Below are 72,089 nucleotides of genomic sequence, written 5' to 3' on the forward strand. Positions count from 1 at the left end.
TCCACCCACGGCTTTAACAAGTTGACTTGATACACTTGCTCTATCCGCCATCTACCCAACTCATGTACCCTATAATTTGCAGATCCTACGGCTTCTATTACTTCATAAGGGCCTCACCATTGTGCATACAATTTACTGTCTTGGTTGGGCATAAGAACAAGCACCTTGTCACCTGGATTGAAGGTGCGTATGGTGGTTTGGGTGCCGTAACTCTTTTGCCGCCCCTGTGTTTCCTCTAGGTGTTGCTTTACCATCAGATTGATCTGTTGTAATCAATCATACAACTGAGCCACAAACTGCACCATATTTGGTTGCTTGGGTCCCTGTTGTTCCCACCCCTCTTTGAGAATATCCAAAATTCTACAGTGTTTTTTTCCAAACAGAAGCTCAAAGAGACGGTGACACCTGTGGTACCTCCCGTGCTGCAAACACGAGGTAAGGCAACAGGGTATCCCAGTTTCTCTTATCTTGAGCCATGTCTCGCCTAATCATTTGCTTGGGTTCTATTAAACCACCCAACCAACTTTGTTGGTTTGTGGGTGAGAGACTGAGATCTGTAGCCTCTTTACCTCTAACAATTTAGACAATTCCTTCATTAAGCCCGACATGAAGGGAGTGCCCTGATCCAATTTCTTTGGGACTCCTAGTCGAGTGAACATCAATAGTAACTCTTTGGCAATTGTACTTTGTTTATATTGTGTAGCATAATCGAAAACTACCAGCACATATGTCCTCGAGCCAACTTCTCTAAGGGGCCCACTAGGTCCATGGCAATCTGTTTAAATTAAAATGGGTTTATAGGAAGAGGTACCAGGGGAGTTTAGTAATCTGGTTTAGGGGCAGTCCACTGGCACACTATGCAGGCTTGGCAGTATCTCTTGACCACCATGTGGATTCCTGGTCAGTAAACTCTCTGAAGTACTCGATTTAGAGATTGCTCTTCTCCCAAATTTACCCCCATAAGGTGTTTATGGGCTGCTGGTAATACCAAAGGGACATGTATCTGTGGTACCAACAGTTGGTTTTCTCCTGTACCACCGCTATCCTATATAGCAGGTCACCTTCTCATATAAAGTATGGTTCTCCCTCAGCTGGTCTGTCAGCCTTCCATGCTCCATTTACTTTTACCACATATCTGTAGGCATTTTGTAATGCATCATTAAGCTGGTCACGAGCAAAGTCCTGGAGGGATACAGGGCCTCATTCAGAGGCGGTTGTAGGATGCAAGCGGTCGCTCAGAAACAGGGCGGCCGCTTGCATCCTGAACGGCCGCCTCCATGTCAGTCGTTAGGCTGTGGGTTAACACCCACAGCTCTAACGACCGCTAAGGGAGATGGTTGCAATGGTCAAGACCATCGCGACCATCGGGGCTTATGACGAGACCCTATGGTAGGGTCTCATCAACCTTAAGCCCCAGGGAGCTTCCTGCTCTGTTTGAGCAGGAAGCTCCCCACTGACATCACTGATGATGTCAGTGGGGACGCCCACAAAACGGCAAGCGTTCCGAAAGGAACGCCTCCGTTTGGCCAGGCACGCCCCCTGCCCACCCAGCAAACGGAGCGAGCTGTCAATCAACATCGAAAGCTCGCTCCGTCTGCTTCGAGCCCGCTAACGCATGCGTACGACAGAGCAGTCTCCATCGTGCGCATGCCCTGTGGACCAACATCGAGTCGGTTGCGAGCGCTCAGCGCTCGCGACCGACTCTGAATAAGGTCCACAGTCCTGGAAATTGGGACCAATTTTTTCCACCAGCTGGCAAGGTTTCTGTTTCCTTCCAACTTTCTCTGCCCAGGACTTCTTCATACCGTCTTCTGAAATGCAATGCTGGTTTAGTTACAGCCAAAGCCTGATACCCAGGCTCCAGATATTGCTGCTTCTTGGTCTCTCTCTGGGGTATGAATAACAGGATCAAGTAGGGTCGAACGTCCGGCCAGTGACTCAGTTGTTGTCATGTCTGGACCGATCCAGTTGACTATAATTTCCTGGGGAAAGTCGTGCCCTAAAATAAGGGGGTATAGCAGCCATGGTGCTATTGCTGTCACCACTTGCACCGTTTGTCCCCTCACAGTAAAGGGAAGACAGAAATGGTCATATTCCTTGGTAGCCCTGTGGATGCATAAGACTTTTACTGATGGCAGCTGGGTCATCAAGCATTCTGGAACTATGATGCTGGATACCAACCAGCCTGCCCCTGGAGGGGGCTGCCAGAATGTCGGTAAGTATGGTCTATACTCTGCCATGTCCCACTCTCCACTCTGTAAGGCACAGCCCATCTGCTTTTCTAACCTCCCCCCAGCTGCTTTGTCATGACTCACCCCCCCCCCTTCCCATCACTCTGGAGGAGTGCTGGGAGGCCCTTTCAAAATTTTTCTATGGGGTCCACATAGGTCTAGCTACACCCCTGGTGGATCACATAATTTTTCTTAGCTGGATGGCACATAGCCCGGGATGTAGTCAGGAAGCCGGCGGTTGAAATGCCGACCACCGGCTTCCCGACAGTGAAAGCCCGGCATGGGACTAATGATAGGCCTCTGAATGTTGATGCCTATCATTAGCACCATGCCAAAATCCTGACGCATAGCACGCCGAATGTAGATAAGCTGGGCGTCAGGAGCTGTTAGCAGCGGGGGGGGTTAGGTTTAGGGTTAGGCTAGGGGATGGGGGGGTTAGCGTCAGGCACCCCCGGGGGGAGGATAGGGTTTGGCACCCTCCCTTCCCAGGAGTGTTAGGTTTAGGGTGCGGGGAGGGGGGGTTTAGGTTTAGGCACCCCTGGGGGGTGGTTAAGCTTAGGCACTAGGGAGGTAGGTTAGGGTTAGGCACCACTAAAGGAGGGTTAGGGGGGAGAGAGGGGTAGGGATAGGGTTAATACTTACCCTGTGTCGGGATCTCCATCTGCCGGCCTTCCAGGGTCGGTATTTCAGGCGCCGGGCATGGGTCCGGTAGTATAACATACCGATTCCCATAGCCCTGCCTGATGCATTCTAGGCTGGAATACATAGGCATTGTGCATGCGCCACCGAACTCTGACTATGTACATGCAGTACATCACACTCTGTGATCATGTTTAAACATACGTACAGTATTTGTCTTGCATTGATACTGTAGTTTGCAGACCGGCGCTATTCTATGCTATAGCAGTTATGCCTGTTACCATATAAACAAGTAACAAGTATATGAGCAAGTGGTCTTTTACAATTATATAGAGGTTCATTATCAGTGGGGTTTTTTTGTTCATAAATCATGCAATACATCAATCAAAGTGGGAACCTAATACTACAAAATGCAAGTACAAATATTGAGCAATGAGTATAAAAAAATAAGTTCAAATCACGCTAAAAAACCTAAACCAGAAGTTACATATTAACAAATGAATAATGAAACCATACATGGCATGCATGAGCTTCCTCTAATGTCATATATTACTTCCTTTATAAAAAGAAGAAGTTACAATAGATTAGTAGGTGGCTAGCAAAACATTAATGCATGAAAATACAGATTACAAATGTGAAACAGGAATTAGATAATACAAAAGTAATAACAAACTATACAAGTCATGTAAGTGAAATCCCACTATTCTCTTTACTATGGATTAAGTACAAACTGTACTATTGCAGGATATGGATTACAAATGGCAAGGACAAGTAATAGAACAGTACTTCAAAGAAATCACAGGATGGATTCAGAAATCACACCAAATCATTATTTTCCACCCATCGTTGAGCGGAAAAGGATTTATTACTGTTATCACTACTACTACCCAAAAGGTGTTTTTGTTGCTGCCTGCCTTCCCTTCACCATCCTTCTCTTCTCATGTCTTACAGCTGTATTTGTTTATAATGTCATTGCTTTGAAAACAGAACTTTCAAACCTGCAAGATGAGCTGAGAACATACAGAAAACCTGACAGACAGTCTCCAACTTTAGTGCTGGAAAACAGCAATGAAGTAAAGAGTCAGACCCACTCCAACTGGGCAGAGGACAATCAGGTCAGTTTGTGGAAGCTTTTGTCTAGTGTGAACTATTTAATATGGTCAGATGAAAAATAATTCATAAAAATGAAAGGAGAGATGCTGGATAGAGTCCCTAATACGCTTGCAAGAAAGGGGTAAGGACATGGTATATATTATAGTGCTCATGCAGAATTATCTCTGAAGCTCATAGTGCTTTCTTCATTGATCCTGCATATATTATACTAGCAGTTGTTCCCAGTGTTGGATGTTTTTTTTCTTCAGTTTCCTTATTTTTATCCCTGTCCCTGCCCCTCTCTGTCCTGCCTCCCATCAGCCTCTTTATCTGCTGCCACTTTTTTTTTCTCCTGTCTCTATTACTTATTTTTACCTCTTCTCCTGTCCATCATCAGTTGATCAGTTGCTGCACTGCCAGTACGAGTCACCAGTATCATCGTCAAGGCTGGTGCACATCTGTCCTAATATGCATTATGCATACACACCATCAGGTAACCAGTGACAGTGGACATTGTGGTAGTGAAGTTGGGTGTGTCTGCGGCATATGCAGAGTGTCTGTGATGGGTTTTTTTTGCATACGCTATGCACAATAGGGTCCGACATGCACAAGTGCAGCAATGAGATTACCTCATTTTTTTTTATCTCTCATCAGTTTTTTTATGTAGACTTTGGGGCTAATTCCGCAGTGCATGCAAGTGGACTGCTGAACGCAGATTCACGATTATCGGGAATCTAAGCATGCGCAGGACCCACTCTGCGAGTGTGCAGAATGGGTCCTGCTAACGCATGCTAGTCCTTGAATACCTCTGCCTGATTGACAGACAGAGTCATTTAAGGAGCGGTGCTGGGACAGGGTTGGCCGGCATTCCCGGAAACGGGCCATGTCCACTCCGTTTTCCGGGAGTGGCCAGCCCAGAGAGTGCGTGGATGTATGCAGTCTGCTGGGCTCGCAAGCCAGCCAGCCTCGCGATCATCGATCACTGATGGTCGCGATGATGATGCCAGCACTGCGATCTCTGTCGGAATGCTGGGTTTACAATGCAGCAGGGGGTGCCTGCGTGCAGCTTTGCATCCTTGCTGAATAAGGCCCTTTGTTTTGTATATCTTAATATTATTATTAATATTTTTGATACTTTAATTGATACATGAGAAGAAATATCAGATCTTTTGTATTATACAGAGCTTTTATTTAAAAGAAACCTAATAGTGAATGTGCTTTTCACTATCAAAGCAAGCACCAAAAAAACTTTCTTGTGCTTAAGATTTGATTAGGTGTAACTGTTTCTGATGTATACTATATATACATTTTGCACACATGCTACTGCTGCAGAGTGCCTGACTCAGCTTATAGTCATAAATGGGCTATTTTTATGTATATTCACTTATGTGTTTTAATTACAGTACAAAAGTGTTTTATGTGTTTTTTTGGGGTGAGTTTTATTAGAGATGAGCCCCTGAATATTGTGAAGTGGTTTATTACAGGGGTACCAAATGCTTTTAACTATCCATTGCTTAAACACAGTAGACGTTTACAAGAAATTGCTATCTTCTGATGAGTATTGGTTCAGATCATATAGGGAATCTTTAATAAATGGAAATATGTATGGTGTCGCAAGATCAGGTCAAGGGGTGCCATCTCCAAGGGTAAACAGAAGCACTTCTCTTGCAGTAACTGATTGATAGCACACCAGTCTAGTTAATTGTTACAAGTAATCACAGCTAGTGTTATTTTGCAGCACAAAATAAACAAAACATAAAATAAATCTTGGCCTGTCCAGCTCTAACTAATTATAAGTCTCTCTCTCTAAGGTTGAGAGGACCTAATGTCCAACTCACACAAAACAGCATTTAAATGCTGTACAGCATTTATAAAGCCATATCGGTGTCTCTCAACAGGTTTGTTAGCCTGCTTCCCAGGCAGTGAGAGACTAACCAGAGAAACTGATACACCTTATATCAGCCTCTCAAAACTGGTGTGGTAAATAATTACCACACAGAAGTTAAAAATCTGGGACATACATAGATCCAATCAACAACTTTCCCAGTGCTTTTGTCACATATCCCCACTCCTGTTTCAACCTGTGGGGGGAGAAAACCTGTAGGTCCTAAAACAAAGGTATGGGACAAAGCAGTTGGCTTCCTAGCCTACACTTTCTTCCTAAAAGGTAGTACCTGAATGTTTCTAATGACCATTTAATTTCCAATGCTTCTTTTTCTACAGTGGCATAATTGCATGTGTTATGAACTCACAATGTGCATAAACACAAAATCTGAACCAGTCGCAGGTGCACAAAAAAGGTATACTTAACATAAAGTAAGCACACGTGAAAGCAGGTTTTTTTAGCAAATCCCTTGCAGGCTGCAGAATACAAAAAAGAAACTCATGGTACATTTCATTGCAGGCAAACAGAATAGGAAAAACGAAAATACAACCTGAGTCAAAAGCAGGCAACAGGTTAATATACTGTAGTCCAAGTTCTTGGCTCAGAACAGGGGCAGGTTGCAAATAGACAAGATCAGAATCCAGACAGAGGGGTATGACAGAAGACAAAGTAATCCAAATTACTGCTAAGATCTTTGGCAGGCTGGAGACAAAAGCAAGGTGAAAACACACACTGGAACGTCAGAAGAACACAGGTCCAGCACAGGAAACATTAATGACCCAGCAAGGAGTGCTGGGGTACGGCAAACTATAAAGGCAGATGTCATGTGTTGGCAGTGCTGGTAATGAATGACTAATTAATCACATGACACCTGGCAAGAGAACAAAGTTAGAAAGACAGCACCTCTGGCAGGATCCAGAACTGCAGATTACATATTAGTAGGGGTGTGATATGATTTACCGCCGTACGTGAGCCTGGCGGTTGAAATCTCGACAACAGCATGCCGAAGAGCACAGATCCCGATGGAGGTAAGTAACCTATCTAACCCTCCCTTAGGGGTGCCTAATCCTAATGTACCCCCTAGTGCTTAACCATAACCTCCCCCCAGAAATGCCTAAACCTAACCACCCCCCCTCCCCACACCCTAAACCTAACCCTCCCGGGGATTGCCTAAACCTAACCTCCCCCCTGGGGGTGCCTAACCCTAACCCCCCTTCCCCTAGCCTGACCCTAACCCTCCCAGTGGGGTACCTAACCCTAAGTCCCCCCGAGAGCCCCTAAACCTAACCCCCAACCCCCCGCACTGCTGTCTGCTCGCGATGCCCGGCTTACCTTCTTTCGGCATTCCGGGCGTTGGGATTTCGGCGGGTGGATAATAATAGGCATCGGGATTTCGACAGTCCCTTGCCAGAATTTCCAAGTCAGGAAGCCGGCATCTGCATTTCGACCGTCGGCTTCTTGACTACCTCCCATTAGTAGGCCTGCTTACTTCTAGTGGTAGGAAAGCATACTGCTGGGAAACATAGCAAACCAGAACAGAGTTCTCACATAATGCCCCACTCCAGAAGGCAGATGCTCCCCTCTTTAAGGTCATCTTTAATTCTTCTTCTTACTTTTTACTTTGGAATGCTCAGCCCACTCTGGGTTAATTTGGCATCCATAGCTGCAAGTACAGAGGCTGGACTAAACCTCCTGATTACTGCCCTAGAGAATACATTATAATCTTGCAATGGAGGTCTTTAGAGTCAAGATGAGAGTGTGCCCATATCAGAGCCTCTTCTTTTCTCTCCTGTACCCTGAGCAAGTGAGACTGCCAAACAGGACTATAAATGACTACACATTCAACATAAGCAGCAGCATACTGTCTATGGGGCCTTAGAAATTTGGGCCTGATTCTGAGCCGCTCGCTGTTTGCGAGCACTCGCTCTGAATCAAGGCGGGATTTTTTTTTTTCGGCCTCCAGGCCGCTCGCTAAGATGTGGGTGGCCACCCACAGCTTTTGCAAGCGGCCTGGCGATGGTCGCGTTTATCGCAACCATCGGGCTTGCAAGGAGACCCTGTGGTAGGGTCTCAGCTCTCGCAAGCCTGAGTGGACTTCCTGCTCTAATAGAACAGGAAGTCCACTATTGACATCACGAGTAATGTCAGTAGGGCCGCCCACAAACGCCAGGCATTCTTAAGGGAATGCCTGCATTTGTGCAGCCACCCCCCCTCCCCGCCTACAAAATGGGGTGAGCTGTCAATCAACATCGACAGCCGCCCCGTCTTGTAGGGAGACCCATTGCAACGGAGCTGCCGTTGCAGTACGGGTCTCGCGCATGTGCACGCCGGAGGCACGCAGTCGGGGACCATCGACCTGCTTGCGAGCGCTGTGCGCTCGCGAGCGGGTCTGAATCAGGCCCTTTATCCATTAGCTTCTATAAGGAGGTGGATGTCCCATGTAACCCAAATGACAACATCTTGTATTGGAAAAGACCCTATGGTGCAGAAACAGCTGACTTTGCTTTTGCATTGTCTCTGTTACAATCACCAGGCAGTTTGTCACTTTCTAACACATCAGTGATTGTTCCTACCACTTCCACCTGCCGTGTGAGTACTACTCCATTGGATGCTAGGCGATCTGCACGCCGGATGACGTCTCGCATCACTGGGAGCACGGGATGATTCTCCATTGTTCTGATTAGTGCGTCACCTCTTTTATGCCTGGCAGCGTCCTCACAGCCTTGCCGGCTATAGCATCTCAGTACGTGCTCTTCCAGTTTCTGTTTTGGACTTTGGGCCTGATTCAGAGTTGGGAATAGAGTGAGATATCTCTTTCAACTGATCATCTTGGTGAAACTATGCTGCACTGCAGGTGGGGCAGATTTAAAATGTGCAGAGAGATTTAGATTCTAGTACTCCTAGGAGTTCTCTGTAAACCCCTACTACTCTGAGTTTAAGTCGAGGTGGGCGCCTAAGTACCAGTGAACATTCCTAGTTCTAAGGGAACAACGGGTGGCTGTTAGTGGCAGAAGATCTCATCTTTTGAGTTCTGGGGGGTTTACACAGGATATCCTAGGGTAACCGTAACAGTCTCACAATGGCACTTTCCAGTACAATTTGCTTAAGTCTAGTGTGTCACGCTTGTGTTTGTTTGTGGAGCCGGACTAGCGTTGCTGGTTGGAATGGTTTCTAGAGCACGAATCCAAAAACTGGATAGTCTTATATAGTTACGGTTTATGAGATGTAGTCTGAGGCTGAAGGAAGCTGCTGCACAGTACTTGGCTGAGACCCAGAACAGAGACAGTGGTGTGGAGTCTAACATGCCGGGTGTTTTCACCACGGAACCCTGCAAGGGAGTTTGGGTTTAGCTGTACCAATCGTGCAGGTCATTGTCATCTACTTGGGTTTCGCTGTACTGGCAGCTGACGACTGAATCTCCGGGAAGGAACCAGACTGGACAACACCGGGTTGGAGCCGATGGTATAGGATATCGAACTGAGGGCTCCGTCGTGCGCATGCGCGAGACCCGGCGAGTGACAGGCTCTCCATCGCTCCGGGTCTCGCACCAAAGGGGGCGTGCTGTCGATGTTGATTGACACCACGCCCCCTTTGGTGGGCGTGCCGGGGGCGTGCCAGCCAGACGGAGGCGTTCCCATGGGAACGCCTACCGTCTGAAGCCGGCCCCACTGACATCACTAGTGATGTCAGTGGGAGTGATTTTGGCTCTGGTAGAGCCAAAATCACTCCAGGGCTTGCGGCAGCGAGACCCTACCGCAGGGTCTCCGTTGCAAGCCCGATGGTCGCGATGGTCAAGACCATCGCGACCATCATCATGGATGCTCGCATATGCTGTGGGTGGTCACCCACAGCTATGCGAGCGGCCAGGAGGCCGCTCCATTTTCATGGAGGAGGGCCCTGATTCAGAGCGAGCGCTCTGGTCAGAGCGTTCGGCTCTGAATCAGGCCCTGAAACCGATGGTGCAGGATATCAGACTGGAACCAATAGTACAGGATTACTAGGATAGAACTGGATACAGGAGCTAGTGGTGCAACAAGATGATAATCTGCACTGAAGATCAATCACAGGAATAACCGCAGAAACTCAGATGAAATCACACAGCTAGGCAGAGAACAACATTGCCCTGGCAAGTGCTCAGTGGTCAGAGAATCCTTATATACCCATGAGAGAGCAGGGATTGGCTGCAGACATCAGGTGACAGCAAACTGGTCTGTTGGCGGATAAACAGTCACCTGATTCAAACTGTCATGGCTGCGCCCAGCAGCCAGCACTGCAGGGAATGCTGCACATGGAAGCCGGGGAGACTGCAGGAGGGAGTCTGCCACGGAGTCGGGTCATGGATCGGAGATCCAGGTAAGTGACCTGGCGGCTGCAGCGGTGTGTGATGTAGGGCCTGATTCATTAAGGATCGCAGTATCGATTACACACGCAGTCTCACTGCAATGATATGCTAATGATTGCAATTGCTAAGCAAGCGCAGCCTAACATAAGGATGCCCCCTTTACCTTACACACATCCGTAATACTTAGCAAGACTGCAAAACCATCTGTAACATCAGGTACAATCTGAGCCTCACACTTGCACAAAGTCTGATCTTACTCAGGATTTGCTAACCTCATCGCACGTAGTGAAAGCCCAAGCTGCATATGGCAATGCAGTGGCTAATTTGTGCACACCCATGCAACGGTGTTCAAACGCACTGGCACGCCTGCGTTTCACTGACCACCCCTCCATCACCACCCCCAAAACGGCAGTGGAGGGTTCGCACATGCGCACTGCGATGCATATGCATGCGCAGAGTGCAACTATCGGCCGATTGCGTGTGTAATCACAATAGCGATCCATGCTGAATCAGGCCCATAGTGTGGTTAAGTACTGTGCTGTTCCCATTATTTCAATGAGTTAACACGAGGCATTGGGTAGGCACCAAATTTAGAAACACTATTCAATTCACGGAGATAATTGCAGAAGCGTAGGCTACTGTCAGGTTTCAGAATGAGTACAATATGACTTGATCATTCACTATGTGTTCACTAGAATTCACTAGAATTAGACGCCTGTCATTTTAACCCTCGCCGGGATAAAGAGATCGGGAAGCCGGCTGTCGGGCTTACGTGCGCGAAGAGTAAAAACATTATACTTTCGTTTTGAAATTGTTTTGTGTACTTACGTGCGCCAGCTTCCCGATTGCATACCTTCCAAAGTAGGGTCTTTAACTGTTCTGAGGCAAATATATATTTTCTTACTTTAAATTCAGGCATTCCGCCAACTGTTTCAATAAAATTTTCTACTTCACCAGGGGGTACAACATTCTGCACCCTACTGCTGCTCTCATCATTTTCTGACTTCCTAATCATGCTTGTAAAAGGGAACACTTCCACTTCCACTGTCAATGGGTTGTGTATTAAATCCCAGCTGTCGGGATGCCACGTCAGAATACCTTCAGTGGCATCCCAACAGTCAGAATCCCGACACCCATAGAGAACACTGGTGAGTATTTTTCTAACCCCTACTCTGACCCTCCTTCCCCAGTACCTATCCCTAACCTCCCCCCTAGTGCCTAAACCTAACCTCCCCGCACCCTAAACCTAACACCCCCTCCCCGGTGCCTAAACCTAACTTCCTCCCAGTGCATAAACCTAGCCTCCCCCTTCCCGCACCCTAATCCTAACACTCCCTCCCCAGTGCCTAATCCTACCCCTACCTCGAATGCCTAACCCCACTACCTAACCCTAACCTCCTCCTAACACCGGGATACTTATCTTTGGGATGACGGCGGTCGGGATACTGGTGCCGGGATCCCGACCTGTCGGGATTTACGCCGCTGGTACTCAAACCGTTGCCATCTCGCACACCGGGATGCCGACTACATCCCCTGTCAATGTATCTGTAACATTATTATGGGTCTGGGTAATTTACTTCTGTAACATATTAGGTTTCCCACAACTTCCATATGAAAGATCTTGCCCCAATATAACATCAAATAAGGAACTATTCCACAATCACTACAGTGGGACCACACTGTATTTATTTGTTTACTTCAGCAGTACCATAATGTTGACTATCTGCATGTTTACAGGATACACCAACAGTTTTCCCCTGAATATTTGAGGGGTTCTCCAACTTGGCTTTTAGAAGAGTAACCAGGGCTACTAGAATCTACCAGATCCTCTAACCAATTGCCTCCTACAGTAATTATACACATTTGTTTATCTGCCTCAGCCTGTTGGGCTGGAGTGCAGGCAAGCTGAGCAAAGAATTAAACACTGTGATTTACACAAGCAGTATCACATTGCATAAATTCAGAGGTAAGTGGAGAATTAGCTGCAACATCTCCCAACCAACCATATCTAAAACATCGGATCCTAGTTTTATTAATATAGGATAAAATAGTATACGAAGTAGAAACCTCCAATCTCCAGATTCCAAGTCTACAGTCTCTGGATGTTTAAGTTCATTCCACTCCCCAGCACCCTTTTCCCCTGGAACAATCTTAGCAGAGGTCACTGGAAATCACCTTTGCAGAACTAGGGGCTGGTGATGTACACTCAATAGTTCCTCAGCCACCACATATCTCTCCACCACTTCTGCAAGCTGATCTGCTGTTAAAGGGACCCTGTGGCTCAGCCACTTTCGCAGAACTGCAAACAGGGTTGGAAGATATCGGTCCATAATGACCCTTTAACGATCTGTGGCCCTGTTAGAGTCTCTGGCTGTAGCCACTTCTTCGTGAGATAGATGAGGTCATGCATTTGAGAGCGGGAAGGTTTATCCATTTAGTATACCCATCGTTGAACTTACTGTGCTAAAACAGACTTTGCAACACCCAAATTAGTTAATTTCAGTTATCACTTTGTCTTAGTACAGGGTATCAGCAAGGCTTAAGTCAAAATACTCCTTTTGTGGTTCTCCTGACAAGAATAGTGCCAAAAAACCTGTCCACTGATCTAAAGGCTAACTTTCTTAGCTATTCTTTCAAAAGTTGCTAATTAGGCATCAACATAATCATTGTCATCTTTTGCAGAAAATGACTAGCCTGTATGGAGCTGGGACTAGTTGTGATGTCTGGGGAAGCATTTCTAGATAGTGCTGCAAGATGCTACACCACCTTTTTAAAGGCTTTGCTGTCGTGGTGCTGTTGACCACAGAATTCCTTGTTAACCAATTGCTGTTGGTTGCCTCCAGTTTTCCTCAACAGCCAATTCCTGTTACTGTACCTCTTGATTTCCTCAACAATCAAATGCTGTTGTCTCCGGGCCTCCTCAATGGGAAATTGGTGCACCCTGGTGGCTTCCATCTGACCTGATGTAGCCTGCAGGAGGCCTTAACTATGTAATGTGAGAGTAAGTTTATACTCATTTATACTTACCTCATACTCAAAAATGGTTTTACTTTATGTTCCCTGTAATGCTACATATTTGATGGTACAGTTTACGCCCAGGACCTACTTTGCTTCTGTACGCAAATATTTCTGTGACTGAATTCTCAGTTGAGAACTATGGCCCTCATTCAGAGCCGCTCGCTAGCGGCAGTACGCTCGTTCCGAGCGATGTTCGCACATCTGCACATGCGTACGGTTTTTAGTACGCATGCGCGAACCAGTCAGTGCGGCCGAAAATTGTTTGTACGCTATATAGCGAGTGCCTGCTATTTTGAGTGACAGAATGAGGCGTATGTGGGTGGTAACAGGGGAAGGTGCTTGAAAATGGGGGAGTGGAATTCGAACGCAGGCGTGCTTAAAGGTCAAAACGGGCGTTTTAAGGGAGTGCATAATTAATACAGCAGCGTCATTGACCGTCACTTGTTTTTTTTTAACTCAGAACTGCTCGCAAAATAGCGGTTGAAAAAACCAACCACAAGAATAGCGAGCAGTTCAGACGCTGTTCGATGTACTCGATTAATCTAATAAATAGCGGACATGACGTATGGTGCGAGCGGCCAGGGGGTGTTTTTATCAAATAAACGTGCGTATGTTTTGCTCGCTCGTTCAGACTTAGAGGTGTGAACAGACTGCAATGTGCGAACGGATCATTTGAATAGCCACCCCTTGTTTTTGAACGAACGACCGCAAATAGCGAACGGCTCTGAATGAGGGCCTATGTATCTAGCATACAAATATGTATAGTGAAAAAAATGTGCCTGTCGTCATCAGCAAACTCATAAACATACAAGGCCAATTTGGAGTGCAAAATTGACTTGTGCTTTCATGTCCCTACTGCACTGAGCTGCACCTATAATGCTGGTGCTGGGCTAGGCTGCGGTGGCAGCCTAGCCCAGCACCAGCACACAGTCACTGCTCTGGAGTCTTTTCTAACTGAAATTAAAAATTATATTGCATATTTCAAGAAATGTGTGTTCAGTTCAGATGAGTGACAGTGTATATTACTGTTCTGTGGGCCCGATTCAGAGACGGACGCAATGGCGATATATTTACGCATGTGTGTAAGTCGCACTGCGCATGTGTAGCGTTTGTTTTGCAATTACAGATCACACAGAGGATTCACTCAGAAAGTGAATGACAGGAAGTCAATGTTTGGGAGAGGTTATGGGGGGTGGTCAGGCAAACGCAGGCGTGTCTGTCCATTTAAATGCTGTTTCATGGACGTCCATAAATTAGCTATTGTGATCTCCAACGCAGCATGAGATTGTCAGTGTGTCAGGAGAGCGGCTGTATTTGAGGCAGGTCAGAACTGCTGCAAAGCTGCATGGCTGGGCAATGTGCCTCAGTGTTACTGAGATTTTCGAAATGTAACATCATATGCAGCTAAGAAGACAGCTGTGGGAGTCTCCATGCTCAGTTAAGCTTTGAAACTATTACCATATTTTTGCAGCTGTGTTCTGTGTGAAATCGCAGCTGCATATGGTGTAAAGTGTGAAAAAAAGGCTGGGCAGCGGAGGGGGGGGCTGTTGTGGTGTGAGGTGGTGAAAATAAAAAGCAGGAGTCAGGACAGGTGCTGGAGTGAGGTGGCGAAAAAAAAGGATTCTTTTCTTCTGTGGGTTTGTGTCAGATGTTGGGGTGCGGGGTGCCAGGAATGGGGGGGGGCAAAGCATATTCTTGCACCTGGGCCCACCACTCTCTAGTTCCGCCACTGGTGTGTGCAGTGGCGTCCCGCCTTCATCTGCACCCCAAAGCAATTATCACAAAGACCTGTTCCCCCAATTGCATGCAAACAATTGGCAGTGTTGTTTGTGTCTAAAAAACAAAGCCATTAGTGCAAACATATTTCCATAGTGTGTTATCCTTTCAGTGTCAGAGACAGTGTGTGCGGTGGTTGTCACGACCAGGACCGCGGGTTCACGGGCAGCGCGGACCTTACCTCTCAGAGCGATCTGACAGGGCCCTTCCTGCAGGAGTCCTGGCTTTTGAAGATGATCCTGGGCCTGGAGATCGGGCAGAGTAGCTGGCACAACAGTAGGCAGTGCATTCCTGTGCAGCGCTAGCCAGTGCAACGTGTTACACAGTCTAGCTGTGTTAGTTCCTGTTCTCCCTTGCTTGTATTGCTGCAGTCATTCGTTGGCCAGCCTGCTATCTCTCTGCCCATGTTCCAGCTCGTTCCACCTCTGACTCCGTCCGGATTGCAATCTCCCATTGCCTGTCCGATAGAGGGTCCTGCCGTGCCTGAAGGTTCTGTGTCCTCGTACGCCTCCAGTCCCGGCTTTAGTCTCTGACGTACCTCATCTCCCTCAATTGCCACAGTCTTAACTTTCTGCACCTTCCTCCATTCGTGAGTCACACCCCATTAAGACCGGCATCTTTTCAATACCAGCAAATGGTCCCACATTTTGCTCCTGTCTCCACTCCGGATCCAAGCTCCAATCAAGTCCTGACAGTAGTGTCCTACCATCATCTGCACCCCAAAGCAATTCTCACAACGATGACGCAATGACACAAACTGACCTTTCCCAAGAGACCCACCGATGAGGAGGATGAATCAACTAGGTGCACCAGAGTGAAACACCATTATGACATCTGGTCAGGTTTAAAAGAATTGCCCAAAATTATTGACACCTCCACCATGACTATGGGGCCTATTCATCAAACCATAATTTTCATTTTTAAGCTATTACTTTCCATATTTATGTATCACTAGTATTCGTCAAAAGACTTAACACAGGAGATATGACTAAGGTCTCCTTGTTAAGTCCGCCTTCATTAATTTCCACACTCCCCATACATTAGTATTGGGATGTAGAAATTAGGCTATTCATCAAATTCCGAAAATTATGTATTTTCGGAATTTGATGGTGTTACTCTACGCCATTCTGAGGTGGTGTACATCCCACAATAGTGTATACAAGCTGCTGTCTACACAGCAGCTTGTGCAGGAAAGGGATCTTTTCATATCCCTTCCTGGTGTCTTCTTACAGCCTGCGTCTCTCCATACCATACACTTTAGCACCCGCCGGTATGGAGCACCTCTACCCGTGACCCTCTTGCTTACCTTCGGGTTTAAAATTGATGGAGCGATGGTGGGGAAGTGGACCAAGGACATCAGTGGGTTCGGGGCCGCTGGGGGACAGATCCCGGCCCACTAACTGCTGCATGCCGCCCCTGCAAACTCAGAGCAGAGCAGCTGGCAGAAGCACTGTATAGGGATCCCGGGCAGGGGCGCCGAGAGGGGGCAAGAGCGGGTACAGATTACCCGGGCCCGGGCTTCCTGAGGGGCCCGGCGCCGCCCCCCCCTCACAGCAGCCCAGCATACAGTGTGTGCTGAGCTGCATTTGGAGACTGCTTGTGGCTGCTGAGCAGCAGCCACAGCAGTCTCCTATGCCTGTGCGGGGGAGCGATCACACTGATCGCGCCCCCCCTGGCTTTGCGCTGGGCTGAGGGGGCTCAGAGCACCCCCCCTCCCCAGCGCGAAGCGGAGCTGCAAATCTTTGGTTTTTTTTTTCCTCTCGGCAAGGGCGCATGGCCAAGCCTCCCCTTTTAGGCCACGCCCCCTATTACCGGGGCTCGCCACAGCTCGTGGCGGGCCTGATCCAGGGCAGGAGGCAGCAGGAGGCATCAGCTGCGTGGGTAGTCAGGGGAGGCAGCCTTCAGGTGTGTGGGAGCCATGGGAGGGGGACAGCCTTCAGCTGTGCGGGAGCTTAGGGGGCGAAATAGCAGTCAGCTGTGCCAGTGCCCTGAAAAGGGGGGAGAGGAATGGCAGTCAGCTGTACGGAAGTCTGGGGGGGAGAGGAGCCATCAGCTGTGCGGAAGCTGGGAGATGTGGGGGTGTGGAGAAGAGCCGTCAGCTGTGCGGGAGCTGGGGAGGTGGTAAAGAGCCGTCAGCTGTGCAGGAGGGGGGGAGAAGAACAGCAGTCAGTTGTGCGGGGTGTTTGGGGAAGAGGGGACTAGCGGTCAGCTGTGCTGGGAGTCCGGGTTGCAGAAGGAAAGTATCTCTTCTCCGAAAAACTGTCTTCGCAAAAATGACAGTTTTTTGGTAGAGATACTTTTGTACAGGATGAATTGCTCCATTAATTAGGTAGAACTCAATGCGAGTTCTAAACCTAATTAACACTGCATAATTTTTAGTTTTGATGAATAGGCCCCTCAATCTGATACAGTAAGCATTAGTAGAATGGTGGGGGATTATTTGAATGACAATGTACAAATTACAATGTCACACAGTCTCTTTGAATACTGGGAGAAAAAAAGGGAATTTGGAACCCCTTGTACAAACTAGATTTGCTTCACTTAAGCTGCCCACCCTCCAGTGTGTACTCGGAAAGAGTGTTTTGCACAGCTGGGAACCTTGTGAGCAATTGGCGTAGGAGGCTACTTTCTAAAAATTTGAAAAAAAATTTCAGATAAATTAACTACAGTACAAATTATATGAGAAAGACCTTTGCTACCAATTACAACAAAGTACAGCGACTACTGTAAGGTCAGATTCCAGTGGAGATGAGCTAATATTGTGTGAATATATTAACAACACTGATGAGGGTGATAATTACATCTTCCAACTGTAGACATAATTATTAACACTGTTAGCTTCCTTAAGCCTATTGGTAGCTGGGTTTTCTGGGGGCCCAAACACACCATGCACTTCAGCCGCAAAAGTGGCAGTCCCTATTGCTTGATTTGTTAATCTGTGCATGTCCTTTTAATATACGACATAAGGGTGGGTGGGATGGCCCAAGGACAATTCCATTGTTCACCACTTTTCATTATGGGCTTTGCAAAGATTCTGTATGTTTTACAGGCAGTGTACTGTATATTACTGTACTTTACATTCCTTTTTTTTTTGCAACTTGTAATGCTATCCATCACCAGCTTCTTCTACTAGCTTATATGGGCTTCCCAACTGTCAAATCCTGGCAAAGTACTAATGACAGGCATTGAAAATCCGACGCTTGTCATTAGAGCTACTCCGGGAGCCTGACGCCCGGCATACCGAACGAATGTAAGCCGGGCGTGGACAGCCATGGTGGTGAAGGTTAGGTGTCATGGCTCCTGGGGGGAACTTAGGGTTAGGCACACCCTGCCCTGGGAAGGTTAGGTTTAGGCTAGGGGAACCCCCTAGCACCTCCGGGGGGAGGGTTAGGCACCCCCGGGGGGAAATTAGGGTTAGGCACCCCCCGGGAGACTTAGGTTTAGGCTGCAGGAATGGAGGGGTTAGGTTTAGGCACTTAAAGAGGGGTTAGGGTTAGGCACTAGGGGGGAGGTTAGGGTTAGGCACCCCTAAGGGAGGGTTAGGGGGGAAAATAGGGTTAGTTATACTTACATTATTAGCGATTGAGATCTTCATCCCTGCCGGGCTTCCGTTGTCGGAATTTGAACCACCGGCCATGCGGTAATACCTACTACATCCACTTATATGGGCCCTGTTTCCTGCAGCTTCTCAAGAGATACAGACTAGTATCATCAAATCATATAATTAATAAATAATTATTCAATTTGATTAGGCTGTTACTGTGCCTTAAATCCTGAGCAATCAATCTCATTGGGATTTTGGATGATTGTTTGTTTGGTAGTGTTTTTCATTTCTCCAATTTATATTTAGAGTTAAAATATTAGCACAAATATTTCAATGAATCAGTCTATCCATATCATTTGGATTCTTGTTTTTTAATGATTTGTTCCATTAATCACATATTTATCCGTAAATATTCATTTTAAATATTCATTTAAATATTAATTTAATCGTTCAATCAATTAATCAATCCTTTACCTGGCTTCCACTAATACTACAACCTTCATTTACCTGTGTTGGCCTCGGGTTTTTGATCTAGTTCTTGATTAATGAAAACATTCTATAGCATCGTATAGTTTATATTAAACTGCCATCCTATCTGCCACTGCAGTGCCACCTAGATGTTCTGCATTCTTTTTTAAGCTGTCATGTGTTTGTGCCCCTGCTTTGTCATAGTTTAGCCAGTGAGCTCACTGCAGCCTTTGGCCAGTATGAGTGAAAACTGAAACCAATATTATGACCTGTGAGATGGTCAAAATTTACTGAAAATGGCTGGAAACTAATGTTATTGAGGTTAATAATACTTCAAAAACAGGCTCAAATTACATGATTTTAGCTGTTTTTTATATATTTTTTTAAAGAAATCCAGATGCAAAACTAAAACAATTGAGTATGGTTTTGGCAAAACCAAAGCCTTTAAGGGTGGTTATAGCAAAACCAATACTAAAACACAGGGGTCTGTGTACATTATGTCATTATGAATTGTATTACTGCTCAGAAAAAGACCCCACTTGGGTTGAAACGCGTTAACTAGCATCATTAATGACTACTGCATTACAAAGAATTTCCCTATATTATCCGGAGAAATAACATCTCTCCATCGCAAAGCATTATTGCAGATCCGGACACCAGCTGACACCCGATCACGGGTCCCGGAAGCACCCGGAAGTACACTAGGAAGAGGACCACGTTCAACATAAGCCGGCGAGGGGCAGAAGCGACATACTGCGCCAGTGAGGGCAAGGTGAGTCTCTCCATTTGGGTTAGGGTGCGAGGTCTCTGGTTTCCCTGAAACCTTAACCAGCACCTCTTTCCCTAGACTACAGCGACCTGCACCGTCGCGCGCTCATGGAAGCAGTCTGTTCAATCAGGCGGCCAACCGGGGTGTGTGCTCGGCGCGGGTCCCCCAGTCAAGAGAATGCTGCCCCCTCACTCCAGGGCCATACTCTCTGCCCCAAGAAGACCTCCCCGGGCAACAGCCATATACACCCTATATCACCCTGGGCACACAATACAAAGAGGGACGCCGCATGTTAGTGTGACCACAATTACCTTATGACACATTAACAAATGGACTGATCTACTTTCATCACCCTTCTTCAGTGCCTACACTGAGGGATTACATGACAACCTGTGCATATCCAGCTCTTGTAAGACTGGGAAGCACACAGACACCTAAAGTGACTAACTACATCACAGTGGATAACATCTGCATCTGCACAGTGGATGCTAACTTCTATGACTGTGTAAAGAGACATTGATTCAATTTCCTTTTTGTCCTTTTACCTGACATCCAGAAATAAATACTACATCATTGAGATTTAATATCCCTGTATTTTATTTCATATATACAGAAAGGATTTTTTTCTAGTGCATTTATTATCTTGTTATGTATTATTGTTAGAGGGATAGACATCCTTCTCCATAAGTGCAGCCCACCCCGACCACTTATTTACCGTATAGTACCCAGTCCAGTGCGCAACAGATCAACCTGTATATGTCATTATGAAGGGATTTTTTTACTGCATGTAAGGGGAACACCCCCATTCTTAAGTGTAAAATACTCTTTTTGTACTACACATATGTACGAAAAAGCATATCCCTATGTCCAAATGACATACAGTGAAAACAGGGGAGGAAAGGGCATATATACATGTAGTCAAGGAGTGTGTATATATATATATATATATATATATTTATATATATATATATATATATATATATATTGCAATCTTCTTAGCGGTGGTCTTAGCCACAGATAGGCTTGCTGGGAGGCACATCTGTTCAGGGTGCTCAACTCGTGAAGAAAAGACCTCTGCTGATAATAACCAATATCATTTTCATTACAATAAAAAAAGCTTTTAAGTCAGTAGAAATAAAGAAATAACACTCCCTCCCCCTTCTTATTCCAAAAGAGCAGAACGGACTTCTGTGCTGGTGGCAGCAATCGCAGGGTAATAGCATGGGGTCCTCCTGTCACAATGTCACACAGCACCAGCGTCTTCAGCACAGTGCTGAAATCCACAGGGAATTGGGCCTAAAAGAAAGGCCCCTCTTCAAAGAATAAACATTCCCATACTGAAAGCACCACTGTTCCTCCCTGTTGGTGGGTGTTGTGTAATGAATTAGTAAATGTCTGGAAATCAGCATTTATTACTTTGGCACTACTGGTCCAAACATAGCGTTGCAGCCATAAACTGCTTGGATATGCTGGCAGTTGTAAAACTATAATCATCAGCTCTGACAATCTACAGACCGATAGACCTCCCGGGAATCAGAGATAGGAGCCATCACTTTTGATTTATGTGGGTTAGTTTTCAAAGCAGATTAAATTGTGTCTAACAGTGAAAAAACAACATATGGGATTTTGTTCATTATAATTAATGTATTTTATTTGTTAGGCACCACAAGGTGTATGCAGCACCATACAAGACATAGACATAGAAACAAAGCACAACAGTGAGTACAAAGCATTGATACAAATATGGCAGTAAAATCATAATCAGGGAGAGACAAGTACAAGAGAAAGGATAGAGCAGCTCACTGTAACTAGAGTCAGCAGGCAGTGGTGGGTGAGTCACAGGGGCAACCCACAACAGCTCTCAATGATCCTGTACCCATAGAATAGGTGAGCATACATGAAGAGGAGAAAGAGACAAAAAATAAGAAGTACTGTTGGTAAATATAGTGCAGGGAAGAAGAAGGGAAGAGGGCCCTGTCTGAGAACTTACTTTCTACAAGAAAGGGGTAAACAGTTAAAAACAGAACTGATGATGAGGCAAGGTGGGTAGAAGGAGGGAGTGAGAGAGAAGTTAAGAGTAGGACTGGTAATATTTAGTGAAAAGGTGTGTGTTTAGGGACTGTTTAACCACTTGCCTGGCATGGTCGCATTATGACATTATGCAGCCCGGCGGCTGCAAAGAGGACGGAGCAGCTGCCGGGCAAATTCTCCTCTCCCTGCCGCCAGCTAGATAAAGATAGCCCAGCGGCTGAAGAGACAGAGCAGCCACTGGGAAAACTACACCCTAATCCTCTCCCCGGCAGCACCCACACCCGTCGGCTGCTCCATTCGCCTCTGCAACCGCCGGAGAGGACAGAGCAGCCTTCTAGCAAATCTTCATCTCTCCGCCGCCGCCTAGAGACCCGGTGGCTGCAGAGAGGACGGGGCAGTCGCCAGGCAAATCCTCATCTTCCCTGCGACCACACCAGGTTGGGCTTTCCCTGACATTGTCGCATCTGATGCGACCAGTTTGAAACCTCCCGGTCCGTCTGCTGCCTTGGATCCTACCCCTGTGCCAATCACTGCTGGAACCAGTGCTCTGGCAGCCCTGTGCGGCTTTAGAGGAGACAGAGCAGCCGCCGGGCAAATCAGAATAACATTCCGCGATACTCCAGGATGGACCAGCCGCCGGCCAAATCCTCCTCTCCCCGCCGCCTAACCTCAACGCCAACTAGATAGTCACAGCCTTGTGGCTGCAGAGAGGATATGGCAGCCGCCGGGTAAATCCTCATCTCCCCACCACCGCCTAGAGACCCTGTGGCTGCATAGAGGACTGATCAGTCGCCGGGCAAATCCTCCTTTCCCCACCACCGCCTAGAGACAGCCCGGCAGCTGCAGAGAGGACAGAGCAACTGCTATGCAAATTCCCCTCTCCCAGCCGCCGGCTATATAGAGACAGCCCTGCGGCTGAAGAGACAGAGCAGCCGCCGGGAAACTTCTCCCATGTTGCTCCCACACCCTATTCCTCTCCCCAGCAGCACCCACACCAGACAGCTGCTCTGTTCCCTCTGCAGACAGCAGAGAAGATGGAGCAGCTGCCGTGCAAATTCTCCTCTCCCCGCCGCCGGCTAGATAGAGACAGCCCGGTGGGTGAAGAGACAGAGCAGCCGCCGGGAAAACTTCTCCTCTGCAGCACCCACACCCTAATCCCCTCCCCAGCAGCACCCACACCCGTCGGCTGCAGAGGGAACAGAGCAGCCGCCAGGCAAATATACTAGCAGCCAACTGTCCTCCTCTCCCCCCCGTCTATCTAGAGGCAGCCTGGCTATCAACGGTCCACCAGCGGCTGCTCTCTCCTCCCTGCAGCTGCCAGATATGGGTCCCGCCGGGCAGCAAGCAAGGTGCTGTACCCCACTCACGATTCTGTACCATCGATGGTGGCAGCCCCAACTGATGTTACAGAAACATCGGTGGCTGCGGTCTAAAACAAGCAATGATTTTTATTGATGGTTGCACCATTGATAAATAATAATCAGTTGTTTGAGACCGCAGTCACCGATGTTTCCTTAACATCGGTTGGGGCTGCCATCGATGGTGCAGCTGTCAATAACCATCACTACAGTATACTGTAACATTTGATATTTTTATGGTATACTGTACTTAAAAAAAATAATAATTTTTTATAAAATCATGTTGGATAAGTTTTAAAAGGATGATCTTGACCTAATTCAGTCTTAAAAACAAAAACGTCAATTTCGGAGCGGTTTTTGGAAAAAAAAATTGTCAATTAAGTGGTTAAAGCTGGGAGACTGGAATATTGTTGGACGTGATGAGGGACGGCATTCCAGAGGAGGATGGGAGGATGTGACATGACGCAACAGTCACAGGAAGAGTGTGGGAGTAAGTGTGGACTGAGATGAGGTTAGAGATGTAGGTGATGGAGGAGTTATTTAGGGCTTAATGTAAGGGTGTGGAGTTGGAACTTGGGGGGTCATTCAGACCCGCTCGCGAGCGCAGGACTCTCGCAAGCGAGTCGATGTTACCCCACTGCGCATGCGCACGACGGAGGGAGCTCCGTCGTGCGCATGTGCGAGACCCGGCTAGCGACGGGGTAGCCGTCGCTCCGGGTCTCGCACCAAAGGGGGCGTGCTGTCGATGTTGATTGACAGCACGCCCCCTTTGGTTTGCGTGCCGGGGGCGTGGCTGCCAGACGGAGGCTTTCCCATGGGAACGCCTACAGTCTGAAGCCGGCCCCACTGACATCAGTAGTGATGTCAGTGGGAGTGATTTTGGCTCTGATAGAGCCAAAATCACTCCAGGGCTTGCGGCAGCGAGACCCTACCGCAGGGTCTCCGTTGCAAGCCTGATGGTCTCGATGGTCTTGACCATCGCGACCATCATCATGGACGCTCGCATAAGCTGTGGGTGGTCACCCACAGCTATGCGAGCGTCAAGGAGGACGCTCCATTTTCATGTAGGAGGGCCCTGATTCAGAGTGAGCGCTCTGGTCAGAGCGTCCGGCTCTGAATCAGGCCCTTGATTCTGAAGTAAGAATGACCATCAGCTGATGACAGAGAGCATGGCAATGTTTTGTTTCCCCTTGTACAACCCACAAAGCCATGCTCTCTTCCCTGATTGGCATGCTGTCTGGCAAGTTTAGCCTCCAGCTGCTGCACTAATGGCCGTGGATGATGTAAACCATTGATGTTTTCCTGCCATCAATGTAAACCATTGGTGGCATCTTCAATGGAGATTATTGATAGTAATTCCTTTTCTAAGGAGATAAGTAGCCAGTGAAGGAGGTTGTATTACTGATACCATGATGTAACAAGGTCTGAAATGTATGTGACTCAGATCTTTTGTTCATTAATTTAGACTTGCCCCCACTAGATGGTATACATGAGAACACTTTCAAATTGCCAAAGACAGGATGTGCAGTAATTGTTAAAAAAGTTCTGCTTTATATATGTGTATGCATTTTATTCATTATGTTTATATGTCTCCAGTTATCTGACACAATTAGTCTAAGGGATTACAAGTTTTAAGGATGGGTGAATTGCCCTGATTAGTAATAGGGCTGGTTATATAAGGAGGGAATTGGTTTGGTGTGCTGATAAAGCAGTTTCCTCCAAAACTGTTGCATATGTTTTCCCCTATGTTCTAAGTTGCTGTACATGAATAAATGTGGCTGAAATTATCCTATGCTGAACAGTTTATAAGAAAAACCACAAATATTTACTTTAAATAGTTACTCAACAAAACCCACTTTAACCAATATGTCATTCATCTAAATCCATGGAGAAATCCTCTTCTTTCTTCAGCTTTGTAATTCATAAAAGAAAAGAAAAATTAACCTTATAGCCCACAGATGCTGCTCCTTGGGGACCACCTTTCATGTTCTGCTAACTAATATAGAGCACCATTGATCTGTTTGGTCAGATCTTGAGAAAGCCATTCTGATTGGTTAGCAGTGGTTTGACCCCATTTAAGGTGAGAATACTTGGAACTATGGTGTACTATTGGAAGTAACATGTTATAACTACTGCTTGAAGGAAATACAGTCCCAGGCCACCTAATTACTGAACTCAGTCAATTTGTTATTTACAGAGAGAAAAATCGCCAGATAACTATAAAGAAGACATTGACGATCGACTTAAAAAAAGTCGATCACGAAGGTACACATCTGATGGAAAAGGTAAGCAAACACCTGCTGTCTCAGCATGATTATCAGGGTTGGGAACTTTAATAAATAGGTCCCACTGTACTAAAGATTTTGGATGAATTGTAGCTGTATGTAATAGGGGTGTGGAGGTAATACTTTCACAGAGCTGCAGTTAAATATCATGGTAACACTAAACAGTGTATTTTACCTTCATGGTTCAGATATAAAATAATCAGTTTTGATGTTAAATGATCCTATAAACATATGGCTAATGGGGCTTTACTTTGTTCGGCACTGACACATACTGTAGCATGTTGAATAACCTTGCACAACAAAAGATGGTGTCTTTTTTTTGTTTTTCTCAGAAACCATATGTATTTTACAAACCCTATTTAATCACGAAAGAATATATGTACTGTACGGATGTCAGGATCAATATTTTACTGATTAAACGATGTTAAAAATAATCCACTTTTTTTGCTTTCAGTTCTCCATTCCTGCATGCAACTAATTGCAGACAGAACAAGAAATGCTGAAGATGAAGGTTTGTAATGATTGCTTTTTTCTTCTATTCAAATAAGGTTTTCCTGGAAAACATGAAATTAGTGTTTCCAGTTACAATATGTAATTAAAGCATTGTACTGACAGAGCTAGGTTCTAGAGTTGTTAGCTTCGGTTTTCCTGAAGACGAACACAACAGAACTTAGGGATTCCAAGCGGAATAGTTTCCCGGCTCAGAACAGTTTTCGAATTCTAAATAGAAAATAGTCCCGGTTCAGGTCTGCTGTAAGTCCAGAATTCAGATTTAACAGCCGAATCTCGGTTGTCACAAATCGAGGTCTTAGCATTCCTTATCAGCCTAAGACATTCATTTATTTAAGTATTTCCTCCCTGTGATTACCTGATGCACCTATGTGTTCACCTGATCAGTCAGGCCAAATTCACCACTCCCTATTTAAGTCAGCCCCTGGAAGCAACCCATTGCCTTAACAACGTGTTCCTTCCCAGGATAGTACTAGGATCCAGGTTCACTCCTTGTGTTCTGGTATCGTGTCTTCTGTGACCTCCATTGCTATCTTGTGGACTACTCGCTGATTACCATCCTCAGCTACCAGCAGGGGTGTATCTATAATGGGTGTAGGGTGTGCGGGGAACACGGGCCCCTGGGTCCAGGGGGGACCCGCACCGCACATCCTGCACCCATAATATTACTTACCTCTCCGGAGTCCCATGTCGGCGCGGGGATCTGGCCTTGTAAAACGACTGGAAAATGGCCGCCACGGCCATTTTCCCGGTGACCTGTGCATACACTATAGACTCTGGGCACACTCTAGTGCCCAGAGTCTACAACTCCGGCGCTTGCCACGTACAGCTCAGTGCGCTGCCGGCCATCCGGCGGAGAGGAAGGGGCCCATGTCGGAGACTGCACACGGGCCCCCTCCTCTCTAGAAACGGCCCTGGCTACCAGTGCCGCTCTCTGTAGCCGTTACTTGCATTTTATGTGCCGCTGTGTATTTGTCTTCTGTCAGTGTTGCAGCTTCCACTCTGCATAACAGACTTGCCAGTGGCGGATCCAGGTGGGAGGGCGAATGGAGTTATCGCCCCCCCTAGCATCCTTGCCTCTCTGCTCTGGGACTTGGGAGTAACTGTAAACTCCCCCAGACACTGCGCAGCGTCACCATCCAGGTACAATCACAACTGCGGCAGTGCTGAGGACTGATGGGCCTGCCTCCCGCTCTGCTCCTCCCCCTCCTGCTCCTGTGTCCTGGCGCAATGCATGCACTCCTCCTGACTAGGTCACAGGATTATAATGTCAGAGGAGCAGCAGTGTCAGAGGAGCTGTGGAATGACAGCGGCTCCTCCTTCCGCCCTGCCCCTTGTATCAGTATGCCGGGTGCCACCAGTAGCGCACCCGCCAGTACTCAGAAACCCCCCCATAAAAAATAATGTGTTTTTTTTTACCCACGGTCATAGACATGCCCCCTTGCATTATGCTGCAATTCATGGGTCTATGGGGAGGGGGCGGAGCCAAAATTATTATCACCCAGACCCGCGTATAGCGGGATTATGCCACTGGGGCGGAGCCTAATTATGCAAACTGCCTGGCCCTTCCCCCATCAACAACCTGCTGCAACATGTCAGGATGCCAAAGTAAGTGAAAGTGTGTCTGTGAATATATATATATATATATATATATATATATACTGTGTGTGTATATATATATATATATATATATATATAAATATATGTGTTGGTGTGTATGTTCCTATGTAATATATGTGTGTGCTATATAATATATATGTGTGTATGTGTATATTATACATATATGTATATATATATATACACACACACACGCACACATGCAAGGAAACCCCTTCCTAGCGATATCGTGTAGTGTTGTCCCTGGCAGGCTGTGCTCAATGTCGTTCATGACATTGAGCACAGCCACTGAACGATATCATTAACTATATCGTTCAGCGCCGGGCTCTCTCCCCCATTCCCTGACATGCAGCAACCTGACGAGATCGTCAGGTTGGCCTGCATGTCAGTCCGATGAACGATGATATCGTTATCGTTCAGTCGTCCACTTTATCGCCCAATGTGTACGCACCTTAAGAGTCACCAAGGTGAGGAGTTGGGACCAGAAAGGGCTGGGCCAGACTAGAAGAGAGGAGGAGTCAGGGTTATTATCATTAAACCGCCCCCCCTAAATGAAAAGTATAGATCCGCCACTGAGACTTGCCCTCTTGCTCTGTTACTGAGCTGGTGTGTGTAGCCGTTACCTATTCCATCTGCCACTGTGTATCCTCATCACTTGTCAGAGCTGCAGCTTCCACGCTGCATACAGCCTTGCTCTCCTGCTCCGTTACTGGGTCGGTGTGTGCAGCCACGGTTCATTCCATCTGCTATTGTGAATCTCCGCTAGTGTCATCTCTGTGGATCCCGCTCTACATCACTGCCGCTGGGACAGTGCATGCAAGTTACCTGTACTCAGTAGGGATGTAGATAGGAGACCGGGACTAAAGATAGACGTCGAAATACCAACACTTATCCTAATCACAACATCGGACTCTAGACATATGCCATCCCGAATTAGGTAAGCCACGGGGGGCAAAAGGTTAGGTTTAGGCAGTATAGTGGTGTTAGGGTTAGGTTTTTTTGGGGGGGGGGGTAAGTTAATGTTAAGCACTCCTAGAGGGGGTTAGGCTAGGGGGGTTTAGGGGTAGACACTAAGGGGGGAGGGTTAGGTTTAGACACAAAGGGGGGAGACTTAGGTTTAGGCACTAACGGGGAGGGTTAGAGTGTGGGGTGGGGATGGTTAAGGTACAAGAAGGGAGGGTTAGTGGGAGAAGGGGGGAGGGTTAGTATACTTACCCGACCCCAGGATGCTGCTGTCGGTATTTTGAAAGGAGACATCCCGACTGCCGGTATTTCATACCCATTCCACTCAGTATTACTCTGCTTTCTGTGGTTCACTTCAGGTTATACTATTGTCCTGACCTTGTATTGGTTCCCTGTGCTGTTGGCTATTGTCTTGGTCTGGTTCTGAGAAGAGTGCTAGTTCCAGGGCTAGGGTTCAGTGTGCAGTATATGGTATGAGCTGTCCAAAAAACTGTATTACGGTACCTATACTGACTCTCAGTTTCCAAGTTCCTCATGGGGTTCCAGTTCCAGGTCTTGCATCAAGCTGTACTCTGACTACATAAGACTCTGAGTTTTGGCCTGTTCTCAGTGTAATTTAGAGGGAAATTTTATTAGCAGAGATGGTGGTCACAGCAGTGACAGCGTAAACTATCACAGTAAAGTGCATGCGGAATTTGCTGAGAGCTGTAGTTCTGAAGATGAACTGATACACCATATAATCATACTTACCGACTTTCTTTCACTCCATTCCGGGAGCAGCCGGAGAGGACCATCTTCTCTCTGCTTCGGGGTGCAGGGCCAGACTATTGCCAGCCTTCGGCTCCACCCCCTTTACAGGAAACCCTCCGCGCGGAGGGGGCGGGGCTAAATAACGCGATACGCGTAATTTAACCCCGACCCCTCCCTACGGACCCGCAAATTTCACGGAGAATTTCCCCATCCTGCCCACTTCACTAGGAAGTGGGCGGGATGCGGGAGATCTGGCTACTATTCCAGGGGTGTGGGGAGTTACCCAAAAAATCGTGAGCCTCCCACGACTCCCGGGAGAGTAGGCAAGTATGCATATAATATAACTGCCCAGAGTGTGAGTGATGTTGATTAAATGCATAACACAGCAGTTGGTGCTGGTGGTGGTTAGTCCACGTGTGGTATACTTAACCAGCTCAAGGAATCATTGTATATCAGGTACAACAACAGGCACTGTAGCAAGTGACACAGGTTATTACACAGATGTGACAGCGGTAGATGTAATACCCTGTGGCAGCCTGGAGCACACAGTATTACTGGGTATTCTAGTGCACCAGGTCTGAACGCGGTTCTGACCTTGGCGGATAGTAACACTGGTGGTCTAGTGTAGAACGATGGTGGTATTGTGTACTTACGGGCATACAGCAGGGCATTATAGGGCTCCTTCATTGTGGGAGTTTACTGATCTGACCTGTCTTCAAGGATGATGGGCAGAAAGGCACACGGATATGTAGCACATGCACAGTAGCTCATGTCAGGGGACAGAACTCTCTCAGCTGTGTCCCAGTGGGTCCTAGTGACTGCCTTCTCTCTCCTACCTGGATAGTGCTGGAGGGAGGCAGCACAGGGGTGCACTCCTTCCAACACACCTCTTGCTCATGACTGCCACCCATTACAGGACACAACATGAGCTATGTATAACATTTGATGTCTCTTTCCTGGAAGACATGGAGGGGTAGGCAAACCATTTTTGCAAAACAAAGCATCAACATTTTGAATATGTTCCAGTCCACATTCCTGCAAAATAAAAAATTGAGAATAAGAAATCTGACATTTGCTCAACAGTTCACTGGACATATAAATTATTGACTAAAACATTCTTCATCAGAGCCGCAGTTCAGATCTCCCTGTCTACCTCGTATCCCTATCCGGGTCAAAACATCCCTCTGTAGGATCTCGCAGTCTTAGCTTGGGTGCCAATTTCACAAGACCCACTGAAAACAATGGGCTGACCGCTTATTGGCTAAAAGAATCGTCTGCCATGGCTCTCAGCCAATCAGCACTTCCCCATAGACTTCAATGGGGAAGAGGCACACAAGATGGCGGTCCCCACCGCACTGAAGACACCGCTGCCCGCAGTGCCGACACCGTTGGCACCTCAACACTGCCAACAGCGCTGGCACCCCCGCATTGAGGTCACTGCCAGCACTCCAGCACTGCTGACACCCCCACACTGAGAACACTGGCAGCACTCCTGTACTGCCAACACCACCTGCACTGAGAACACCCCCGCACATTCCACACCGCCAGCACCCTCAAACTGAGGACAACGTCGACACCCTCTGTCACTGTAAGTGCACCATTGGTGTATCCAATCTGCACTGTATCTGACCCGCACTGTAACCCACACTGTCTCCGACCCACACTGTCTCCGGCCCACACTGTATCTGGCCCACACTGTATCCGACCCGCACTGTATCTGACCCACACTATTCTGCACTGTATGCGACCCGCACTGAATCCGACTCTCACTGTATCCCACCCGCACTGTAACCTGTACTGTATCCGACCCGCAGGTACGGAATGCTGTTTTATGGTTGGGGAGGTTTTGCAAATCTGCTCAACAAAAAGGCTGATTGATCTGGGCTTTCCATGGGCACAGAGTGTCAGTCATCAGTGGCCCAGGGCCTCCAGGAGGGAGTTACAGATTGGGCACTGAGAATAAACATGTGCTGGGTGCATGTGCACTTGTTTTGTCTGCTGTTGCTACTTTGCACATGGTTTAGGGTTTTTCTTCTTTGCTGTTTGTTAACTACTACTACTTTAGAGCAATGATATTCCACACAGAATTCATAGAAAATTTCTGTGTTGGATTGTTTTCTATTGAAAGTATTTGTGAGTTAATTGGTTATTGCTAATACATTACTAATTTGCAAAACATTTGTAAACAGAAATTACACCTGTGTATTTGTGATGCTACTCTGTTGCTTAGTTTAGCCAGCCAGCCTTTGTTGGTGAACAATATTGTGAGCTGTGAGGTGGTCAAAATTGTATGGAAATGACTGGAAATTAATGTTATTGAGGTTAATAATACTCTAGGGAAAAAATGCCCACATTATGTGATTTTAGCTTTTTTTGTAAATTTTGGAAAAAATCCAAAACCAGTCAAGGCATTTTGGCAAAACCAAAACCAAAAGACGCATTTAAATCAAAACCAGCAAAAATGGTCCGGCACACATCTCTAATAATAGACTTCTGTTTCTGACAATCATAGGTTGGTTTTAGATCATGAAGTCTTTGAGGTATACAGCAAACTCCTCACTAAACTTTCTAGGAGGTTTCCCCTTGTTGCTTCTCATGGAACTCCTGTTCAGCAAATGGTCCCTGTGGCTGTACAGCATTCCTGTTAACACCAACTTAAGTTGTCTTGTGAAACACAACATCCCATGATAGTATAAGTTTTCTGTTGTTAAAGTCCCATAGATGATAGCATTTGCTCTGCTCACAGTATACAAGCATGATGTATTTGATGGAATTGAAATTAAGTTTGTATCTTTTTCCTTGGGTATATGAGCAAAAGATCTACTTCCAAACACGCAAAGATGGCCGATATCTTTTTAGCTGTCCATGCTTCCAATGGTGTCATCTCCTTGACTGCCACTGTAGGTGATTGATTTTTTTTTCGTGTAAACAGCTGATCTTAGTGCTTCAGCACAAAATTTATTATCAAGATTTGAATTACTCAGCATAGTTATGGTTCTCTCAACTGTTATTTTATTAGCTCTGATGGCATTTTATCCTGACGTATAGGCAATAGGTGATGCTGGATGCCATTTTCTCTCAAGCACTTGGCTAGTTCCATATTCTCGTAATCTCCACCATTATCAGATCTAAGAACTTTCAGCTTCTGGTCTATTTGGTTTTCAACAGGATTCTTGTACATTTTTACCCCACTTGTTACTTTGCTTTTGTTCTTCAAGAAATAAACATGTGTCATCCTAGTAGCATCAGTATCATGAAGTAATCCCTGCCACTCATGAATTCAACCTCCATTGGTCCACATACATCAGTATGTAATAATTCCAATGGCACTTGTGCTCTGACTGCAAATTTACAGTAGGAAAGGTGCAACATGTTTGCTTGCCTTTTGCACAGCTCTCACATGCTGTCTGTTCGGATTGATCTTTGACATCCAGGTCACCATACCACTCTGAAGCTTCTGCACTCCATCATAATCTAGATGTCCCAACTGCCTGTGCCAAAGTTCCATTGATTGGGTGGATTTCTCAGAAACCATTGCACATCACTCCATAGTGTCAAGGGTATATATCTGTTGGTACCGGTTAGCTGCAGTAATAACAGTCCTTCTTTGTACACAATACACCGACTCTTTGCAAATTGGACTCTGTATCATCTCTGCTCAAGAACACTCACAGCAATCAGGTTGGTTCCTAGGTTAGGCACAATCAGTACATCTTCCACATCAGTGACAACTCCCTTGCCTCTCACTCTTAACATAGTGTAAATGTTCTAACTTGAGTAGCATATAAGACCTTACCTCCTATAGCTCAGACCTTGGTTAAATCACATGGCCTTAATGACTTGAACCAATTTTCATTACAATTAAAATGCTTTGTGGCTCCTGAGTCCATTTATCATATGATATGTCCTCATTTTATATAACAGTCCTTGTCTCTGCCCCGAAATGTCACAGCATATCAATCATGCTGTGGCTAAGAAGAGACTGCATATGATCACGCAGGACCAATTCTGCACATGTGCAATACGAGTCTTGTGCCCGCGCAGACCTAGAACCATCGGATTTGTACGTAAAACAACAGGCTTTTGTACAAATCTGAATCAGGCCCTGTATTTTGTTGCATACAATGTGCACCTCAGGTTACTTCTGCTTATGAAACCTTTATTTTAATAAGTAATTTGTAGTGCTATCCACATATCAGAAGCTATAGCATTCTCATGGATAATAGAATAAACATGCAATTCCACCACTAGACCAATTGTCCCCATAGCTCTGTCTACATCTTCGATACTTTGATTGTCACCAGGGCCACTATTGACTTTTGATGAGAGGCTATTTCACTTATCCACTACCCTTTCTGAGAGTAACTTCCCTCCAGTTTCAGTGCATGTCCTCGTGTTCTAATACTTCTCTTCCTTTGAAGAATGGTTCCCTCCTGTACCTTGTTAAAAACCCTTGATATATTTGAAAGTTTCTATCATGTCGCCCCCTTTCCCTTCTCTGTTCCAAATTATACATATTAAGATTTTTTGGTCTTTCCGGGCAAGTTTTGTGATGTAGGCCATTTTAGTTGCTCTTCTTTCTACAGTCTCTAATATATTTGTATCCTTCTGAAGACATAGCCACCAGAACTGAACACCGTATTCTAGATGAGGCTGTACCCATGACCTATACAGTGGCATTATTACTTCATTCTTCCATCTACCGATTCCTCTCCCTATACAACCAAGCATCTGACTTGCCTTTCACGTTGCTTGACTGCCTTAAAGTCACCTGAAATAGTGACTCCTAGATCCCTTTCCTCCTCTGTAGTGTCAATTATAGTGCCATTACAGTAATACTATATTTATCCTGTAGGGTTTTTGAGTGTATAATTTTGCTTTTTTTTGGCATTAAACTGTAGTTGTCATGGTCTTGAGCATTCCTCTAGTCTACCTAGATCATCAATCATTTGTTTTACCCTGTTGCATACCATTGTGTCATCTGCAAAAATGCATACTTTCCCTTCAATACCATTTGCAATGTTACCAATAAAGATATTAAAAAGGACTGGTCCAAGTACAGATCCCTGGTTACTCAACTGGTAACATTTCCCTCCTTTGAATGCATGTGTTTACTACAACTCTGTTTTCTATCCTGTAACCAAGATCTTGTCCATTCACCCATCTTAGAATCCAATCCCAAGCTTTTGAGTTTATCTAATAGTTTGTGATATGATACAGTATCAAAAGCCTTACTAAAGTCTAGATAAGCTACATCTACAGAGCCCCTGATCTACTGTATTACTTTAGTCACTCAGTGAAAAAGTTTGTTTGACATGATCTCCCCACAGTAAATCCATGCTGTTTGTGATCCTGTAAATTGCTGGATTTTGAGTTATTCTAAAACTTTTTTTTAAGAGTGTTTCCATCAATTTCACTACTACTGATGTAAGGCTCATTGGTCAGTAGTTACTTGCCTCTTCCTTGCTCACAGTTTTGTGCAAGTGGGACTACATTTGCTATTTCCCAGTCCTCTGGCATTATTACTGTACCTAGTAACTGGTTGAATAATTCTGTTAATGGTGTAGTCAACACACCTTTAACTGCATCTCCATGGCAACTTCGATGTAGAGTAGTTTTCAGTAGGGATGAGCATTTTGGATTCTGTGGAATCCAAACCGCTCCGAACATTGGGGATCCGAGTCCACCTGAGTACTGTTCGGGTGTTCCCCGCCTGACTCGGATCCCACTTCAAGGCTGAACGGCAGCCTCCTGATGTCGGATCCTGCCAGTTGGCTGTGACTGAATCCTAATAAAACAGAGTTCCTTATGATAGGAGCTCAACATCAAAGGACAAGACTACAGCATAGCCAACCAACTAGACTTATGCTTGGGGTTTCAGAATTACATAACACAGAACATGTGCGTATTCTTGGTTTTTTGTTCTGGATAGTGGTTTGAAACTAATGGTGCATACACACTGGACGATCATCAGCGATAACGATATCATTATTGTCCATACGTGCCCGTGCATCGCTGGTCATTTGTGGGTTGGAAGGCACCAAAAAATGCATGATATGAACGATAACAATATGATCGATATTGTTCTCATTCATATCAGCATTTTTATCGTAAAGTGTGTACGCACCATTAGACATCAGCTATCAGCCACAATCAAATCCTCTTTCTTTCATATGAGGGACATCAATAATGAAGCACTTAATTCCCTGAGAAGATCTGGCTAAAGTCATATATGCATTTGTATGATCACGCTTGGACTACTGCAACAGCCTCTACCTGGGCCTCCCAGCAAAAGAATTGCACTGCTGGCAGATGGTACACAATGCAGCTGCCAGGCTACTAACCAACCAGCCCTGTTTCAGCCACATAACACCCATTATCTACTCCTTTCACTGGCTGTCTCTAAGATGGAGATGTTTCAAGATTTGATTACTGACTTGACTTTCAAAGCCCTACATAACCAAGGCCCATGGTGCCTGAAGCAGCTTCTGATTCCTTACTGCCTTGCTCTATTACTGTGATCTGTAGATAAAGGACTTTTAGTAGTACCTAGATTATACCTGAATTCATCTGGGGGTCGTTTTTAGCTTTGCAGTTCTGACTCACCTGTTTGCTCAAGCATTTCACTAATTTCCCATCACTAATGTTTCTCTTTGCTATTAAGCTTATTTTGTATTTTAAATGCTAATGTAAAGCACTTTGAGTCCTCTTAAGAGAAAAGTTCTATATAACTATTATAATTATTACTGGGCACATAACTTATTGGAAGAAATAGTGGTGATAGTGTAAATTGTCACAAAATGTGCATGCAGAATTTGTTGGAAGCAGTAATTGTCCAGATGAATTGATACACCAAAATATAATATAACTGACCAGAGTGTGAGTGATATTGATTAAATGTATAACGCAGTAGTTGTTGCTGGTGGCGGTCAGTCCATGAGTGGTGTGTTTAACCAGTTCTTAGATTTATTATATATTAGTTAAAACATCAGATAGCATGTGACACAGGGAATTAGGCAGGTGTACATGTAGATGTAATACTACACTGCAGTTGGACTGCCATAGTCTTCTTTGTTTGGTCACAGTGAGTGGAAGAACTTTGTACATTTCATCATGGCAGATGAGGAAGACGTGTCTGTGAGATTACGTCAGAGATATGTGATTGAAATTTGTGTTAAACTTAGAAAAAGCAGAAATGAAACTCATGAAATGTTACGGTAAGCATATGGTGGAGAAACAATTAGCGATGCTGCAGTATTTAGATGGTGGAAGCACTTCAAAAAGGGTAATACACGAGTGACTGACAAAGCATTTTCTGGTAGACCATCCACCGCGGTTACAGATGTCAACATTGTCAAAGCTGCAGAGATGCTGCAAAATGACAGAAGGTAACTTTACGCAAACTTTGGGCTTCACTTGGCATCACATTCGAATGGGTTCAACATATTGTGACAAAGGAACTGAAAATGCATCGCGTGTGTGCCAGGTGTGTACCCAGAAATCTCACAGAAGAGCAGATGTAGCGACAAGTTGGATTGCGCAAGAAGTGAACACCGAATATCGGTGAGGATAAAAGATTTCCTGACATTGATTGTGACGAATCATGGATTCATCATTATGATCTGGAATCCAAACAACAGTCCAGTGTATGGAAACACGAAAATTCAACTCCACCCAAAAAAATCTGTGTGATTCCTTAGGCATATAAGTCATGCTTCTGCTGTTCTTTAATGCACACTGTATGATCCTACAGCACTGGGTTCCCCGTGGATAGACAATTAATGGTGGCTACTATGCAAACGTCCTGAAACCCCATTTAACTGGAGCCATGAGGAAGACCACTTTTGCTGAACAGTCGTTTTTGCTCCAAGTCAATGCCCAGCCACGTGTTGCTGCTGTTGCATTGAAAGCACTGACTGAAATTAATGGGACAGCATTGGAACACCCTCCATATACCTTGGACTTAGTGCCCTGTGATTTCTGGGCATTCCCAAACCTGAAAAAACAACTGCACAGAAAGGGGGCGGGGGACGAAGACAATTTAATAAAAATGTTTAAAATGGTAAATCAAAAAAATAAATCATATCCAAAAGTATAAATCCCTTCAGTGTAACATAATGTACATTATGTAAAATCTAGAAGAATAACATTTCTGCTGGGAAATTAGACACCGGATGAAGGATCTAGGCCAGAGGATATTTATAAGCAAGCACTAGAGTTCCAGTGGTCAGGCTCTATACTTTCATTGTCCTTTTTTCTGATTCACCAGTACATTATTTCCAGCGAAAGTGGGTGCGTTCCAGTTAGTGGAACGCTTCTCCATCGATTATGTTTTTAATGTTTTCTATTAAAGTTTCATCCTTCTTGAATTTGCATGTTATACATTATGTTACACAGAAGGGATTTTTTTCTCCAACACAATGCCCGGCCACGTGTTGCTGCTGTTGCATTGGCAGCACTGATTGAAATTAATGGGACAGAACTGGAACACCCTCCATATTCCCCGGACTTAGTGCCCTGTGATTTCTGGGCATTCCCAACCCTGAAAAAAATCAGGTGGGTACCCAGAAATCTCACAGAAGAGCAGATGCGGCGACAAGTTGGATCGTGCTAGAAGTGAACACTGAATGTCAGTGAGGATATGATATTTGGATTTGATTTATAGTTATGATTTATCAATTTAAACATGATTATTGTCCTTGCCCCCATTACGGAGGAAGTCCTTAGGGTATATATGTTAGACTGGGGGCTCATATTAGACATACGTTGAGAATGACCTAGTTGTCGAAACATGTTGGTTTGGAGACATTTTGAACTTATGGGCATACCAATCGGATGACCCTGACTATTGGAGGTACACTGCTGATGCTATGTAACTTACTGGAATGTTATTGAGCCATTTAACATCTCTGTTACCTCTATATTTTTGCGGTCATTGGTGGTATCTGGCTGGATTTTGTATTATAATTAATAAATCACCCTTTACTATATGTGAAAACTGGTGGAGACTTGTTTGCATCTGAATTTCTACCACATCAAAGATACCATTAAAAGAGTGATCAACTGTGAGTATGGTACGCTGATATTTCAAGAAACTGCTTTGGGTTTAGATCTGCATGCTTTAGAGCGAGTGGGGCATACCCTTTCCATTATTGCATTTCATTGGTTGTGGTAGCAGAGTTAAGATCCACTGATTAAAGTAGGTCCGACACACTGCCATTGTTTCTTCTCTTCCTTTACATGTTTCAATATCGTGAGATATAAGGACCTTTGATGATTTGAGACTGCATCCCTACAAGCACAAATGTGAATATCCTAATTGCTTCATAAGAAATATAAACATTGATTTGGGTGCAATAATAGAATTCCAGAGCGCCAACCTCTGAGTATCTAAATTATTTATTCATGCTGTCCTTCTATTCACTGCTGTGTTACATAGGTAAGGTCTCACTCAGGTAGAAGGAGATGTGAGGCCCCAGGACAGGTAGGGAATTGGCACCCATTTGGTAACCATAGGGTAAAAGAAAATGGAGAGTGTTTCCTCCCAGCTGTAATGGCTCATCTGCCATGAGAGCCAAAAACCTCTGGAACCCTAGTTTTTTTTACTACCAGAACTACATCTGCCTTTTAGCTGGAAAATTACAGGCCACATGTTGTCTTATCTGAGACTGATGATCCGTTTATATTTTACATTTATTTAAGCTGACCAGTGTTATGCAATCTGGTGCCTTGCAGTGGATGTGGAACTACAATCTCCAGCATGTCTGGTATGCTGTGACTTGTAGTTCCATAGCAGCTGGAGGGTAACAGGTTGCATAACACTGGTCTGTTTGAGAAGAGCTGTCATGTTTTGCATGGCCCATGAGAGGATGGGGACGCCAAAGCAGAGTCTTCACTAGGGCCCCATGGAGCCTTCATCAACCAGTCAGTCACAAACATTTTCCAATGCTGGCTGCTTGTGATTGCTTGCCAATGAAGGTAGAAGGAGATGTGAGGCCCCAGGACAGGTAGGGAATTGGCACCCATTTGGTAACCATAGGGTAAAAGAAAATGGAGAGTGTTTCCTCCCAGCTGTAATGGCTCATCTGCCATGAGAGCCAAAAACCTCTGGAACCCTAGTTTTTTTTACTACCAGAACTACATCTGCCTTTTAGCTGGAAAATTACAGGCCACATGTTGTCTTATCTGAGACTGATGATCCGTTTATATTTTACATTTATTTAAGCTGACCAGTGTTATGCAATCTGGTGCCTTGCAGTGGATGTGGAACTACAATCTCCAGCATGTCTGGTATGCTGTGACTTGTAGTTCCATAGCAGCTGGAGGGTAACAGGTTGCATAACACTGGTCTGTTTGAGAAGAGCTGTCATGTTTTGCATGGCCCATGAGAGGATGGGGACGCCAAAGCAGAGTCTTCACTAGGGCCCCATGGAGCCTTCATCAACCAGTCAGTCACAAACATTTTCCAATGCTGGCTGCTTGTGATTGCTTGCCAATGAAGGAAAGACCCAGGGTATCCAGGATTTGATTGTTTTGTATTGCTGGTTTTAAGAGTGAAGGTGGATCATATTTTTATGGATGTTTTTTACCCATTTAGACTATATTGCATCCGGAAAGAAGAAAATAGGTTTTAGCAACAGTGAACTTATTATAAAGCTGCAATTCTTGGGGTCCCACTCCTGTTAATTACACATTTCCCCCAGTCCAATAGGGTCTGGAAGAGCCCACCAATTTTCAATATGACTCTGGTAGCTTCTGAAAGTGTTTCTTGCATGCCTATACTTCTCCACCATCCCTGTACCCTGTTTTCATAAATTATTTATAAATATTACTTTTGTATACAGTGCACTGTGTTGGGCAGATGTTCCCAAATTCAGTCCTCAAGGCACCCTCAGTCCAAGTTTTAAGGATATCCATGCTTGACCACAGGTGACTTAATTAGTACCTCAGTCAATGGGCAGTACAGATGGTGTTATGGTTAGCATTACTGCCTCACAGCAGGTCATGGGTTCGATTCCCACTATGGCCCTAACTGTGTGGAGTTTGTATATTGACCCTATGCTTGCATGGGTTTCCTCCCACACTCCAAAAATATACTGGTAGGTTAATTGGGTCCCAACAAAATTAACCCTAGTGTGTAAGTATGTGTGAGCATGTGATAGGGAATTTAGATTGTAAGCTCCACTGGGGCAGGGACTGATGTGAATGGCCAAATATTCTCTGTAAAGTACTGCGGAATATGTGTCCGCTATATAAATAACTGGTAATAAATAAATAAATAATACATTTGATTTAGCCACCTGTACCATGGATATTTCTAAAACCTGGCTTCCCTATTGGGAAGCCTTGAGGACTGGGGGCCTGATTCAGACTTGGGAATAGAGAGAGTTATCTCTCTCAACTGTGAACCTGAACAAACCATATTGCAATGCAAGGGGTGTAAATACATACATTTTTTACATGTGCAGTAAATACTGGCTGCTTTTGCATGTAGCCCACAAATACTGCACAACTTTATTATTACTCTATAATTTAGATGTCAGTTTGGACACACTCCTCCCAAATCTAAATCTCTCTGCACATTTTAAATCTGCCCCACCTGCAATGCAGCATGGTTTCACCAAAATGATCAGTTGAGAGAGATATCTCACTCTATTCCCAAGTCTGAATCAGGCCCTGAGTTTGGGAACCTCTGGTGTAGGGTATTGTTTTGTCTGTATGATGACAGCTGATGTCCAGCACCACTGAGCTTGTGTAGAACTGGTGTTAGTTTGTGGAGGGAAAATAGCATTGGTTGACAAGGTAAAATACATCCTTGCATAATAGCCCTTTCCCCTTTTTATGCTTTGCAAAACTAAATGTAATTTCTGTAGTGCTCTACAAAATGAGGCTTCCAACTCCATTACTATATATACCAACCCTTTCGGAATGCTTGATTTTCGAATTTGGAGGGCTCTCCCCGACTCCAGAGACAGAGGACCAACAACCTGCTCAATTCTCAAGGGAAGTGGGCAGCCCTGGGGTTTAATAATGTAATTCACATTGAATCATTGTGGCACTGATTTCTGCTTTACAATGCCACATCAATCTTTGATATGGTTGCACCCTCCGAGACTTTTGATTTAGTACAAATTATATGATCTTTACCTAACTCCTCCCATTTACTTTGTGAACTTTTGTTCCTCCATAAATACTGCCATCTTACTCTATTTGCGCTAATTTATAGTCATCTGGGAGGTGAAAACCTGCTTTAATCAATAATTCCTTTGCCAGATCCCAATTCCTATTTTATCTCATAAGTAGTCTAGGCTGTTTAATATTTGCTGTTATTGTTTTTTTAGAACATCAGACAAATTTGATTTATGTGTATATAAATAGCAACATGAAGGAAATCTAACTTGCTAAGGATCATGTAGTTTGTGTTATCACAAGCTATATGCAGTATAGCCTTTTGTCAGCTAGTTTTAGATTGTTTCAGATATGTGAAAAATAAGTGTTGGTACTGTTAGATCATGTCTAGTTTCTCATTTAAGTTATTTGTAAGTTATCATAAAATCCATGCTCAAAATACTTAAAACATTAGCATTTCCTTTTGTAATATATCATTGACAGCCTTAAGTTAAGTAAAGCTAGGTACTTTATGGCTTGATATAACCATACTGCAGTTTATTATTTTGAGTTTCATTTATGTCCATTAAATAAAATATGTGCACTAATAAATTAAATTAAGTGTAGAATACATATTAAATTATTATATTGGAGTGCCTTATTTGATTATCTCTTATGCTGCTTTATGATTAATGTTTGTATGTTGTGGTCATTTTGTGTGTGTGTGTGTGTGTGTGTGTGTGTGTGTGTGTGTGTGTGTGTGTGTGTGTGTGTGTGTGTGAGCGCGCATGCTGAGTATTAATTGTGGATTTAAGCAATCGATGCACATTGTCACATTCTGAATAACACAGGAACTTAAGTAACACAGCATGTGTGAAGGGAGGGTGTGTATAAATGAGAACATATATATCTAGCTGTTGGTATTGCATGTCAGGCTTCTCATATTTAAGGAAACGAATGTAAAAGAGAAAGATTAAATTAGTTCAGAAAGTGATTTCACACAAAGCATTGTGCATTGGACAATATTAAATATCAAAAATATTCCAGTTCTAATTAAAAGAATATACAGCGAATCACACAGCAAGTTTTAGGACATCATAGAAATGTAACAACACTTTTTATATATGAAAGATTTGGTTGTACTGTATTACTTGTTGCAAACAGAATAACATTTAAAAAAGGATAGAAACTTGGGTGCCAGGGCAGTGGCGAATTTAAATTTTTGGGTCTCTGAAGACTGAACTGTTTTGGGGCCCCTTTGCAACCAGCAACAATAGGGCAACATCCAACAAGGTGCAAAGGGCCTTGCTGCCCTTGCAAGGACACTGAGGCCCAAATGGCGGGGATGTTGTAACCCCCCCAGAGAGTGATAGACTGTAGATAAATAGATAGATGTAGAAACCCCCCAGAGAGTGAGAGACTGTAGATAAATAGATAGATTTAGAAATCCCCCCAGAGAGTAAGACACTGTAGATGGATAGATGTAGTAACCCCCCAGAGAGTGAGAGACTGTAGATAGATATGTAAAAACCTTACAGAGAGAGAGAGAGAGAGAGAGAGAGAGAGAGAGAGAGAGAGAGAGAGAGAAAGAGACAAGAGATAGAGATAGAAACCCCCAGAGAGAGACTGTAGATAGATAGATAGATAGATATAGAAACCCTGCAGAGAGAGAGGAGATAGAAACCCCCAGAGAGAGAGATTGTAGATAGAAAGATAGGTGTAGAAACCCCCCAGAGAGAGAGAGAGAGACTGTAGCTATATATAGATGCAGAACCCCCTCCCCCCTCCCCAGAGAGAGACTGTAGATATATATATACAGAGAAGCCCCCTGGAGACGGTAGATAGATAAACAGATGGATAGATAGATGTAGAAACCCCCCCAGATTTAAGGGACTGTAGATATATAGATAGATGTAGACCCCCCCCCCAGAGAGAGAGAGAGAGAGAGACTGTAGATAGATCACATACAAAACCAAAACTTACTCACTTCCTCTGTAGGATCTCAGCTATTGATACCCTTGAGTCAGGTCTCTCCCCCACGCTGCATGCTCCCGCCTCTGAGCTGCATGCCATACATCAGTCAGCTCAGCTTTCAGTTTGTAGTCAGCACTATAGGGCTGACTTCTATCAGCACAAATGGAGATGGGAGCATCTAGTGGCACCTGGCAGTACTGCAGTTAGCAGTCACACTGACAGCAGCTCTCTATTCTGCGCCCGGCCAGCTCATAAGAGCCATCCTCTGGACGGAGCTGTAGATAGTGTCTGTCGGCCAATACTGATCAGGGGGGGTTTATGGGTACTCAGAAACCCCCCTACATGCACTACTGTAGAGCATATTCTAAGATTCTATGTCTTTCAACCCACTGACATGATTCTATCACTAAAATAACCTTATTTTAATAACACAAACTTAAAAACTGCCATTGATTTTGTTGAAAAATTAATTCATTAAAAACAAATTGCCTCGGCATTAGGGGCTCTGAAGCTTGAGCTTCATTAGTTTCACAGTAGATCCACCTCTGTGTCAGGGCATAGGAGGTACCCAGAACCCCGAATGAGTTACAATGTCACTTATGCAGTCTGGGCCTGATTCAGACACGCTCGCGAGCGATATGCGCTCGCAAGCGGGTCGATGGTGGCCCAGTGCGTATGCACACGATGGAGCCGGCTCCGTCGTGCGCATGCACGAGACCCGGATAGCGACGGGCAAACCGTCACTCCGTGTCTCGTACCAAAGGGGGCATGGTGTCGATGGTGAGTGACAGCACGCCCCCTTTGGTGGGCGGGCCGGGGGAGTGGCTGCCCAAACGGAGGCGTTCCCATGTGAACACCTCCGTCTGGGGCCGGCCCCACTGACATCAGGAGTGATGTCAGTGGGAGAGATTTCGGCTCTGTTAGAGCCGAAATCTCTCTGGGGCTTGCAGCAACGAGCCCCTACCACATCGTCGCAAGCCCGATGTTCGTGATGGTCTTGACCATCTTCCTGGCCGCTCGCTATAGCTGTGGCCGCTCTAAAAAACAAGAAGGCCGGCCCTGATTCAGAGCGAGCGCTCTGTTAGAGCGTCCAGCTCTGAATTAGGGCCTCAGTTTTGAACTGGGGCATAATGGGCCCACAAGGAGAATGCATTGGCAGGGGCCCACTGAAGAGCAGTGATACAAAGCTTAAGTGGTGTGACGAGCCACCAGAGCAGCAGAACAAAAGAAGAATAACTACCCAGTCACCTCCCCTGAGTGATCCTTCTTTCCTTCTGGCACAGTTATATTGGCAGGACATATCATTTTAATCAGTGTCAGACTGCCCTCTACCCCTCCAATCCACTTGAAATACATAGGCAATGCTGTATGTACTAGTAGGTGGTACTGCATTTATTAAAGAGGCAGCCAGACCACTTATATCATAAAGGAATATTTATTTAACATGTATCCACATGGGCCTGATTCAGAAGTAGGATATTGCCATCGCTGCTGCGATTTTGTATGCAGAGGATATGTGAAAATAACAGATGACAGGATTTGTATTGAGACGCCCACAGGTGCCATCGTAAATCCAAGCAACTGCTTACTAATAGCCGCAAGGTGGATCCATAGATAATTGGCCTCCTGAGTAACCCTATGGTCACGCAGAATGGCTGCCTGAACTGAGATGCCGAAGCCATGTTTTGTGCATATGGGATTGCAGAAGCAGGCAGTGACACACCCAAAAAACTGTTGCAGCGCGCCTGTGCTTTTGGCGACACATCCCCTTACCTCCCCCAAATAGTCCTTAGCTGTCAATCACTCTGCAAGTACAAAGTAGCTGCTTGTAACTACAGTAATGATACATGTGAAGTGCAACTCAAGTGCAAGAGTAGATAGGCAATAATCACTCATATAGTTGCTAGGATTGGCATCCATTGAAAAACACCTCAAATTGTTTGATGTAACTTATGGATGAGAGTACAGCATTTTGAAATAGGTAGCTAGATAGATAATTATATATATACATATATAAAAATATATATACATACATATCTGTATAAATACATATATCTGTATGAATGTGTGCATATGTTCTCATAAAAATACATACATAAACATACTTCGAAATTGTATGTAAAAGAGAGAAACCATTTAAAGAATAAAACATAATAAAATTCATACATTTAAAGGACAAACTGCACAAAATTGCAATATTCTCATTACCTTTCTACTAAGTGAAAACACAAAAAATACTTTAACAATAATATAAATAATCCAGTGCCTGCCACTGCTTAGTAACTACCAGCTATTGGTAGAGTTTATGTATGGGGGCATCGATTTTGTCCGTGACAGTAGTTAATACATATGACAGCCTGCTAGTTCCTATTGAAGCAAATGGACTGAGACTTTGGCCTGGGAATGTCGGGGAGTTCTAAAGGTGGAAGCAGCTGCACTTAATTTTCACACAACACTTTATTAATACATATGCAAATATATTGGAAACACCGGAAAAATTAGGTAAGCATGGTTTGTGAGTTTTATACATTCTGCACAGAGAGAGAAAAAAAGAAGAGAGATGGGGAGAAATAGAGAGATGGGGAGGAAGGTGAGATATGAGAAAGAGAGAGAGGAAAGTGATAAAGAGAGTGTGATGGGTAAAGAGAGAGAGAAAAAACAAAAGAAATACAGACAGCCAGAGATAACTGCTAGTACACAATAAGGTAGACTATAATGTAGCTCATCCCCACTGTAAAAGGGAGCAGCTCTGGGTGTCCAAACTGACAGTAGCTGTGCTGCGGGTCCATGTACAAATCTCCCACGCTGATGTTCTGGGAGTGCTCTTGGGCTAGCACTCCTCCCTTGCATTGCAGTACACACATTTAATGGGCACTATTAAAGGTAAGTCCTAGATAAATTTATATAATGTGTCAGTATTAGGGAACCACCTGATAAGGTTCACCGTGACGTGGTAGGTGAGCAAACATCTTTGGCCAAACATGTACTAACCAATCAGATTCTACTTAACATTTAACTAGCAACTTCTAGAAGATAATAGCTAGAAGTTGATTAGTTGCTATGGGCAACATCTGCATTTTTCTTCTACTTTTCTGCATTAGAACTACAGGTCTCAGCATGGTAGCACCACTTATTATGTTTAAATAAGGATGTGCAGCCCAGCTCAGCCTTTTAGACTATATTTTTTATAATATTCTTCCACTGACTATCAAAGGCTCACGGTATATAGAAAGAGAAACCTTTAACTATTACTGGGAAGATTAACTTACTTAAAATTATTATACAAATTAATAGTTCTTATATGTTTTATAGTTTTATCTGACATTCATGCTAAGTCATATTTTATAGAAAATCAATCTTTCTTTTTAGAAGTTTCTCAAACAACCTTAGTTATACTACTATGATTCTCAGCTAGCACATCTTCAACAATGTAGAGGTTAGATTATTGAAGTTGTTATGATCAGTCGGCTCCCATCAGTGATTATGGTTATTTCAGCATATACGGTGATTAACACAATTCAGCTGCCACCATTGAGGGTTAAATGGAGGCAGTGCTTAGATTCTACCTTCACACAATTATTAATTTTCAAATAATAATGTCACATATATGTATGTAGCATAGACTTTAGCAATCCCGTAAGCATCTGGATAAAATGTCAAAAAGCATGCTAAAATCAAGGGTTTTAAAAGCCCATTTATCATTCTATATTTGCAGCTATATCCCCGAAAATACCAGTTTTTGGGGGTTTACTGCAAATATTAGTTTTCCCCTGGATGTATGAAGGAGAGACCACAGGTCACTCTACATCGGAGATACCTGCTATGATCCTTCCAGTCCTGCAGGCAGCCGCATCCCCCATAGGTTTTTATGGGGGATGCGATGCTGCCAAATTTGCGATGCATTCCGGATATTGGCCCCTGCAGCTAATGCCATCTGAAGATGGCATTACCTTCTGTAGCCTATGGGCTACACGTTGCATAATTAGCTGGAAGAGGGTTCCTCCAAAACCCTCCCCTGGCAATGGTGGCCATGTGTGTGCAGTCAGCGGGATTGCACATGCGCAGCAGCCTAGCAGTTCTCTGGGCACATTGCAGGGACGGGCTACATCCAGATGATCATCATGGGCAGTACTGTCATGTCCAGATCGCATTGCAAGTGCATTTTTTGGGAGACACTTCAGTATGTCTATATGCTAAAAACGGAGGAAAATAAACCTTTATATGATTGATTGCATCTGTTTTCAAGTAAACCTGTGTGAGCATCCCGTTATTATTATCCCACATGGGTGTTGGCAAAGAAATCTTGATGTGATTCATACCTACTATTCGCAGGTAGCATCAATGTGAGCATCTGTTGTTTGAGTGAGGCACGTTCTGGGGTGTTCCCATAATCTACCATACACATGAGGATTATATAAGGGTCTCTCCATTGATCCCTTTTTGGACCTTGTATACATGCTTATATTCTAATACATGGTAATTTTGTATTTTTATGTACAAGGGTGGAGTATTATTCACGTAAGAAGATCACATCATCTAAGAATCTTCTACATACGGAGAAATACATTGTAATTTTGTATTTTTATGTACTTGGTGGAGTATTTTTCACGTAAGAAGATCGCATCATCTAAGAATCTTCTACATACGGAGAAATACATTGGATAAATATTTGGCGCAAGGATTTAATGTCATATTGTTTTTCTATATTAATAAATAGCGGCCTAAATTACTCCAATACGTCAAATACAAAAATTATTACATTAAGGACACACAGATTAGTATTCAAAATAATACAAAAAATGAAAAGGAATAAAAACAGAACAACTTACAGTATAAGAAAGTGCTGCAGTGAGAAGACCACTTAAGAGAAATGTACCAATCTAGTCAGCACAGACTTCTTCAAAAGATTGAACAATTATTGCTGGCTGAGATTCCTCTTTATGCTATAAAGGGGTCTCCAGCCCCTACCTTCTGCTAAATGTTAATGGATTCTGTGACTCACACTTTCTGTCAGAATTACACAGGAGAGGTTATCATTAGGCATAACCCCTTATTAAAAGTACAACAATAAGTATATGACACTCTGGGCGCACAGCTCTGCTGCAGATGGAATGAATCTCGTCAGTATCACCAACCGACCACTGATAAATAGTATATAATAAAATTTGAAAAGAATTCCACCACTGCGCTGAGTACTAATAAAAATTATAGATAGTGATGATAAAGTATAACAATTTAATCAGACAATAGACAATAAAATCACATAAATACCATTAAGAAATGGATAAAAGTAAAGTGCAAATGCAATTGCACATAAATACAATAAGGTGCAAATATGACTGCATACAGATGAGACACCATCCAAGAATGGAATAAGGAATGTTCAATGAAATGCAGAATAGAACACACCGTCACGTACCCAGTGAGTAAGCACTGGGACCCCTAGGTAACCGGTCCTGGGATCATCCGGAATCTCCTAAGGGGTCAGACACAGGGTCCCAATGCTTTTCAAGTGAAGATGTTTCTTGCTTCCAAGGCAGAAAATTATGCAGGCATCCAGTACCAACGCGTTTCGACCTTTAAGGGTCTTTTTCAAGGCATATGGATGCATGCATAATCTAGGATATTTATAGGGCAAAGATAATGTGCTTCCTGTCATGCCCATGAAGGGCGGAAGTGCCGAAAATAACTCAATAACATAAATAATAACATAAACAATAATCCCAAACACAGTACTTATAATATATCCCATCAAATGACATAGAATCCATGATAATTATCAAACTTAAACAGAATAGATATAGTTCATATTTCGCGAACTCGCATATGATTAACAAGTGTCCGGGGATATTGATTCCTCTGCACTTCCTGTTTTGGTTCCCCTACCAAGATGGAGATTTGTGGGTGGCTTGAAGTCTTCCCCTGCATAGTTGTAACTCAGCAATGGCATTTTTTGCCGCCCTTCATTCAATACCTTCTATCTGGACAGCCGGAAATATGTAACGCTAATCCGGAAGTGCGTCGGCAAAAGCGAGCATGTCTGGGAAATGTAGTTTCTCCTAAGACGGCATGTACTCGATTTTAATTAATGGATTTTGGTAGAGTACGCCGTTCTATCAGTCGGAGATGGTTAACAAATAGAATTCTGGGATATGTGGTTCTTTTAACTCCTGATCTTATGCTCCCAAGGTGGAATATATGTTAATGAAAAAACACATTTTTTGTATTTAAAATTCTTGAGACACAAAATACATCGTAAAAAGATCACATAATTAATACTATTGAGAGATACATACTTAAAAAAACATATATTCTAATAAAATTATCTTTTTAAAAATAAAATCCAAGGCAGAGATAATCAATTAAGTAAACATGAGATAAGGAAAATAAATATTAAAAACATTCCTATAAAAACCATTTCAGCTCAAAATCTGTATTAAGCCCTTGTGGTGATAAAGTTTTCAATTTAAAAATCCACCTCATCTCGGCTTTTGATAAAGCTATATCAATATTATTTATTTTCCAATTCCCTCGAATACTGTCAATTCCAATAAATAGTTTAAGACCTTCCGTTGAACAATTATGATATTTTTTTAAATGTTCTGGGATAGAGTGGGGAACAGATCCCTTTTTAATGTTTCTAATATGTTCACCCAGTCTAGTTTTCAAAGCTCTAGTGGTCTTTCCTATGTATCTTAGCCCACAATTACATTCAATGAGAATCTCTCTCCTCATCCCCTGCACAACACCCACTGTTGGGAGAGCTTCAAGCAGAGCACAACCTCTGTCAATGTAGACATAGATGGTTATCTTGGTCTGGGCTGGCTTCAATGAGCTCAGCAGTCGTAAACCTTATTCTACAGGGGTCGGGTAAGTATACTAACCCTCCTCTGCTCCCCTAACCCTCCTTTCTTGCATCCTAACCCTCCCTGTTAGTGCCTAAACCTATCCCTCCCCCCTTGGTGCCTAAACCTAGCCATCGCCCATTAGTGCCTAACCCTAACCCCCCCAAATCCTAAACATAACTCCCCCATAGTGCCTAAACCACCTAACCCCCCACCCCCGTGTCTAACAGCATTGCAGCCGGTGGTCATACATACTGATTCCGGGTATTGTATGCTGCCCCCATGAAATTCCTGGTGCACACTGTGTCAGGCCACATCAGAACAACAACCTGTTAGGAACACTGAACAAACCAAATATGCGTCTGTTGTGGAGAAGGGGGCACATATTCCCCTGAGCCAGCTCGACCCTGGCCATGTTTAGTGAAAACAATGCCATGTCTCTGCTATGTTGCAGAAGAGAGTTATAATATAGTTTTAAGAATCCATTACTAGACCAGTTATTGTACAAAAGGGCAATAAATTGTTGTAAAACAGGTTAGAATGTTGCATAACTATCACAATGATGTCACAAAGGGGTTTGTGCAAGAAAAGAAAATGTTTAATAGTGATGGATTTGTTTTGGAAAATTATCTGTTTTTATGGAACAGTTTACTACTGAGAAATTATCAATATCGTCTAACGTCCCCTAGATGTCCAATTAGATCAACAGGCTAAAAACATGCAAATGTCATGCAAGGCATGTGCTTGGACAGCCCAAACAAAACAAAGTGGATTTGGCACATATACCTATTTATTTACAGTAAATCTGCTGAAATAGGTGCAATGGCACAAACAAGCTCCTTGCTGCAATGTCTTTCGCATTGTAAGTGATGTCAGTTTCTCTTTGTTGTTAAAACATACACCCAATACTATTTCAAATGCAGAGCTCTTTCTTTGCAATGTCCTCTTACAACACAGGGTAATTTGGGGTTTAAATTATGCATAAATTGACATTACTTTTCAAAGTATGAAGAGTTGCTGCAGATAATTTACTAAAATATGTATAGTAGCTTTTAGTAAGTGTTCATTTCTGTTTTATTTTTTTCAGATGACGACAATACCATAATTCCTTGGCTCCTCAGTTTTAAACAAGGGACTGCTTTTGATGATAAACAAAATAAAATATTGATAAAAGAAAGTGGTTTATTTTTTGTATATGGCCAGGTAAGATGTTTGAGCCCATGAAAGTGCATGTTCTGAGATCATCTTTATTTTTAGAAATATAAAAAAATTATACTTTTAAATAAAAAACATTTCAGCGAATAAAATATAGCTAGCTTTCAGGATACCTTAAAGAATTTTTCCACATCAATATTGACTTTACCAATCTCTCAGCCCTACACACTAAAGTACTTTGGGGAGGGTCCCTCGCCCAGCTTTCATTAACATAAGCAGACAGTCAAGGTGAGGGGCAGAAATATTGGCTATATATCAGTTTTGGGACCTGGCCAAGTATAGTAAGCACCCAAATTCAATATGGAAGTGGGAAACTTCTTTAATATCCAAAAAATATTGTCCTTTAATTGTGCCTATAGAATAACACAGGGGTTTTCAACTCCAGTACTCAAGTATCTCTAACTGGTCATGTTTTCAGGATATCTGTCTAAGGCAGTGGCTCTCAAACTCGGTTCTCAGGACCGCACACAATATACCTAGCAGGTGCACAGGTGTATTCATTACTCACCAACACATTTTTAAAAGTTCCACTGAAGGAGCTAATTATTTCACTTGTGATTCTATGAGGAGACCTGGAAAACATGCACTGTTTGGTATCCTTAGGACCGAGTTTGAGAACCTGTGGTCTAAGGGAATGGGGGATAATTACTGACCCAGCAAAATAGGTCAAATCACCTGTATATGTTTAAATAAATCCTGAAAACATGACCTGTTCTTTTACTTGAGGATTGGAGTTGAAAACCAATGGAATAAGACACCATGAAATATTCACTAGAGAGTCATTAAAAAGTGGAATGAAAACCTGGGTTAGAAAGCCAGAGCTTTGTAAGCCATTGCTTATGCTCGTCAGCAGGCAGTTTTTGCTTTTATATAACTAGTACTGATTACTGATTACAACTAGTGTCAACCTGACATTGTTTTATATAAAAAAGAGCTTTCTACCAAGTTGTACTTTGCCTCTACAATAACTTGTAACTAATTTTCCAAACAGCGTCACACAAAAAATTCATAAACTGAATATCTGGAAACGATTTTTTGTAGAAAATAAAGACGTCACCACATAAGGATGCCTTGTAACATCTGTAAAATAAAATATATTTATTTTACCAAAAAACATAAAAGAGTTAATTGGCATTTTATATAAATATTATTGTTATTTTGTTGTTGCAGGTTTGGTACACAGATACAGTTTTTGCAATGGGCCATCTCATTCAAAGGAAAAAGGCACAATTGGTGGGAAATGATCCAGGCTTGGTTACTTTGTTTAGGTGTATACAGAATATGCCACAGTCTAATCCAAATAACTCATGTTTCACAGCTGGTAAGTGATGTGATGAAGAGCAAGCTATCTGATAGTATTTTGCAGTACAATGCGAGACTATATACATTTTAGGTCAGTGCTGTGAATATAGAATGAACTGTATAAATAAAGTAAACCATTAATCTTGGATTATAATGAGACAACAGAAGGTTATTATAGCCAATTATATATATATTAATCATTATTTATCTATCTATAGAGAAACAGTTGTACTGTATCTCTTTTATCCACAACTACTCCACACGTCTAGTGGTACATTTACTAAGAATAGGGTCAGGTCTGAGATTGCCAGAGTTTAAACATGCACAATATCACAGAAACGCGGGAGACTATTGTCAGCTGAAGCTGAATCATGTTTTTCTGAATCGGGTTTTTCAATGGTGTATGTGACTGTGTTACCTACTCGTGTTCTCTGTTACTCGCAGCCAAACACTCCCAAACATACAGCCTGCACACATCAGTGACATACGCGAAGGCTGCATGCTTGTATTATGTTTAGCATAGAAAATGTTGAAATAAAAAAAAAAAAATGGCGTGGGGTCCCCCCCCCTGCGCATAACCAGCACTGGTTCAAAAAACAAAAACAACATAGGGGTCCCCTGTATTTCATGAGCCAGCACCAGACCCTTGGCCCCGGTGCTGGTTGTAAAAATACAGGTGAAAAATTAAGTGGGGTCCCCTGTATTTGTACAACCAGCATTGGGCTTTACTGCTAGGATGTAATGCCACAGCCAGGGGACTGCTTCACTGGGTACACAGGCCAAACATTCTCACCCACACAGGTCAGACCAAGTTGGGGATCCCAGGTGCCTTCCCTGCATACTGGTACCTGTGTGACTACAAGTACCAGCATGCAGGACATTAAGGGCCCACTAGTGCCACTGACCCTGTAAAATAAATATTAAACAAAGGTCAGAAGACACACACCGTAAAATGTAGTCTTTTATTACACATTCACTCACTCACCCGCACTCACACTGACATACTTACCTTGTCCTTAGCGCCGATCTGTCCCTTTGTCCAATAGCGCTACGTGTAAAGAAAAAAAACATACCCACCCCTCGGTTTAGGTCTTCTTCTTTCCATGTAGGCATCCAAGGTCTTCGGAAAAAAAAATGGGCACCGGACCCCACGGACAGAGAACTGTCCTCTAAGGATGGTACTTTGCGAATGGAGCTCCAGGTGCCGCATTTCCCATAAAAATGCATTGGCTGAACGTTCATTGGCTGAGAGAGGCGAGCCTCCACAACTCAGCCAATGAGAGGTTCCCCCATTGACTTTAATGGTAGGAACCACAGGTTTATTCAAGTTCATTCCCACTATTGAAGTCAATGGTATATTTCTATTTCACTCTAGTTCACTTGTGTTTTGTAGAGAGAATCATGAAATCACACCTGTGTTTGCATTTAGTAAATTTTAGCGTTTTAAAAATAAAATGTATTCTGTTTATTGCACAAAATATTTTTTCTTTGCATTTTATAATATCAGGTTCATTTTGGCTGATAGTCTTGTCTGACAAGCTGTCAAACTGACAGGGCCTATCAATATGAAAAAAACATTTCATCAACATCTTTCCATCAGTAAGGAGTAGTTACGCTTCTAAAAATTAAAAGTAATGGTGTTGCCCATAGCACTAGATTCTATCATTTGTTAATATACAATAGAGACATGATAGCTAGGATATGATTGGTTGCTACAGTCAAAATAATTTGTTATTATTCCATACATTTATTTTAAATTATTTTTATAATTTATTAGCGACCTGCCCTGGCTTCGCATGCTAACAATTTCATCTTGCAACACATCCCCCTGCATCCCCCAACCTACAGTACGCCATGTCACCATAGACCCCTGCATCTCGCAACGGCCTCCTGCTTCTTACTAATTCCCCATGCATTTCACCACAGCATCCTATATTTCACTACAGCCCCTTGCATCTCACCACAGTCCCCTGCTACTCAGTCCTGCCACTGGTCCTTACCATGGTCCCTAGCATCTCACCACAACCCCCTGCTTCTCACTCCTGCATCTCACCAGTGTCACCACAGCCCCCCTCCTGCTGCTCGGGCTGAGAAATTGGGATGTGCTGGGAAGGGCAGAAGGATCATGTATGAGAGATTTGTATTGCAGCTACAGTAAGCATTATCAGCAACATGGTCCCGGGGCTGGGGCACCTGTGCATATTTCTGCAGCCTCCAAAAGCACCCCACCCAAGCTGCCAAATATGGCAATGAGCAATGTCCTTTTGGCCCGGAATCAGTATGAATGACCACCGACCCTGTGGCCGGCTCTTCAAATCCTGACCCCGGCAAACCGACAGCAGTGAAAATCCCAACAGGGGATTAAGGTAAGTATAACTAACCCTACCCCCCTAACCCTCCCTTAGGGGCGCCTAACCCTAACCTCCCCCCTACTGCCTAACCCTAACCCCCCCTTAGTGCCTAAACCTAACCCCCCTGTCCCTGCAGCCTAAACCGAAGTCTCCCAGGGGGGTGCCCTTCCCAAGCCTCCCCCTGGGGGTGCCTATCACTAATCCTTCTCCTATCCTAACTCTAACCCTCCTGGGTGAGTGCCTAACCCTAAGTCCCCCCCAGGAGCCCCTAACCTAACCCTCCCCCCCCGCCACCCGGCTTACCTTAGTTCAGTATGCCGGGCGTTGGGCTCCCAGTGTAGGTATAATGACAGGCGTCGGGCTTTCGATGCATGTCATTAGTACCCTGCCAGGATTTGACAGTCGGGAAGCCAGCGGTTGACATTTCGACCGTTGGCTTCCTGACTCCATCCCCTTGGCACTATGTACCCTGTACTATATTTCCTGGTCTTCCTATTGAGATTCCTCACTGTGGTACCCCATCCTATAACATTGCTGACTTTCATGGAGGTACCTCCTGTTCACTGAGGGCATGTGGCTGAGCAGGAACATCACACTGGAGCGGGAGCAGCTCACGGTGGAGGAGTGGTGGCCAGAGTCCACTTGCAGGTTCAGCATAGGGATGGACATCAGAATCCGATGGTTACTAACCATCGATGTTCTTGTTCCAATGGTACTGTTTTTACAACCATTGTCCCTTCAGCAGCAGCAGCAGTCGGTCACACGCATACAGCACAACAGTTTTTTCTGTGATTTGAGTCAGTAAAATCATCACTGCTCGCCTCCCTTCTGTCACAGATGAATAGTTCATACACCTAAAACTTCCTCGATCAATACTGTATAGAATAGTGAAAATCCGTCTAGTGATTCAAGAGATTAGCCCGAATGAACAGACAGATCCCTAAACTGGGGAGAGAGAGAAATTATACAAAGAAGAAAATCTAAAATAATAACTGAGCACATGAAACACAAAGATTTGGGCTACAATGGCAGAGCTACTAAGTCCTAAGATTTATGCAGATGCTGTATGTAAAATAAACTACGTGGGGTAGGTATAAGGCAAATCTAAATGAACTTCTGAGTTTGTGTGGCATGACAGAGCTTTTTACATAAAAATGTTAGAATGATGTCAAAGTTGCCTTTATTCATTATTTATCTTAAGTCAATGTAATTATTAATAGGGTTCATTTTGGGTACATATGCTGCATTATCAGGCTGTTGGCATTATACTGTAAGCTGCTGATAAGGCAGAATGAGTGGCTAGTTATACTATTGCATTGCTGCTATAGTAACTATGCTGGGTAAGAAAAATAGTACTAACAGTAGTAGCAGAAATGTGTATTGAATCAAAACCAGATTAATGTAACAAATAGAATTAGATTATTTCTTCATAAATTCCAAAGCAATAATTAATTTCATGTGTGATTCTTTTTTCTAGGAATTGCAAAACTAGAAGAAGGTGACGAACTCCACCTTATTATACCACGAGGCAAAGCTAAAATATCATTGAGTGGAGATGGTACATTCTTTGGGGCAATTAAACTTTTGTGAAATGGAACAAAACATTTTTTTTCATTCCCAAACATTATTGCAACATGATCACAATGAACAATGAATGGCTCACAAAACAGGAAACAAGTGTCATGTCCTGTGAATTACCAGAAAAATTGGCTATTTTAAGAGATCCAGTAACAGCAGAAACAACAGTTACAGTACAGACTTTATTTGAATAATGTTTTCTTTGTGTGGGTGACGCTTCTTGGAATTATTAAATTGTTGTAATTTTGTGAAAATTCTTCAAATACGACTAGATATTTCAGATTAATTTTTACCGCTAGTGATTGAGCAATACAAAATATTTCAAATTAGGGTTGTGCACCGGCCACTTTTCCTTTTTTGGTTTTGGATCTGGATCTTTCTTCGTGTTTTGGATCTGGATTGGTTTTGCCAAAACCACCCTTCCGTGTTTTGGGTTCTGGGTTTTGCGTTTTGGATCTGGATTGTTTTGAAAAAAAGCATAAAGACAGCTAAAATCACAGAATTTGTGGGTTTTTCTGCTCCTATGCTATTATTAACCTCAATAACATTAATTTCCACTCATTTCCAGTCTATTCTGAATACCTCACAATATTGTTTTTAGTCCAAAAGGTTGCACCGAGCTAGCTGGATGACTATGCTAAGCGACACGAGTGGGCAGCACAAACATGTGGCTCATCTAGGAGTGACACTGCAGTGGCAGACAGGATGGCAGTTTGAAAAACTAGGCCCCAAACAGTACATAATGCAAAGAAAAAAAAGAGGTTTAAGATGGAATTGTCTTTGGGCCCTCCCACCCACCCTTATGTTGTATAAACAGGACATGCACACTTTAACAAACCAATCATTTCAGTGCCAGGGTCTGCCACATGACTGTGGCTGAAATGATTGTTTCGTTTGGGCCCCCACAAAACAAGCTGGCACTTAATCTGTCCCTGCACAAACTGGCTCTACAGAGGCAAGATGTCATCCTCATCCTCCGATTCTTCACCCTCTTCAGTGTTGTGTACATCCTCATCCTCACAGAGTATTAATTCGTCCCTGCTGGAATCCACCACCACAGGTCCCTCTGTACTTTCTGGAGGCTGGTCTCCCTGGAAGAGTTGATAATTCATTTTTATGAACATCATCTTCTCCACATTCTGTGGAAGCAACCTCCTACGCCTTTCGCTGACAAGGTTCCCGGCTGCACTAAACACTCTTTCGGAGTACACACTGGAGGGGGGGCAACTCAGGTAAAATAGAGCCAGTTTGTACAGGGGCCTCCAAATTGCCTCTTTTTCCTGCCAGTACAGGTACGGACTGTCTGACATCCCTACTTAGATGCTGTCACCAATGTAATCCTCCACCATTCTGTCAGTGGTGACAGTATCATATGCAGTGACAGTAGACATGTCAGAAATTGTTGGCACGTCCTTCAGTCTGGACCAGATGTCCAAACCGGCCTTGACTTATGACACAGGCGCACGCTTGGCGCTGCTACTGTGTTGATGCACGTGCGGCTACAGAGCGCACACAATTCACAGCACAGAAAAGAAGAATTTTTTATTTTTGTTGGAGTGCACTTTGGGGGTTACATCACCCTTTAACAGACTTATGGGACACAGGCGCATGCTTGGCGCTGCTCCTTTGTTGATGCACGTGCGGCTACTGTGCATACATTTTGCACACAAACACAGAAAAAAAAGAATTGTTTATTTTTTGTGGAGCGCACTTTGGGGGTTACACCACCCTTTAACAGACAGATGCACGCTTGGCGCTGCTCCTTTGTGGATGCAGGTGCAGCTACAGTGCACACAATTCACAAAGACAGCAAAAAAAATATTTTTTTATTTTTTGTGGAGCGCACTTTGGGGGTTACACTACCCTTTAACTGACGCAAACTTGGCGCTGCTGCTTTGAGGATGCACGTACAGTGCACACAATTCACAAACACAGAAGAAAATGTTTTATTTTTGTTGGAGTGCACTTTGAGGGTTACACCACCCTTTAACTGACAGAAGCACGCTTGGCGCTGCTGCTTTGAGGATGCACGTACAGTGCACGCAATTCACAAACACAGAAGAAAATGTTTTATTTTTGTTGGAGTGCACTTTGAGGGTTACACCACCCTTTAACTGACAGAAGCACGCTTGGCGCTGCTGCTTTGAGGATGCACGTACAGTGCACACAATTCACAAACACAGAAGACAATATTTTATATTTGTTGGAGTGCACTTTGGGGTTACACCACCCTTTAACGGATGAGCCAGCCGGCCCTTTACTTATGACACAGGCGCACGCTTGACGCTACTTTGTTGATGCACGTGCGGCTACTGCGCACACAATTCACAAACACAGAGAAAAAAAATATTTTTTGTAGTGCACTTTGGGGTTACAGCACCCTTTAACGGATGAGCCAGCCGGCCCTTTACTTTTGACACAGGTGCACGCTTGGCACTACTTTGTTGATGCACGCGCGGCTACTGCGCACACAATTCACAAACACAGAAAAAAAATACATTTTTGGAGTGCACTTTGGGGGTTACAGCACCCTTTAATGGACGAGCCAGCCGGCCCTTTACTTATAACACAGTAGCTTGGTGCTACTTTGTTGATCCCCATGCGGCTACTGAGCACACAATTCACAAACATAGAAAAAAATATATATTTTTTTGCACTTGGGAAGAGCACCCCCTGGACAACACTACAGCACCCCTTTAGGACTGGGACACTGCATAACACAGCCCAGCCAGCCCCTATAGACTTAGGAGTGGACACAGCCCCTATGGACAACTGACTGCACAACACAGCCCAGACAGCCCCTATGGACAACAAACTGCACAACACAGCCCAGCCAGCCAGACTTTGGAGGAGTGGACACAGCCCCTATGGACAACAGCAGCACAGCACTACACTACATAGCCCAGCCAGCCCTAACTCCCACCCTCCCACTTCACTGTCCACAGCCGAGTGAGAAAATGGCGCCGACGCAGGTACCTTTTATAGAATCCAAAACCCGTGAGATCCGACAGCGTGATGATGACGTTTTGCCTCGATTTCAGATCCGAGTCAGGCGGGAAAAGTCGAGCCTGACTTGGATACGACTCGGATCGGGGGGGCTCGGGGGGGTTCGGATTTCAGAATTCCGAACCCGCTCACCCCTATTTCAAATCCATTTGTATTGCTAGTGTTTAAGCAATAGAGACTATTTATGTTCAATGGAAAGTCACAATATGTATGGGAATATGTATTGGATCTGAATCATGAGCATAACCACAAAAAATAGATCTCATGCTTCTACTCTTTCAAAAATACACACACATAGTAAATTCAGTGGCTCAATCTGTCATCGATTTATGGGGTTTCAACACCCATCAAATATGCAGCTTAGTAAATGTACCCCCTCATGTCAAAAGAGCCTCCTGGTTATGCATCATTAAATACTGTACTTAAATGATACTTAATGAGTTGCTGCAGGCAATAGAAACCTCAATTTTAAGTAATATGTCTCACAAGTTACCTGACTATATTGTAGGTAGTATGAGGAACTGTATCCCTCACTGAATTGTCTCTCATGAGTTGTGGCAATCAATATGTCTCACTGTTGTCTCTTGAGTTTATGCAATCAATATGTGTCACTGAATTCTCTCTTATTTGCAGCAAGCAATACAGTATGTCTCACAGAATTCTCATATTGTGGCATGTTATATATCTCACTAAATTTAGTATGTGCAGTAACTAGGCCTCCGCATCAGCACCCTCAGTCACAGGAAAGCTCTCCAGTGAAATCCACGCCTGTAAACTAGTGATACTGCATCGGCTTTCAACTCTACTTATCTGCACCACCTCTTAGGAGTCCCTATATCAGAGCTCCCAGTATTGCCCTCTTCATCGCTGTGCACAGACACTGACCTCAGTCTGACTTATTGAACAGCTGACAGCACTAATATATATCTACTCAGCTGCACAAAACACCAACTAGTCCACTCTCAGCTTGATTCAGGCAACCTCCCGCACTCAGGGCCTGATTCAGAGCCGCTCGTAAGTGGCCGCTCGTTCACTCCGAGCGATGTTCGCACAACTGCGCATGCATATGGGTTGTAATACGCATGCACGAACCATTCATTGCGGTCGGAAATTGTGTGCTATCAAAAATAGCGAGTGCCTGCTAATTTGAGTGACAGAATGAGGCGTTTGTGGGTGGTAACAGGGGAAGGTGCTTGAAAACAGGGAGTGGTGATCCGAACGCAGGCGTGCCAAAAGGTCAAAACGGGCATTTTAAGGGTGTGCATAATTAACAAAGCAGCGTCATCGACCACGTCACTTGGTTGTTTCTTAGCCTGAACTGTTCGCATGATTGCGGTAGGAAAATCCAACCACAAGCACTGCGAGCAGTTCAGACGCCTTTCGATGTACTCGATTAATCTAATAAATAGCGGAGATGACGTAGGATGCGAGCGGCCAGGGGGCGTCTTTACAAAATAGCGAGCGCATATTTTGTTCGCTCACTCAGACATAGAGGCGTCAACAGACCGCAAAGAGCGAGCGCTCAATTTAAATATCCGGCCCCTTTTTCTGAACGAGCGAGCGCAAATAGCGTCCGGCTCTGAATCATGCCCTCAGCGCAAGCTGTGCCTTACATTAGCACTATAACTCTCTTAAGGCCCCCATATATCTGCTGGTTGTTTCCCCGAAAGGACTGGAACCGCTTATACGCCACACAGAAATGCCTCTTGGCGGCCATTGATGACCGCTGGTGAATCGGTGAAATTCTTCATGTTAAAAATGATCAATTTGCTGATCACGATCATATTATGGTTGGCATTGGCAAATCAGGGAAATACAGTATGACATGTTGAATTTCATCAATTAACCGACCCAGGCATCTGAGGAAAGGGGAATTGCCCCAATGCATTGCAGATGTATGGCTCCTTTTAGAGTCCAGTCTCCTTCATAATCTAGTGATCCTCTGTGAGCCAGGAACTGATGTTTTTTCTTATTCACTGTGCTACTGCCTCCTGTCACAGTAGCAACAACACTAGTTTTCAACAATATTGGCACTTACCCATATGCATACAATCTCCAGTGACAGTATCACCACAGTGGAAAGGAAATAACTCAAGGACTATATTCACACAACAGCTGCATCAAAGATGGGGTTGAGATTGAATGAATTTATTAAAGTAATATACAGAAAATGTAATAAAACTGCACTGATGCCGATTATAACTTTGATTTTGGGCACACATGATTCTGCTAACGTCAATCACACTTACATGCTGCAGCACCTCCTTTAACCCGAAATGGCTGCCTAGGACCCACTTTTAGAAAATAAGTGGGACCCTGAGGATGCCCTACTGTGTCCTGCCAATAGAAACTGCTCTAGCGGCTGGTGATGCGTGGCAAACCCAGCCAATGGGGTTTCATTATTGTTGGGGGTGATGTCCTGCAGCCTGGCCAATATGATTTTACAAACTTTGGGGTGATGTGTGGTGGACAACATTACAACATTAGACTCCGTGACTCACATCCAATGACTCCACAGCAAACATCCAGGGCAGAGATTCCAATCAGCAAGAGTATGCAGTGGATGGAAAGGTGTCAGCGTATCCAGGCATCCCGATCAGCAGGCCACAGCATGGAGAGGTGTCAGCAGCCATCTAGGGCATCCAGAGCACTGAGCTGCAGCCAGTCATGTCACAGAGAAGAGGCGTCTTTAGCGTCCACTGTGGGGCATCCTGATCAGGCTAGTCAAACAGAGAGGCGTCAGCGTGGAGGCATCCCAATCAGCAGGCCAGTCAAGCAGAGAGGCATTCAGGGGGCTTCCCAATCAGTAGGCCACTGTGACCAGATGCATCAATCTCCATCCACTGGTATCATTAGATGCCTGGAGCACTAACTACAACTTCAATTAAGAACACACTGTGTGTCATAGCTGAAATTATAGAGATGTGTGCCACAGTTGGCCCCTGGAGGCCAATCTATTGCATGAAAATGAAGTCATCATATATAACCCCACCCAACACGGTCTAGCAAATAAGATTTACCTAATCCCCCTTCATTACACACACCACCCCCCACTACCCTAAAAAAAGACTTGTTAGACTGAGGGGCCACATAAAGAAAGTTATGTTTTTTTTTAAACTGTACTGGCCTCATAGCCCTCTGCATTACCTTTTTATTAAAAAAAAAATTAATATTATAGCATTATATAGTGTGTCACGTGGCACTGGTGGCCCAGTTATATTGGGACTGGTGAGGCAGAGGCCCTGAAAGATAGATTGGTGAGGATACAGGCCCTCATTCAGAGGGGGTCGCTAGAAGCGATTACTCTCTCTGAATGAGGGTGGCCGCTTCTTTTTTTTAGTGCAGCCTCCTGGTCGCTAGATAAGCTGTGGGTTACCACCCACAGCTTAGCGACCGACCAGGGTGATGGCTGTGATGGTCAAGACCATCGCGACCACCGGGCTTGCGACGAGACCCTAAGGTTGGGTCTCGGCAACCGCAAGCCCCAGGGAGCTTCCTGCTCTGATCGAGCAGGAAGCTCCCCACTGACATCACTGCTGATGTCAGTGTGGCCGCCAACAAAATGGCAGGCGTTCCGTCGGGAACGCCTCCGTTTGTGTAGCCACCCCCTACCCGGCTAAAAAAACGGGCCGAGCTGTCAATCAACATCGACAGCCGTCCCTTTTGTAGTGAGCTCCGGAGCGAGAGAGTTTCTCTCTCACTCCGGGGCTTGCACACACGCAGTGCGGCCACTGCACATGCGCAGGACCAAAACATCGACCCAGTTGCGAGCGCTCAGCGCTTGCGACCGGGTCTGAATGAGGTCCAGTTATTTATACATTGTAAAATTATTGATGCTGTGCACAATACAGATGTGTCCTCAAACATTCTTGCTGCAGATGCACCAAACAGCCCCTCTTGGCACGCCAGGTCCTGAGTGACTCTGCTAGCGCTGGGTGCTTTTTTTTTGCCTGAAAATGTGTCTTAGTCGCAATATGATGACTAGAATGCACCAAGAGACTGTACTGATTCATTTGATATGCAACACTTGTATATCTGTGTGCGAATGAGTCTGAATCTGTCTGGCTTTTTTCCATGCCAAGTTCCACTGTGCTTCGTATACAGAATCAGTTGCATACAAGTGTCACATTTTAAATTAATCAGCACAGTCTGCTGGTGCTTCCTAGTACATCACATTGCAACTAAGACACATTTTCAGGTAAAAAAAAGACGCCCAGCACTAGCAGAGTCGCACAGGACCTGGTGGCTCACTTGCACCAGGCGTCTCGCGCCAGATGGCGTTTTGAGGTCTGATGTATGAGGACACATCTGTATGTCATTACCGGCACCTATTTCTTTGCATTTTGAAACTTCTGTGCTATGGTTAGGTGTTAACTTCTACAGATGTGACTTAGGAGATGGGGCACATTTAATACTTATTGGGTTTTAGACACAATATTTGTATTTCTTACCACTGCTTGTCATGACAATACTGTTACTGTTGAAATTATGTTACATCGGCATGTATTCAGGGCCGATGCAAGGTTTCTTCGCACCCTAGGCATTTTTTTCAACCTTGCGCCCTCCCCCCTCCTCATATACTGTAGCTACACAAGCCCTTATGCAGTGTCCCCAGTAGTGAGCCTTATACAGTGCACCCAGTAGCGGTCCCCCTTTGCAGTGCCCCAGGTAGTGGTCCCCCGATGCAGTGCCCCTTATATAATGCCCCCAGTAGTAGTCCCCCTTATATAGTGCCCCCAGTACAAACCCCCCGGTGCAGTGCCCCCAGTAGCGGTTCCCCTGATGCAGTGCTCTCAGTTGTAGTCCTCCCAGCAGTGACCCCAGTAGTAGTCCTCCCCCAGCAATGACCCCAGTAGTAGCTCACCACCTATGCAGTGCCCCCAGCAGTAATCCCCACCTATGCAGTGCCCACAGCAGTAATTCCCACGTATGCAGAGCCCTCAGTAGTGGTCCCACCAGTGCAGTGCCCCCAGTAGTAGTCCCCCCCAGCAGTGCCCCAGTAGTAGTTCCCCCCCAGCAGTGCCCCCAGAAGTAGCCCCCCCAGCAGTAATCCCCACCTATGCAGTGCCCCCAGCAGTAATTCCCACCTATGCAGTGCCCTCAGTAGTGGTCCCACCAGTGCAGTGCCCCCAGTAGTGGTCCCACAAGTGCAGTGCCCCCAGTAGTAGTTCCTCCCCAGCAGTGCCCCCAGTAGTAGCCCCCCCAGAAGTGCCCCCAGTAGTAGTCCCCCCCAGCAGTGCCCCCAGTAGTAATCCATCCGTCACTCAGCAGTGATCCCAAGGCCAGACAGACACACACGTAAAAAAAAAAAAACTCCACTAACCCTAATCCCCGCTCCGGCGTCCGCTCCTCTGTCATGACGTCTCTCCCATCACCAACTACGGGAGCTGGAAAATGGAGCTCATGAGTGAGCTCCAGTCCGGCTCTGGCAGTGGGCGCAGCAACCGATGAGAGTCTGTCTGACTCTCTTCGACTGCTAAAACAAACACATAGCTGCCAGCGCAGGCGGCTGTGTGTTTGTTTTAGTAGTGTAGTTCGGGCTGTACTTATGTGCAGTAGGCACTACAAATTATTCCAGAGGCGCCCTGCAGTGGCCGGTGCTCTTAGGCAGCTGCCTAAGTTTGCCTAGTGGTAGCACTGGCCCTGCATGTATTTAAATACACTTGCTGGACAGTGGATCATAGGTGCCCATCCCTGCAATGTGTATGGGTAAAGTGATCACTTTTTACACTTCCATTACACTGCCGCAGGCAGCTCTACTGCTGCGGTCACCCATATTGTTTTGGTGTCAGTTCTGAATTTGAGGGGTCTGATGAGGAGCATCATTATTTTTCTGTACAGATGTGACTTCCTTCCAAGCCTTGAAGTTTTTCTAAACACACAAACTCACCTGATTTTTGCTGCACTCACCCTGCGTACAACCAGCCCAGCTAACCACTACCAGGCTCCTTCTGGAATCGGTATGAAATACCACCGGCCGCATAACCCTAACCTCCCCCCCAAGTGCCTATCCCTAATCCCCTCTCTAAGTGCCTAACCCTTACCCCCCCTTCCCCGCTGCCTAAACCTAAGTCCCCCGGGGGGGTGCCTAACCCTAAGTACCCCTCGGGGGTGCCTAACCCTCCCTCCCCCTAGCCTAACCCTCCCGGGGGGTGCCTAACCCTAAGTCCCCCCTGGGTGCCCTAAACCTAACCCTCCCCCCCTGCGGCTGTCCGCTCGTGGCGCCCGGCATCTCTTCGATTGGGATGCCGCCCGGCGTCGGGGAAATGTAAGGCGTCTACATCTAGACGACCGGCATTTCACCCTCGCCGGGATATGACAGTCGGGAATACTGTCGGTAGTAAGGCAGCCGGTTTCCCGATTGTATACCCTCCTTCCTCTATGTTTGTGCATTTTCCAAACAGATCAGCCGTAACCAGTATAGACTTCCTCTATGTCATTGTGATTTTCAGACAGACCAACCATCTCCAGCAGGGACTGTTTGCCATGGGCATCCAACTGATTGTGGTGAGTATCAGTTTTGTTCTCTCAGTCAGTTGTCCATGCAGATCTGCCTTCCAAACTTTGAAGTTTTTGTTAAACAAATGTACTGTATTCACCTGATTTTTAGCTGCATTCACCATGCCTACCAGCAACCCAGCAGCTAACCACCACCAAGCTCTACTACCTCTACGTTGGTGTGATTTCCAGAGAGACCAGGCATCACCAGCAGAGACAGTTTGTCTGGGTATCCAACTCATTGTGGTGTGTAACAGTTTTGTTCTCTCAGTCTATGTAACTTTCTTCCAAGCGTTGAAGTTTTTCTAATTTCAGTCAGTGCTGCCTATGCAACAGCAGCAACATGTGGTGGGACATTGTCTTGGAGCAAAAACCACTGTTTCTTCAGCAAATGTGGTCTTTTCTTCCTCATGGCTCCATGCAACTGGGGTTTCAGGACGTTTGCATAGTAGTCACCATTAATTGTCTGTCCACGGGGAACCCAGTGCTGTAGGATCATACCGTGAGCATCAAAGAACAGCAGAAGCATGACTTTACATGCTGAAGGAATCACAGCAAATTTTTTTGGCAGAGGCAAATTTGCGTGTTTCCATACACTGGACTGTTGTTTGGATTTTGGATCATGACGACGAATCCACGATACGTCACACATCACAACAGATGTCAGGAATTCTGGTATCCTCTCCGACATTCGAACTGTGACCTTGCACGAGTCAACTCCTCGTCGCATCTGCTCTTGTGTGAGATTTCTGGGTACCCACCTGGGACACACGCAATACATATTCTGTTCCTTTGTCACAAAATGCTGAACCCTTTCGAATGAGATGCCAAGTGAAGCCGAAGTTTGTGTACAGTTAACCTTCTGTCATTTTGCAACATCTCCACAGCTTTGGCAATGTTGACATCTGTAACCGCGTTTTACAAGTTTAACACAAAATTCAATCACACATCTCACAGACACGTCTTTCTCATCCACCATAATGATACGTACGAAGATATTTCACTTGCTGTGACCAAACAAAGAAGACTGCAGTATACCAACCGCAGTTTCAGACACATCGATGTATGAGCTTCACATTAACCAGCATAGCATTGGCACGTCTACCTAGGAGACAGAAAAACAGAGACAATCTCATTACTTTTCAATCAGCCCACATAATTATGCTTGGTTTTCATTCAGTGATCTAGCTAGCTCTATACCTTGAATCTACTTATCCCACTTAAGCTAAGGTTATATAGCAAACTTTTGTTTGTTATAAACCACAAGAATAATCCACTAGTATAAACCATTTGGCTGCATTATATTATTTGACTATTTTAGTTCAGCCTATCGAATGCAACTATTGTCCTAATGCTCATTTCTTATTTTCAATATGTGCTTATTATAACAATTTAATCATGCAAGTGGCATAGGTTTCCCTATCTACAGATGTGTGCACATACACCTATCCTCAAATCATGGCAAATAGCCCGGTTTGGTGTGCTACGGATGTTGCAATTAAACTACACCATCCTTCCCACCACACACTTTCTTTTTTTTACAAAATATGCGTCTTATTTCCCTCACTAATGTACGAAAAGTACAGTGTAATGCTGTGTTACTCAGACACTACCCTAGGTAACAAAAGGCAAAAGACTCAGAACCGATACAAGTGAGCTGCACTATACATCGCACCAGGCATCATTGTGCTTAATATGCAACTTTACACCAGTTCCTCTGTGACAAATATACTAATCTTAAGTGGTCTAGGACCCTCTGAGTGACCTTATATGCAGCTACGATCCAAATTAGACACAAAATGTATAACCCCCCCCCCAAAACTCTGGAATCCCAATAGTTAAGGGTGGTTTCCACTAGGCGATTTTAGCAAGCAATTGCACGATAACATCATTATCGTGCAATCGCTTGCAAATCGCGCATGCATCGTGCATGTTTTGATCGGAAGCAACCAGCTTCCGACATCTATCATCGCCCGTACATGCTGGTCAACCTGACGATCCCGTCAGGTTCAGCATGTGCGGGGATGATGATGTGCCTGGACTGAACGAGTGAACGTTCAGCCTAGGCACATCACTAGATATACAAATGAGAGTACAATTGCAATGTCGTAATCATACTTTCGTTTGGATATCTAGTAGTGGATACCCGCCTTTAGAATCATACCAGATTTCTGTAAGTATTGTAACCCTTACCCTAACCCACCCCTCCCAAAGCCTAACCCTAACCCTCCCCCGTCCCGCTGCTTAACTCTAACTCAACTGTAGACGATGTGCTCACCATGCGATATCGTGAGCTATTTCCCTTGAACGCTCCCCGGCAGCTCTTCGGTACTCTAGGACACGATATGGTGCTAAAAAGCGTCCAATCTGACTAAAGATCTATTGTGCACAAAATCTATGTATTGCACAGAATCGTGTATCAGGTTTACAAATCTTACCTGCAGTAGGCAAGATCTGCAGATGCGATGTACGACCAGCGGGTACACGTATCAGCATCGTGATCATGAGTGGACACTCACGATTTGGACATATTTTACACGATTTGTCGGTCCGAGAGAGAGAGAAACATAAAAAAAAATAACAAATATATTTCATCATAGCTGCTTTGCTGATTCACTGGAGTGGAATTACACTTTGCACTTGGATAAGGGCCTGATTCACTACGGATCAGTATTCTGCTTATACGAACGCAATGCAGTTTCGAATATCAGCGGTGACATTCGCATTGCGATCACAGCCTGACATAAAGATGCCCACTTACACTTACTCACATCCGTATAATTCACCAATATAGTGTTCGCAGTTCCAAATGCAACACCTGGCTTGCGCATACACACTGCGATGCATACGTATGTGCAGTGTGAATTAATCCAATTGTGTGCGTATATGCAACTGCGTTCCTTGCTGAATCAGGCCCCATATCCATTGCTCAATTTGAGCCATTGAGCTGACTTTTCAAACATTTTTACATTGCTTACATTTGTGTTCAGTTGATACAGATACATGCTTATATCCATACATAGTTTAAATATATTTTTTAATTATTAGACTACAGAACAATCCCAACACATAAAAGATATCGCCGGCCATGAAACTGTGATGCCAACTGTTTTATGAACCACCTGAGAGCAATCCTAGTGTGTCAAACATCCCAACCCTTGTTGCACTAGTAAATGTTAGCACCTGTAACACCTGGTGGTTATATAGTGTGTCAAGAAAACCAATGCAGACCTTAGGGTGGGTACACAACATCAGACGATACGTCTTCTGAACCTGTGGATTGGAGCAACATATCGTACACATGGTCTGATGTGTACCCATGATTGCGCACTCCCGCACACCGACATTGGTTATGCACAGCAGATGTGACGATCTGGCGGCCAATGGCATGCTCCTCGATGCGGCCACTGTGACTGAACAATATATTGCGTGGTCACATACTATAGCGTTCTGTGTGTATGTCCCGTGCACCACAATATAGGATCCTCTGATGTGTCCCCAGCCTTAGAGAACTTTATAGAACTGACCTGAGACATTGGGGTATATTTACTAGGGTGCAGGAATTTAGAAGTGGAGATGTTGCCCATAGCAACCTATCAGATTCTACTTAACATTTATCTTGCACCTTCTACAAGATAATAGCTAGAATCTGATTGGTTGCTATGGGCAACGATTCCACTTCTAAACACCCACACTTTAGTAAATATACATTATTGTTTTTGTTCTGGGATCTGGCACTATGTTGATATAGAGGACCTCAATTGAAACAATTTATTGATGTTTCAATGTAGGTATAAAAAACATTAAAATATTATGCTCAAAGAGTAAACTCAAAGTACAATAATTGAAGTGCTTACTCTTGAAGATAAATATCCTTGTTGTGTTGCAGGTAGAGTACTGTATATGGATTGCATTCAGCAGTTTACAGTGCCTGCTGCTAGTGTCAATGCATGGATTCCAATGGGCCCCCCAGTTACCGCCAGAAGATGGTATTCGCTTCGCTGCCAGGAACCCAGAGGTAGCAGCCCTCTAGCTACCCCTAAAGTTTAAACATGACTAGCTGTGTTATCTTGGGGGGGTTAGCATAACTGCATGGTAAATAATCAGAATTCAGAGAATGGCCAGGCATAGCAAGAATTCAAGGGCGCAAGCAGTATTTTAGAATTGGTAAAAAAGTCAAAGGTCAGGGTCATTGGCAAAGGCTAATATACAGTAAACAACAGCAGTCTGGGGTACAGGAACAGAATCAGTCAGGAAAAAAGCAGGAGTCTGGTACACAGTATGACCAACACAGCATATATTAGTTGCTGGAGGTAGGAATATGACCTAATCCTCTGTTGTGATTAGCGCCTGTTGTGATTAGAGCCTTAAGTAAGCTCAATTCAAAATCGGAACCAAGGCGATAGCAGTAATTAGCTGTTTCTTATACTTAACTAGAATGCTGTACACCCAAGCAAATCAGTCAAAGTATCAAAATCCTTACATTACAATTTTATGTTACAAAATTGTATTACATGAGTAATAAAAATTCGAAGTACAGAATGGCAACTCTCCCAGCATCCACAAGGTGGCAGATGTGGTCTTTATAATATCTTCCAAAGTGCACAGAAGTCACTTGTATTTGCATTGTTATGCCTTAAAATAAAAATGAAATTTTTTATTACTAATACGCTCTCCTTGCACACAACAAAATCTGTCCCTGCACTAAACGGTCAAATATACTAAAGCAAAGAGAGAGAACACAGAAAGAGAGCAAAGAGAGAGCATTTAGAACTTGCAAAAACACCATAAGTGTATCATGTCAGCACTGAATCACAGACCAAATGCAAAATTCAGGGCCTCATTTAAGAACATTCATTAATACCAGCGGCATATTATGTTTAGTAACACAGTGATACTAATGAATATGCCATTGGTATTCAACTTTACTCACCTTTCTGGTGAGGTCCAGCAATGATCCACCCCCTCAGCTGCATCCTCTGCTCTGTTGCTGGCAGTCTATCACTGCCAGCAATGGATTGCTGTGTCATACACATAACACTTTCACCCAGCGGGAACGTGTCAGTGTCTGGAAGGCTTCGCTGATGCCAGAAAGGCTGCTGCCAGGTCCTCATTGCTGACAATGGGGACTGTATAGCTCTTGCCATCTATCAATGGCATAAGCATTACAATTACTCTTAGATTACCGCTGTTTGTTAAATATTGAAAGGAGGACATAACCCCTTCAGTGAGTGCTAAAAGGATTAGATCTTGTTGATAAATGGGACCCGCAGTTTGAGGTTCTAGAATCCCGATTTCCATAAGAACTTAAGCTGGATACACACTCAGACCAGGCTGGCCAACCTGAGGCTCTCCAGCTGTTGTGAAACTATAAGTCCCAGCATGCCCTGCCACAGTTTTGCTATTAGAAAAGGTTAAAACTGTGGCAGGATATGCTGGGACTTGTAGTTTCACAACAGCTGGAGAGCCACAGGTTGGCCAGGCCTGCACTAGACGATCAGCAAACGATGCGATGGTCGTCTTGATTTCCCTTGAACTCCTGGACAAACAATATAGCGCGTACACAGGCCCTGCTTCAGAGCTGGACACTCTGACAGAGCGCTTGCTCTGAATCAGGGCCGGGCTATTTTTTTTTTAGAACGGCCTCCTGGCCGCTCGCATAGCTGTGGGTGACCACCCACAGCTATAGCGAGCGGCCAGGAAGATGGTCGCAAAAGTCAAGACCATCGTGACCATCGGGCTTGCGACGAGACCCTTGTGGTAGGGTCTCGTTGCCGCAAACCCCAGAGAGATTTCGGCTCTAACAGAGCCGAAATCTCTCCCACTGACATCACTCGTGATGTCAGTGGGGCCGCCCCCAAATGGAGGCGTTCACATGGGAACGCCTCCGTTTGGGAAGCCACTCCCCTGGCCCACCCACCAAAGGGGGCGTGC

At 44.5% G+C, this 72,089-nt stretch overlaps 1 protein-coding gene across 1 annotated transcript; it reads left to right on the forward strand.

Moving 5' to 3' along the window:
* The first annotated feature begins 3,673 nt into the window (after window positions 1–3,673).
* On the forward strand, window positions 3,674–57,019 carry TNFSF13B (TNF superfamily member 13b). Its single transcript, XM_088456718.1, has 6 exons — window positions 3,674–3,985; window positions 25,351–25,438; window positions 25,893–25,949; window positions 51,293–51,408; window positions 52,591–52,741; window positions 56,551–57,019. Exons 1-6 carry the CDS (start codon window positions 3,674–3,676, stop codon window positions 56,661–56,663), a joined length of 837 nt encoding a protein of 278 aa, XP_088312844.1. The 3' UTR covers window positions 56,664–57,019.
* Window positions 57,020–72,089: the final 15,070 nt, after the last annotated feature.

The sequence above is a fragment of the Taudactylus pleione genome, unplaced genomic scaffold (assembly GCF_031769625.1).
Source record: "Taudactylus pleione unplaced genomic scaffold, aTauple2 ptg000041l, whole genome shotgun sequence".
Taxonomy (NCBI): domain Eukaryota; kingdom Metazoa; phylum Chordata; class Amphibia; order Anura; family Myobatrachidae; genus Taudactylus; species Taudactylus pleione.

Coding starts and splice junctions, on each gene's coding strand:
- TNFSF13B (XM_088456718.1), top strand. CDS start 3,674: ATGGATTCAGAAATCACACCAAATCATTATTTTCCACCCATCGTTGAG. Junction 3,986..25,350: donor ACTGGGCAGAGGACAATCAG/GTCAGTTTGTGG, acceptor TGTTATTTACAG/AGAGAAAAATCGCCAGATAA. Junction 51,409..52,590: donor TATTTTTTGTATATGGCCAG/GTAAGATGTTTG, acceptor TTGTTGTTGCAG/GTTTGGTACACAGATACAGT.